This window comes from Lactuca sativa, chromosome 7 (genome assembly GCF_002870075.4).
Source record: "Lactuca sativa cultivar Salinas chromosome 7, Lsat_Salinas_v11, whole genome shotgun sequence".
In the NCBI taxonomy this organism is placed as follows: Eukaryota; Viridiplantae; Streptophyta; class Magnoliopsida; order Asterales; family Asteraceae; genus Lactuca; species Lactuca sativa.
The window spans coordinates 29430408-29502496 of NC_056629.2; positions in this window are offsets into that span (position 1 = coordinate 29430408).

The following is a 72089-nucleotide window of genomic DNA, read 5'->3' on the forward strand; positions in this document are numbered from 1 at the left end:
TGTTCCACTGGACTATCTATAATAGTTCATGGTTGTCATCCATACTCTACTGAATGACTGGGTCATCGTTTATGAAAAGGCTTCTCACATCGTTCACCTCTCACCCTCACCTCGTGGTCTATAACACCTCTTAACTCATCGTCCAACTTATATTCCATCTATTACATCTACCCATGTTTTACCCCAACATTTTTGTAGACATAAAATACATATACAGTTTAAATCCTTTAAAACGTGTATAAAATCGTTCAACTAGCATAGACAGCAAGTACTCAGATAATACGCACACATAACACATAATTTATATAGAATACTTCATATCTATGTGTAAGATGAAAAGGACCATGCACTCACTTGAAAAGGTGGTGATTCCGAACTCAGACAGCGCTTCGCTTCTTAAAAAAATAATTTCCTTCGACGAAACCTAGTATTATTACAAGTCGAGTTTAGTCTATTATTCGCCAAGACTAATTAATAGTGTAGCTATTATTACTATTATATAGGCGTTAAATAACACTCAATATAACTCATAATAATAGCCCAAATAATTATTTTAACGCCCTAACAATGTTACTATAATTAAATAAAAGCTATATTAAATATAGTATAGGCGTAGCTCACTTACAACGGGTTTTTATTAAAAATCGGCCATCGTTGGCGCATCGTTTCCGAGCCGAAAGCTTTTCTTCTCGGAGCCTTCGGGCACTCCGGGGCTGAAATGCTTATGGTGTGAAGAAATAATGAAGGGTTCACCCTTTATTTATAGGGATTTTATAGTAAAGTAGCCGCTAAGTTTCGTCCGTATCTCCGTGTACGAGCTCCATTTTCTACGTTCTTTATATCCACATGTTGGTATTTACGAGGACTACAACTTTCATTTAGACCTTGTCGGCTAATTCTCCTTCTATCTCAGATTTACAAAAACTATACCGTGTTTATCGCGCTCGAAGAGTAGCGACTAAGCTTCATCCATATCTTTCGCATACGAGCTCCGTTTCCGAGTTTATTTATATCCACGCGTTGGTATTTATGAGTAATACAACTTTCATTTAGACCCCGTTAGCTAATTCTCATTTTATGTCGGATTTATAAAACTGTATCGAATTTATCGCGCTCGAAGAGTATCGACTAAGCTTCGTCCATAACTTTCGCATACGAGCTCCATTTTTTACTGTCTTTTTATCGTTTAAATCCTATTAACGATATCCTCATTTCTTGTTTAGATTATTTTGGCTGAAAATCGACCGATCTAAAATTCGAATTTTCGGGCTATGCACTACTATGCTAAATCTTAGAAAAATCATAACTTCCTCATACGAAGTCAGATTTGGGTGTTTTTTTATGGACGCTCTCGGTTTAATGTATTCTACGAATTTCGTTTAGATTGCTAAGGCTAAATCTCTCTCTATCGTAAATTCACTATTTATGCTTCCCAGTATCGTGCCGGTTCCATCGCGAAACTTCAACGGGTCATAACTTCTTCGTTATAAGTCGGATTTCGGCGTTCTTTATATGTACGGAAACTTTGTAACATATACTAAAACTTGGTTAAGATTATTCATTCTAAATAATCTTTTGTTGAAAAGTTGTTTTCGACCCCTATTATCTCTAAATTGACTAGCCCGGATCTATGGACGTTACAATTATCCCCCCCTTAGGATGATTACGTCCCGGAATCATCAAAGAAACAAGGCTCACATGATGACTCCATACGTTATCTCTTCATCCTAAGTAATAACCGTAACTTTGATGTTTCTTCAAACGAGTATCTAACTCTAAGATTTCCTGACTATAGGCAGTGCCTGATCTTGAACTCGCTCCCTATCTCACGTTGGACTCCCAATTATGACCCTCACGTCACAATATCGATCCTAACTGGAGACTGCTTCTTCCTCTTAACAATCTTAGGATTACTACCATGGACCGATGTGTCGTATTGTAATGACCTAACATCGTATGTTGCAACGCTTAGAATCAGGTCTTTTAGAGTCAAATTTCTAGAACAGACTATACCTCCCTTCATGTTCTAATGTGAGGTGATCACATTTTAAAAGTTAGCATTTCTAGCTACAAGCAACTATTGCGATACCTCTACCGATCACTTCGATTATCTTTTACTTCAATCCTATGGCTTAAGTCAGATGTTACATCGAACTTGGTTCTTTGAACCACGTAACATACTTATTGTAGTCGGACTCAATTCGATATGACAACTAGGGTCGGAATATCAACAATCTTTTTAGTCATTACCGAAACGATGGTAACGACATACTTGAATAAAACGGTATCAATTACTAGCTTCTTGGTAACCTTGTGACTCTCCCTGATCCAAGCGCGAGTCCTGTGCTTCCGGTAGTATATGCATCTACTACCTTTCACACCTACTCATACTCGTCCCAAGTATTGTCTCACAGTCCCCAAGTCACCATATAAGAAAATCACATAACAGTTTAACACATCAGATGACAAAACGAAGGTTTTATTATTTCTTGAAACTATTACATAGGTGTTCAAGTTCACCCTAGACTATGCCTATAATAGGCTACATCATACAATACTATGGCTACTGCATAACTTGATCTTCGGATATGAAGTCCACATCCTTGATTCCTCGCATGGTTTTCTGCTTCGTCGAGGATCATGTGAAATGCTCTTGGCCTTGGTGGTGTGTTTGGCCTTGCTGCCTCGTTTTTCTTTGGGCAGTCCCTAGAAATATGCCCTTCTTTGCTACATCCATAACACACCTTCTTATTGGACGCACACTTGCTAGCGTAATGCCCTGTCTTTCCACATTTGTAGCAAGTCACCTCCTCGCCACATTTCCCGAAGTGCTTCTTTTTACTCTTCTCGCACCACTTGGTTTCACCTCCTCCTCCTCCTTCAATCTTTGAGAATTTCCTTTCTTTGTTGGATTTTGAAGATCCTTCATGCTTCCTTTTCTCGCCAACTTCCGCTCTCTCCAGACCCTTTTCCCTAATCTGGGTTTCAACATTCCTGGCTGCCCAGATGGCTCCTTTCAAAGTGGTTGCTTGCTTGACCATTGGTCCAAAGTCTGCCGGTAATCCATGGGCAAACTTGTTGACCTTGGAGAGCTCAGTTGGAACTAGGTAAGGAACAAGCTTCATTTTCTCCGTAAAACTTGCAGCATACTCGATGACACTCATCCTTCCCTTCTTTAGATTCTGAAACTCGTTGTTGATCTCCAGAAGATCCTGCTCAGAGCAGTACTGCATCTTTAACTGCACCAGAAAATCTTCCCATGACATCTTGCTCACTTCTCCTTTGGGCATCAAATCGGCTAGTAGCTTCCACCAGCTTAGTACTCCAGATTTCAACACAGGAACCGCGAGAGCAGTCTTCTGCATGTTGCTGCACTTGCAACTCTCAAACATCATCTCCATCTCAGAGATCCAGTTCATGGCTTCCACCGGCGTCGGGATTCCAGATAGACTCGGTGGTTTGGACGCCATGAAATCCTTGTATTTGCATCCACGTCCATCATTTCCTCCATCCTGGTGGTTTTGCCTAACTATCGGTGGGTTGGCATGACCAACAGTCCCACTGTAGTTTCCCTCCTCAGTCTGCCCTTCATTCAACTCGGGCTGTTCGATATGTATGGTCACTTCCTCTCGATTTTGCTGGAGCAAACGTCTGGTTTCCTCCATTTGACGATCCAAAAGCGCTTGGATCATCGCTTGCACTCCGGCCATCGTTATTGGCTCAGCAGCGGCCACCACAACCGATATTTGCTCAATCACTGGGGGCTGATCTCGGTTCCCATTTGCATTCACGTTTCCGTTACGGGTCCTTTCCATCTTGATCAATACACTGAATAAGGTGAATGTAGATCTTTATGTAGGATTGACGTTTAAATCATCCTTATCACTCTGAAACGTTTACATGCTAGTTCTAATATCGTTGTCGTACATTTAGAATCCTAAACACATAAGGTTTCCAGATCCGGTCGGCAACAGACCATGGATCCGAATAAATAACAACATATATGGCACAAAGCATTTAGCGCATAAAAGCATTTTAGGCATAATTACTAAAATAAGCTAGTGCTCACACCTCACAATCGTCTCTTAGCATTCTAAGTTTAAGTCTAGAAATAAATCCATATTTCTAATTCGCTTAAACTAATGCTCTAATACCAACTGTGACATCCCCATTTTCACGGCCAGAAAAGACCGATTTTGTTTATGCTTTATAAAAATCAGAGTACTTCTTTTCATAAAAATGTTGTGGAATTTGTTCCCAGAAAAACATGATAAATACGTTCTCAAACGATTTTCGAAGAAACGTATTCTATTTATTTTAAAACGTTTGGGATATCATCGTCAATACATAAACATAAGCATAAACAGAACTTACTAGTGACCAACATCTCTTTAATCTCTCAGTGTAATGTGACTTCATGACAACACTTGTGACATAAATAAACTGAGTGGGTCAGGTTGGGAAACCTGGAGAGTACATAGGGTTTTCAACCCACAATAATGTATTTATTATGTTCAAACAATCAAACAATCAACCCAATTACCCATCCCCATTATCTTCTTTACTCTTAAGGATTTACCCTAAGAATCAACCATTCCTCGCTCATACATTCCTAAGGATCATCCTAAGGAATCGGCACGAAGTCCATCGTCGCCGGGGTTTAGGCACTAAGTCTGCATAGTCGCCAGAATCTATACAACAGGAACTAAGTCTGCATAGTCGCCAGGGTTTTGGCACCAAGTCTGCATGATCACCAGGGTTTAGGCATCAAGTCTACATGATCGCCAGGGTTTAGAGTACACCGAGTGAACACATCGTTCACAACACTTACAGGTTGCGAGCCTACTAGTGTTCTACTGGACTGTCTAGAATAGTCCGTGGTTGTCATCCATACTCTGCTGAATGATTGGGCCATCGTTTGGGAAAAGGCTTCTCACATCGTTCACCTCTCACCCTCACCTCGTGGTCTATAACACCTCTCAACTCATCGTCCAACTTATATTCCATCTATTACATCTACCCATATTTTACCCCAACATTTTTGTAGATATAAAATACATATATAGTTTAAATCCTTTAAAACGTGTATAAAATCGTTCAACTAGCATAGACAGCAAGTACTCAGATAATACACACACATAACACATAGTTTATATAGAATACTTCATATCTATGTGTAAGATGAAAGGGACCATGCACCCACTTGAAAAGGTGGTGATTCTGAACTCAGACAGCGCTTCGCTTTTTAAAAAAAATAATTTCCTTCGACGAAACCTAGTATTATTACAAGTCGAGTTCAGTCTATTATTCGTCGAGACTAATTAATAGTGTAGCTATTATTACTATTATATAAGCGTTAAATAACACTCAATATAACTCATCATAATAGCCCAAAAAATTATTTTAACGCCCTAACAATGTTACTATAATTAAATAAAAGCTATATTAAATATAGTATAGGCGTAGCTCTCTTACAGCGGGTTTTTATTAAAAATCGGGCTTCGTTGGAGCAGCGTTTCCGAGCCGAAAGCCTTTCTTCTCAGAGTCGTCGGGCGCTCCGGGGCTTTCTTCTCGTGCTAGGGAGGTTCTCTAGACTTGGGAGGGGTTTAGGGAGGTTAGAGAGAAGTTAGAGAGATAAAGAAATGCTTATGGTGTGAAGAAATAATGAAGGGTTCACCCTTTATTTATAGGGATTTTATAGTAAAGTAGCCGCTAAGTTTCATCCGTATCTTCCGCGTACGAGCTCCGTTTTCTACGTTCTTTATATCCACGCGTTGGTATTTACGAGGACTACAACTTTCATTTAGACCTCGTTGGCTAATTCTCCTTCTATCTTAGATTTACAAAAACTATATCGTGTTTATCGCGCTCGAAGAGTAGCGACTAAGCTTCGTCCATAACTTTCGCATACGAGCTCCTTTTTTTACTGTCTTTTTATCGTTTAACTCCTATTAACGATATCTTCATTTCTCGTTTACATTATTTTGGCTGAAAATCGACCGATCTAAAATTCGAAATTTCGGGCTGTGCACTACTATGCTAAATCTTCGAAAAATCATAACTTCCTCATACGAAGTTAGATTTGGGTGTTCTTTTTATGGACGCTCTCGGTTTAATGTATTCTACGACTTTTGTTTAGATTGCAAAGGCTAAATCTTGGTCTATCGTAAACTCACTATTTACGCTTCCCGGTATCGTGCCGGTTTTGTCGCGAAACTTCGACATGTCATAACTTCTTCGTTATAAGTCGGATTTCGGCGTTCTTTATATGTACGGAAACTTTTTAACATATACTAAAACTTGGTTAAGATTATTCATTCTAAATAATCTTTTGTCGAAAAGTCGTTTTCGACCCCTATTATCTCTAAATTGACTAGCCCGGATCTACGGACGTTACACATATTCACAAATTAATATATAAATAACACATATTCACAACTTAATAACTTACCGAATTTCGTTGAGGCATTTCATCAAACACGTTGTGTGCACCACATACATCAGATCCATAATCACCATAAAACAGAAGATTTGAACAAATATACAAAGAGATGTTATATTAACAACTTATTCATTATTTAAACTCTAAAAAACTTCACTAGTAGCATTCAAAGCTAAATGTACAACTTAATAACCTACCTAATTTCATTGTGGCATTTCATCAAGTACCTTGTGTGCATCTTATTTTATAGAACTTTTTTATGCAAACACCATCATCGGAGCCTAGATCTGATGCAGTGATGGAACCGCTGCCGGACACCATGAGATATACCAAACATACAAACACCAAATCTAAACCTAAAAAATACATAAACACATGAGATCTGATGACCATCTGGTGGTGTTTGACTAGAGATTAAAGAATATAAATGGAGGCGAGTTAGAGAGAAGGAAGAGGTAGTCACAAAACACACATGGTACAAATACAGCTGAGATTCCGTCCGTGACGGAACTACCAGAGAAAAAAATGGTTGTGATGATGATTGCTATTTGTGATTTGTGATGCTCTAGTGACGACAACAACGATATGAGAACATATATGATGTGGATCCAACGATGAAATGGTAAAATAATATCAAAACAAACTTTTGGAAATAGAACCAAATACACGAATCTACATCAGATATGGCCAAATCTGGTGTGAGAGATTATAGAGGTGGTCGTTAGTGGTGTTGTAGTCGCTGACGGTGGTGGCAGTCACTGTCGAAGATGGCAGTCCCCTTATTTTTTCAGATCTGGAACCACCACTGACAAGAGAAGTGGCAATACTAATGTAGCAACAAATAAGGGAGGAGACATGTGTTAGGCTGATGTCAACCGCGGTGTTGGCGGAAGCGATGATGGTGGCTCCGACAGCGACGGTTCGAGGTGTTAGGTGTGTGTTCTTGAAGGTTGGTAGAAAGGTTTGAGAGAGTATGAGAGTTTGAGAGTTTGAGAGTTTATGAGTTTGAGAGATATGATGAGTTTAAATCTAATTTTAAGTGTTATTGTTTGAATGAGAAAAATACTCTTAATGAAAGGGGTTCTTAAATGGTTCTTAACCTTTAGGGGTTCTCATTTGATCTTTTATCTCTCTCTCTCTCTTTATATATATATATATATATATATATATATATATATATATATATATATATATATATAAAGAGAGAGAGAGAGAGAGAGAGAGAGAGAGAGAGAATATCAAATGAGAACCCCTAAAGGTTAAGAACCATTTAAGAATAGTTGTAAATCAAACAAATAGACACATAAGGAAACCAACAAATAATATTGAGAATTATATGTCGATTAGTTGCAACTAATAGAACCAATTATTATTAATATGTTTACCAAGTTTCGTTCAGAAACCGGATTTATCTTTCTCGATTAGATTTGATTATAAGAAAGGTAGAAGGAGAGTGTCCTATTATTGGACGAAATTAAAACAAGAAAATAATGTAAAACTGACCTGTTGATGGTTGATCTTGAACGAGGAATAACTGCACGGATCAGACTCCTGTCCTTAAAGGTTTTTACTTCGCTTCTACTGGTTGTAAGTAACAAAGTAAAACCCCAGGATTTAATGCAGATCTATCAATTTTCCAATAGCACTGGAAATCGATAAACACAAAGCGAACACTCCAAAACTAGAAGAAAAACGCAGAGAGAGGGAGAGAGCTTCGATTTTTGTGATAGTTCAATACGGCTCCTAGGGAGCATTATTTATAGGTGTCGGAACCCTCGAAGGCATGAAACGGACCCTAATAGGCCGACCCCTAGAAATCCTAGGGCGATGACTTGCTCTCCAAGCAAGTTGTTTCCCGATCCTTCCAGAATACCCTGACTTGTCCTCCACGAAGTCAATGGCGGTCAACCATTGACTGGATCGGTCAAATTGGATTGACCCGAACTCGTTAAAAATAAAAGCTCATGAGCTCTTAGCGACCGATGCGTCGTGAGAAGTGAAAAGTGCGTCTAAATCACGCCATTTCGTGCATTTGCTGCATCGTCTAGTGCTAGGCTAGGCGTGCATGTGGGCTTAACCCATTCCTTTGATCCAGTAAAGCCTTTGAAAACCTATCAAGGGAATAAGCTTATAAACCCACAAAGGTTTCTTCCTCCCACAAATGTGGGATACAAAGGAAATTGCCAACTTGCAATTCCTATATATATATATATATATATATATATATATATATATATATATATATATATATATAAATATATATATATATATATATATATATATATATATATATATATATATAGGGAAATGATCAAATGAGAACACCTAAAAGGTTGAGAACGCGAGAACAGGTATATTCATTTGTGATTTTATGTATTCATTTATGGAGAAATGATAAATTTTTATGTACAATCAACATGAATATGATTTTTCTCTTCAATTGAAATTAAAGGCGTAAAAATTTATCATTTCTCCACAAATGAATAAATGGAATCACAAATAAATATACTTTGTTCTCGCGTTCTCAACCTTTTTGGTGTTCTCATTTGATCTTACTCCTATATATATATATATATATATATATATATATATATATATATATATATATATATATATATAAAGTTCCAACAATCCCACCAAGTTGGAAAGTTTCCTTTCACTGAGACCGATGATGTCACTTAGGTGTCATGAAGATTAAACCCTAGTTTATGATAAGTAGAGACCGATTCGATGGTAATCCTTATAGGTTTAAACCATGAACCTTAATGACCTCTCCAATTTACCTCCACACATCACAAGTCGTCTTTGCGTTCTCCCTGAGCGCTAGTATGACCATGCACTATAAACCCTTTTCATGACCCTTTAGAAGATAAACCACTAATCTTCAATTGAGGTGGCACCACCTATAGATCATATAAGCAAAGTTTACAACATCTTCGTTGCTTAGATATCTCCAAAACTTTGTTAAGAGTCATAACTCAACCTCGTTCTCGGCAAAGACGTACTATCCTACCTCACATAGATCTATCATTAATGATAGTACCTTCTATCATTAGTGACTTTGTTGTTACCCTTTAAACTTGAGAATTAGGAGCACTAATGTCAAGCTGGGTTTCCATCACTAAGAGATTCTATTGTGGTTTTAGACCCATGACTCTCGTGGTAGATGTAACCAAATATCTCGTCAGAGATTTGGTAAACGGATCTGCGAAGTTCCTACTTGTCTTGACATAGAAAACCTTTATGGTACCACTTTCAATTAGTTGTCTCACAAAATTGTGTATCATACATACATGTCTCGACTTCCCACTATATACCACATTATATACTTTAGATAGTGTGGCCTCACTGTCAGACTACAAGGGTATAGAGGGCATTGGAATATCCCACAGACAGATATCCATAAGTAGATCTCGAATCCACTCTGCCTCTTTGCCTGCCGCTACTAAGACAGTTAGCTCTGCTTCCATCGTTGAATGAGATATGCATGTCTGTTTCTTGCTCGCTCAAGAAATAGCACCACTGGCTACAATATAAATCCAACCACTTGTTGATTTTGAATCATTGGTGTGATCTATCTAGCTAGCATCAGAATAACCTTAAAGTGTTCCATTAGATGACGAATACGTCAACTCAAAAGTACTTGTCCTTTTCTGGTATCCCAGTACTCTACCCACTGCCTTCCAGTGCTCCGTCCCTGGATTAACAATATACTGGCTCAGTTTTCTTACAACAAATGCGATGCCGGGTCGAGTGCAATGTGTAGTATACATCATGCTCCCTATTGCACTTGCATATTCTAGTTGAGTCATTGCTCGTCCAAAATTCACGTTAAGTTTCACACTTAAATTAAAAGGAGTGTTGAATTCCTTAATATTCAAATATTGAAACTTTGTCAGAATTTTCTCTATATAATGAGATTGACTCAGAGAAATCTTACCGCCTGTCCTTTTCACCTCGATGCCAAGAAATTTATTAACTTCACCAAGATCTTTCATCTTAAAGTTAGAGGATATGTATTTCTTCATCTCAAGAATACCTTCTAGGTGAGTGCCAATGATAAACATATCATCAACATAAAGAGATATTACACATGTGTATTCAGAAGAGCATTTAGAATAAATACATCTGCCAGCACTATTATGTTGGAATCCGAAAGGAGTTATAGTGGTGTCAAATCTCTGATGCCATTGTTTGGGAGGTTACTTCAACTCGTACAAGGAATTAACAAGTCTACATAATTTATTTTCTTGTCCACGTATCACGAAACCTTCAGGTTGCTCCAAGTAAATCTCCTACTTGACATAACCATTTAGAAAGACTGTCTTCACATCCATTTGATGAATGTACAATCCTTTAAAAGTTGATATTGCTATAAGAGTTCTAATAGAACTAATCCTAGCAAATGGGGCATAGGTATCAAAATAATCGATCCGTTCTCGCTGCCTATAGCCTTTAGCAACTAATCTTGCTTTATAGGCGGATATGGATCCGTCTGGGTGATATTTTCACTTGAATATCCATTTGGATCCTATGGGTCTTCTCCCCTTGGGTTGATCAACTAACTCTCAAGTTCCATTACCCATAATTGAATCAATTTCATTATTGATGGCTTCTTAATTCAAAGGTGCATCTTGAGACATCATGGCTTCAGTAAAGGTCTTAGGATCATCATCCAAGTTAATGGCAAATATGACCTCCCTCGTCACTTTCTTTTGGTTCCTTCTACCAAATAAGAAAAGAAATCGTCGCCAAAACTTTTTTTTATTCTAGCCCTAGTACTTCTCATTGGTTCCTCCACAATAGGAGGAGGTGGGATTATTTATCAAGAAGTACTTGTAGGTGTTGTATGACTGGAGTTTTCTTCATCCCTAGAAAACTTGTCCTCAAAGAATTCTACATCTCTGGATTCCACAACAACACTTGATTCAATATCAAACAACCGGTAAACCTTTCTATTGTGAGCATATCCAACAAAATATACTCTTATTAGCTCATTCTCGCAATTTTGTTCGCTTAGGATCGGGAGTCTGATAATAAGCAATACACCTTACACTTTCAAATAGTCTAGGTTAGGCTTTCTACCTTTCCACAACTCATAAGGGCTTGTAGGAATCATACGACTAGTTATCCTATTATGAACATAGCAAACAGTCAATAGTGCTTCCCCTACAGATTGTTTGGTTGATGTGATTGGTTCTGTTGGATTTGGTGTCTAAGCTCATAACTATAATTGGTATGTACTTGATTTGATAGTAGCATGGTCCTTTTGGGTTGCCTTTACCATAGCAACTGAACAGGATGAGTTTTGGAAAAAGAGGTTAATTAATGATTTATTAATATATTATAAGAATAATATATTAATTGAGAAATCATATTATTTAATTAGTATTAATCAGATATTAATTTGGAATTAATTTTTGGATTAAAGCAACTGATTAAAAGTAAGGGGACTAGTTTTGCAAATCATTGATAGTTGGAACATAGGTTGTTGGATCACCTTGGAAGGGTTGGATGAAATCTATGGGAAGCCCATAGAAGATTTCGGCCAAGGGGGCCTTCTGGAAGGTTTCCATGGGCTGCTTAAGGGTTAAGCAATCAGATTAGGGTTTCCACCTAAAACCCTAGCAGCTACAAGTATATAAGGACCCCTTAGCCTCTAGAAATCGGCCACTTAATTCCTAAGAGAAACCCTAGCCTATTCGATACTCCTTCTACCTCATTCTTTGCTTGTGGTGTTTGTTACTCCATTAGAGGTGCAACACTTGGGGCACTAGGCTTTCGAAGGTCAAGGAATTAAAGTGAGGATTGCTTGTTACTAATAGCTAACAAGAAAGGTATTATTCTAAACCCTAATATGTATATATTTCAATTATATATAGTAGATCTAGGGTTCTTGCTTTGGAAAATGAATTAGCATGTATAACTTGAGAAAAACCTAGATCCAAAGCAATTAGGGTTGCATATGCACATAGGAATGTTGTATTGCTCAAAACTCATTAGTGGTATCAGAGCTTAGAGTGTTTTTTCTGTTATATTTGATGCTATTGTAATTTTTTCAAAGCTGGAAGAAACCTGAAATCGCAGTCTATCTGGCCAACTCGACGAGTTGAATGATGAACTCGAAGAGTTGCATGATGAACTCGATGAGTCCAAGTCTGGCTCGACGCGTGAACTCGTTAGACGGCTGATTTTTCAATTTTCTTATCTTTTTTGGTTTGGAATAATTACCATAAATCGTTTTTATCACCACAAATTGAATTTTTGAATGGTAATCTAATTCCCTTACCAAATAAGATGGATAAGGTCAAATTTTAAGAAAATGTTAAAATTATGTGATTAATTTAATTGTTTAAAATTTGATCTAGAAGTTTATTGAAAGTTTCAAAATTTGCCCTCAAGTTTTGGAATTTAAAATTGTATTAAAAGTTTTAATTTTGAAATATTAAATTCTAAAACACTAGTGTTTTAAAAAGTTTAAAATACAACCCTTATACTATTATAATATTAAAAGATTAATATATATATATATATATATATATATATATATATATATATATATATATATATATATATATATGTATATGTATAAGATGAGTTAGTCTTATCGTTAGTAGGCCTCATTCACGAAGCTGATCTATAAGGGGTGTTTAAGGAAGCGACCTATAAAACGACTCCCATTGGTTATCCATTCTTACCCACCGCACTCTTGACTAGTGGAGGGTCGTTAGTCGAACGGGTAGGATAGGACATTAATTCCTCATTAATAAGTATAATGAAAATTATAAATTAACTAAATGTTTTATAAATTCCCAATCTTAGTTACTTTAGAAAAATGTGAAAATGATGCTAGTCCATGAAATTGCACTTTGCACCTTGCCAAGTCGTTAGTGGAGCGTGTGTGGTTAACCAGCACACTAACTTGGACCAACAAGTGTGGTAAAGGGTAGGTCGATAATTACCATAGATCATTGGAGCATGTGTGGTTAACCGACACATTAATTTGCATGGTTATTCTCACCTTGTTTGTGATCCTTGGTATCCCAGTCACAAACTTGAAGGGCATAATCGAGATTAATCATGCCATTGAAAAAGTTCAATGAATCTCAAAAGAATCTAGGAATTTCATTTCATTTAAAACCTAATTCTTTATTTTGTTTTTCGTGGTGAAATTGGTATGTCGTCCTTTACCTACTTTTAAATAATTTGCAGTTGGATTACGCCATCCCTCTTCCGAAGCGTGAATTATTGTGTTGGGTGCTAGCCTTAATATTTCATTTGAGTGTTATATTAAGGATTCTTTATCTAATCAAAACTTTTTTCCTTTTCTTTTTTAGACGTCTCGTTCAAACAATGCTTCTGGCTCGAACTCCAACTCCTCAAGCTCCTTTTCTGTTATGAACATTTGTGCAAGGATCACCTTCGACGGATCCAATTTTAATGATTAGATCCGCAACATTCGAATGGCCTTGCGATATGAGGAGAAAGAATACATCCTCGGCAAAGAACTCAAAGAGATAGATGAAACCAAAACTATTGCTGAACAAATAGCTGAGTATAAGGCTCACGACAAGTACGCGACAATGGTGTCGTGTCATGTATTATGGTAGCCATTATGACTCCTGAGCTGCAGTGGTTCTACAAGGACTACTGGCCTTACGAGATGTGCAAATATTTGATGGAAAAGTACCATCAAACGGGCCACTTGCAAAGGATGCAAAGATATGTGGATCGTTTGCTCAATTTGAATGTCAAATTTGACGAAGAGTTGGCGATTGATATAATCATACACTCTTTACCTCCTTGTTATGATCAGCTCAAGATGACTTATCATATGAACAAGGAGGAAGTCACTTTGAGCAAACTTCAAGGTTTGTTGCAAACTGCTGAAAGTGGACTTTACGGAAAAGATGTTGAGTCCACTCCTATTGTTGCTGCCCCGGTCCTTGATATAGGACATGAAAAAGGAAAAAAAATAGGAAAGCTCCCTCGAAGAACCACAAGGGAAAGTCCCAAGATGGAACATCTTCAAATGGATCCAAAGGTAAAGTCGGTTCTGCCACTCCTTCATTTGATCCTAAAGAAGCAACATGCTTCTACTGTCACGAGAAGGGGCATTGGAATCGAAGTTGCCTGAAATACTTGCAGAACATCATGGATGGGAAGATAAAGCCCACCTTCACAGGTATTTATACAATTCTATCTAATAACTCATCACATGCTTGTTCTTGGGTCCTTGATACATGATGTGGTTTTCACATTTGTTCTGATTTACTGGGGCTAAGAAGAAGTAGGGATGTGGAGAATGGGAAGATGAACTTTATAATGGGGAATAGCAAAACGTCGCATGTCACCAAGATCAGGATTTACTCTTTAGTGCTTAGTAGTGGGCTAGGATTATAACTGAATGATTGTTGCTACTCGTCAGAAATGACGAGGAATATTATTTCTTTTCATGGTTTGTACAGACAAGGCTTTATATTTTCATTTAATAATGAAGTTGGTTCTATTAATGCTTTCTATAATGGTACTTTTTATTTTGAAGGATTGCCTTGTAATGGTGTATATGAAACTGTGATGGTTGTAGATAACTTAGGAAATAATGTGTTGCATATCGATTCGTCTAATGGTTTAGACAAAGCGTGCTTGTGGCATTGTCATCTTGGACATGTCAACAAGAAGCGCATAGCCCAACTCCAAAAAGATGGAGTCTTTGACTCATTTGACCTAAAGTCAGATCACACGTGCGAATCTTGTTTACTTGGAAAGATGACTAAATCACCTTTCATTGGTACTTGTGAAAGAGGTGCGGGATTGTTGGATCTCATACACACAGATGTGTGTGGGCCCTTCAGATCCACCACAAGGGATGCAAACCACTTCTATGAGACTTTTACCAATGATTATAGCACATATGGATATATCTATTTAATCAAGAACATGTTAGAAAATTTTGAAAAGTTCAAAGAGTTTAAGCAAGAATTGGAGAATCAATTCGGTAGGAAGATAAAGATGCTCAAATCCGATAGGGGTGGTGAGTATATTAGTATCGAGTTCCACGACTATCTTAAGGAATGTGGAATTGTTTCATAATTGACGCCGCCTAGAACACCACAACTCAATCGTGTGGCTGAGAGGCACAATCGAACCTTGTTGGACATGGTTCATTCCATGATGAGTCGAGCTTCGTTACCTATCTCATTCTGGGGGTATGCCTTAGAGTTTTCCACCCACATCCTTAATCTAGTCCTAACTAAGAAGGTTGCCAAAACACCTCATGAGATGTGGACATGAAAGGTTCCCTCATTGGCACATATCAAGGTTTCGGGTTGTGAAGCTTTCGTAAGACGAGAGCCTCACGAATAGCTTGAACCAGGAAGTGAGCGGTGTATTATCATTGGCTACCCACATAAATCTTTTGGATATCTTTTCTACAAACCTAGTGACAATGTGGTCTTCATAGCAAGGAAAGGGGTTTTCCGTAAAAGAGAACTCATATGCCAAGAAGATAGTGGGAGGAAAATCGATCTTGAAGAGCTTCAAGAGTCAAGCAATGAAGGAACCTCTAACACTAGCACTCAACCTGAGGAAGAGATTCCTATTGAATGACAAGTCATTATCTCTAAGACATTCCTCTCAAGTTAGAATGGCACTGAAATTTTATGGTTTTCATATTACTATAGAAGGTGATACGTTTATCAGTGACAGTACACTGGTAAATTTAGGTGAGTCTACTAACTACAAGGAAGCCATGGCGGGCCCCGAGTATGCAAAAGGGAAAGTGGCAATGGACAGCGAGATCCAGTCCATGTATGACAATCAAGTTTGGAACTTGGTTGAAAACATAACAGATCGTAAGACGGTTGGGTGCAAGTGGATCTTCAAGAAAAAGACCGACATGGATGGAAAGGTGAACACATTCAAGGCATGATTGATTGCGAAAGGGCTTTACTCAAACCCCAAGGGTTGACTATGATGAGACCTTCTCACCAGTGGCCAAGATCAAGTCTATTAGGGTTATGTTAGCTATTGCTGTGTTTCATGATTATGAAATTTGGCAGATGGATGTCAAAACTGCTTTCCTTAATGGAAAGTTGGCTGAAGATGTTTACATGTGTCAGCCAGAGGGTTTTGTGGATGCTAAATACTCCAATAGAGTGTGCAAGCTTGAGAAATCCATTTATGGATTAAAGCAAGCGTCTCGTAGATGGAATCTTTGCTTCGACGAGAATGTTAAAGAGTTTGGTTTCTGTAGAAGTGAGGATGAGTCATATGTATATGTTAAAGCTAGTGGGAGTATAGTTAGCTTCCTAGTATTGTATGTGGATGACTACTGCTCATAGGAAACGATGTTCCAACCTTGCTGGAGGTCAAGTCCTGGCTTGGGAAGTGTTTCTCTATGAAGGATCTAGGAGAAGCTTCTTACATTCTGGGAATAAGGATTTTGCGAAATAGGAGTAGAAGACTACTAGGACTTAGTCAAAGTAGTTACTTGGACAAGGTGCTGAAACGTTTTGCATGGAGAATTCCAAAAAAGCGGAACTACCAATCCAAAGCAATACCAAGCTGAGTAAGACTCAGAGTCCGAGTACCAATGTCGAGATAGCGGAAATGAGACGAGTGCCATATGCTTCTGTCGTTGGTTCGATAATGTACACTATTACATGTACTCACCCTGGTGTGGCTTTTGCATTGAGCATGGTTAGCCGATATCAAGGGAACCCAGGTAGAGCTCACTGGACAACAGTTAAGAACATTCTTAAGAACCTGCGAAGGACTAAGGACTGGGTCCTTATACTTGGTGGGAGTGATGACTTAAGAGTGACAGGGTATAGTGACGCTAGTTTTTAAACTGACAGAGATAACTTCCGCTCTCAGTTGGGCTGTGTGTGTACCCTAAATGGAGGAGCAGTTACTTGAAAAAGTTCCAAGCAGGAGACCATGGCTAATTCAACGTGTGAATCAGAGTACATACCAAAGCGAGCGAAGCATCGAAGGAGGCAATATGGTTGAAGAACTTCATTGGATACCTTGGAGTTGTACCAGCCATAAAGGAGACTATGGAGATTTTCTGTGATAACGTAGGAGTGGTTGCCTTAACCAAGGAAGCAATGGATCATGGTAGATCTAGACACATTGACAGAAAATACCACTTCATCAGACATCGGGTAGAAGAGGGAATCCTCGTAGTCAAGAGGGTATCGTCAGAGGAGAACCCAGCAGATTCCCTCACAAAGGGTATGAGCATGGTTAAGCACTTACAACATACTCGGAGCATTGGTCTGAAGGAAGATATTATTTTTAGTGATTAGATAGATGTTTAGAAACTTGTAATAGATAAATGTAATTGATATTTGGTGATTATATAATGGAGATTTATATATAAGTATTGTTTACTATCTTGTGTCAATTGTTTACAATTGTTTCACTTTTGCATGTTTTACTTCCTGAATAATTGGATTGTTCAAATTATCCACAGTCGATTATACTTTTGAAGTTATGAGGTTAGATTGTCATGAATTGGTTTGTAGATTGTCTATGTGCTTAGACATAGCAAAGGTTTGTTGCAACGTGTAACGCCTGTGTTTTCGGGCTTGCCGTTTTTAGCAATGTAATAGTCTAGGTTAACCTTTGTAACCCATTTTGAAATAATAGAAGTGTATTATTTGAGTATTATGTGTTTTGTGCTTAATTACTTAATTATGTGGTTTGATTAATTAAGAATAAAAATAAGCGTCAAAATTTAAGTGTAAAATAAACTTGATATCTTTGGTTAATGTTGTAGTAGTTGAAACGAGGTTTCCGAATATATATAGAACGCCCAAATCTGACTTCGTATGAGGAAGTTGTGATTTATTAAAGTTTCGGCTTAGCGGTATGCAGCCCGAAATACTCGATTTGAGATCGAGCGGTTTTTAGCCAAAGCAATCTAAACGAGGATCGAAGGTCTCGTAGTTGGTATCGAAACGATAAAAAGTTAGGCGAGAACGGACGTCAAACGAAGAAGTTATGAATTTATAACGAAGTTTTTTTTGTCCCGGCATATTAAAAATAAATAATAAAAATAAAGTTAAAATTAGCCGACGGAGTCTAAACGAAAGTTGTAGAGCGTAGTCTCACCTTCGTGTGGATATAAAGAACGTCGAAAAAGGAGTTCGTATGAAGAAGATATGAATTTCCAAAGTTTATTAAATATTTTGTATTTAATTTTAAATGGAAAATCCGACATTATCCGAAGGAGTCACCGATCTGATCCGAAGTACGCCCCGCGTACAGCGAAGCATGACGACCTTCGCACTCCACTTCTTCGGATGACGAACGCCATGACGTTTCGGAGCAGTACGCCCCGCGTACTCCGAGGCTCCAGCCTCCTATTAATAGGAAGTGAGGGCAGCCGAGTTCTTTTGCTATTTTCTCTCTTCTCTCTCCCGTTTTGCATCGATTTGCGTGCCAAAAATACCCCAAAGCCCCGGTAATATTCTCGAGCCCCGAGGCAAGTCCCGAGATCCCGAAGATCCCGAGAAGTGAGGTTCCCGAGTCGAAGCTCTGCCCGCGAGAAGTTCGATTTTTGTGAAGATCTTCCAGATCTGCTGAGGATTACTACTTCTGCAAGTCGTAGTGCTGTCTGATCATCTTCTGATCAAGTGAGTGTATACTACCTTTCATAAACACGATAATAATACAAGTATGGTTTGAGTGTATTAAGTATGTTGTTGTTTATATGTGTGAATGTGTATTCACTTTCTTCTATCTCATAGATATGATTTATTCTCTATGAAATACGTGTTACGTGTATGTGTGCCTCATCTGTTATGTGGAATATGTATTGATTAAAGCATGCTATACAGGTTTTTTTAAACTATGTATAAAAATGTATATTTTTATCTACTAATATGTTGGGTAGAACATGGGTAGATAGTTGGTGTGTAATAAATAGATGAGAGGCCTCATTGTTGTTTGATTTAGTCATCTAGCGAAGTTTAGATGACGACCACAGACTTTTCTAGATAGTCTTGTGGAAACATTAGCAGGTTCGCCACCTGTAGGTGTTAATGAACTTGGGTGTTCATTCGCTATACTCCATCCCCCGCATGGTTGCCTTATTTGACTTATATTGCTGAGGAACCCCCAAAGCATGTGTTGTCGCCCCGGTGAAATATTCTTAGACTAGGTCCCTTATGATTCAGACGATGTTGGATCGTCAGATGGATGAAACTAGACGGTTGCTTCAACAGAATCGTGAAGAACTGTCAATTCGTGTGGAAGAGCCTGAATTAAATGAAGGGCACTCGGAAGGTGGAAACTTCAGTAGGTCTGTTGGTCAAGCCAACCCACCAATAGTTAGGCAAAACAACCATGATGGAAGGAATGATGGAATGGGATGCAAGTACAAGGACTTTCTAACTTGCAAACCATCGACCTTCAATGGAAAGGAGGATCCGATTGGAGTTATGGATTGGATCTCCGAAATGGAGTTAGCCTTCATGACTTGTGGTTGCAGAGGCAAGTTGCAGACTATCTATGTAGTGCGTCAGTTCCGAGGTGGAGCCGTTCGTTGGTAGAATACTCTAGGGAAGACGTTAAGCCCTAATGAGCCACTGCAATTGACATGGGCAAAATTCTTGGTGCAGTTCAAACGTAAGTTCTGTTCGGCGCAAAATTTATTGGAATTGGAAAACAAGTTTCTGACATTGACGAAAGGCAGCATGTTAGTTGATGAATACACCAATAACTTCACCGATAAGATGGAGTTTGCCTTGCGTATCGTCCCGGACGAGTTGACAAAGGTGGACCGGTATGCGAAGGGACTCCCATGGGACTATGAGGTGCCAGTACGTCAGGAACATACTCTAGAGGCAGCTATTTGGGCTGCCAAGTCTGTTGAGAACATGATTAAGGGGAGAACCACCGACAAGGTTGAGGTTGGTGAGAAGAGAAAGTTTGAGGGAACATCTGGTTCCGGTAAGAAAAGCAAATTTTCGAAATCTGATTCGAAAAAGTTTGGTGGAGGAAAAGGAGGAGAAGCGAAGTGGTGTGATAAGTGTAAGAAAAGAACTTTGGGAATGGAACGAGGATGTAACGTGCTACAAGTGTGGGAAGGTTGGACATTTTGCCAATGAGTGTCCGAACAACAAAAGCATGTGTTTTGGTTGTAATGAAGAGGGGCATATTTTGAAAGACTGTCCGAAGAAGAAGGAGGTAGCAAAGCCCAACATTCCACCAAAGTCGAAGCCAAGAGCCTTCCAGATGACACTTGAGGCTGCGAAAGATGAAGCTGATGTCGCTTCAGGTACCTTTCTTGTTAACGAACTACCTGCTCAAATTTTGTTTGATTCTGGAGCCAACTACTCCTTTATTTCGCATGAGTTTGGTAGAAAACTAGCTTTGCCTGTTGATAGACTAGATAATGCTTTATTAGTCGAAGTTGCTAGTGGAAAGTTTGTACCTGTTAGCCATCGTATGAAAAACATCTTAATCGACCTTAATGGGAATAAGTTTCACGAGGAATTATTGCCTATCGAGCTTAATGGTTTCGACATCGTGTTGGGAATGGATTGGCTTAGCGCCAATGATGCCGAAATATTGTGCAAGAAGAAGATAGTTAAAGTAAACCTGCTTGGGAAAGATTCGTTTATGGTGTATGGGGACAAACGACGAGTAAATTCTGGAATCATTTCCCTAATGAAAGCCATAAAGTGTTTGACCAAGGGATGTACATCATATTTAGCATTCGTGATCGATGCTAAGAAGGAAAAGAAGGTGATACAGAGTATACCAGTGGTGTGTGATTATCCGGAAGTATTTCCCGAAGATCTTCCTGGATTACCACCTGATAGACAAGTGGAGTTCAGAATTGACTTGTTACCAGGAACCACGCCAATAGCAAAAGCACCTTATCGATTAGCACTGGCGGAGATGAAGGAGCTGATGATGCAACTTCAGGAGTTATTGGACAAAGGTTTCATTAGACCTAGTTCATCGCCCTGGGGAGTTCCGGTGTTATTTGTGAAGAAGAAAGATGGAAGTATGAGAATGTACATTGATTACAGAGAGCTGAACAAGGCAACAATAAAGAATAGATATTCGTTGTCGAGGATTGATGACCTATTTGATCAATTGCAAAGTTCGAGCTATTTCTCGAAGATCGATCTTAGGTCAGGATATCATCAGCTAAAAGTAAGAGAGCAAGATATCGAGAAGACTGCATTCAGAACTAGATATGGACACAACGAGTTCTTGGTTATGTCGTTTGGACTAACCAATGCTCCGGCAGCATTCATGGATTTAATGAATAGGGTTTGTAATCAGTTCCTTGATAAATCTGTGATAGTGTTCATAGAAGACATTCTGATTTACTCGAAAAGCCAAAAGGAGCATGGCAGACACTTGCGAGAAGTGTTAGAAGTCTTGAAGAAGGAGAAGTTGTATGCAAAGTTCTCTAAGTGTGATTTTTGGATTCGTGAAGTCCAATTCTTGGGTCACGTGGTCAACCAAGAAGGGATAATGGTTGATCCAGCGAAGATCGAAGCTGTAATGAAGTGGGAACAACCAAAAAGTCCCATGGAGATTCGAAGCTGTTTAGGATTAGCCGGATATTACCGAAGGTTTATCCAAGGCTTTTCTTCGATTGCTACTCCATTAACAGCTTTGACCCACAAAGGAGCTACTTATGCTTGGAGTGATAAGCATAAAGAAGCATTCGAGAAGCTAAAGAAGAAGTTATGCGAGGCACCAATACTTTCTTTACCCGATGGAGTTGAAGACTTTGCTGTTTATAGCGATGCGTCTGGGGTTGGATTGGGTTGTGTTTTGACCCAACGAGAAAAGGTGATAGCATATGCGTCTCGACAGCTGAAGGAGCATGAAAAGAATTACCCGACTCATGACTTGGAGTTGGCAGCGGTAGTTTTTGCTCTGAAAATATGGAGGCATTAACTCTATGGCACGAAGTGCAAACTTTTCACTAATCATAAGAGTCTCCAATATCTCTTTAATCAGAAAGAATTGAATATGAGGCAACGACGTTGGCTAGAGCTGCTTAAAGACTACGACTGCGAGATACTTTACCACCCCGGTAAAGCTAATGTTGTTACTGATGCTCTCAGTCGGAAAGTCAATCTTGAAAGGAAAAGGCCAAGAGCGTTGAGAATTGAAGTTGTCTCGACTATTTTGGAAAGTATAAAGAAAGCTCAAGGCGAAGATTCTGAAAAGAATGACCGAAAGGAGGAACGTTTGGGCAAAACGTTGGTGTTCGGTGTAAACAGTCATGGACTGAAGGTGTTCCAAGATCGGATTTGGATACCTAAGACAGGAGGAGTCAGAGATCTTTTGACGGAAGAAGCTCACAAGACCATGTACTCGATTCATCCGGGTAGCACTAAAATGTATAGGGACCTGAAACCCTACTACTGGTGGCCGACGATGAAGCTTGATGTTGCAAAGTATGTGGCCGAGTGTGTGACTTGTGCGAGAGTCAAGACACAACATCAGAAACCGTACGGGAGTTTAGAACCATTGCCTGTGCCTATGGGTAAGTGGGAAGACATTGCTATGGATTTTGTCACTAAACTGCCCAGAACAAAGAGTGGTCACGACATGATTTGGGTGGTCGTTGATCGATTCACTAAGAGTGCGCATTTCATAGCAGCCAAGGAGAAATGGTCTATGGAGAAGCTTGTGAATTCTTACGTGAAGGAAATTGTGAGGCTTCACGGTGTTCCGTTAATGATTGTGTCGGATCGTGATAGCCGTTTCACCTCGAGGTTTTGGAAAAGTCTACAGGAGGAATTGGGTACCAAGTTGTGTTTAAGTACAGCTTACCATCCGCAGACTGATGGTCAGAGTGAAAGAACAATACAAACACTTGAAGATATACTGAGAGCATGTACCTTGGAATTCCTAGGTAACTGGGATGAACATTTACCATTGGTAGAATTTTCCTACAATAATAGTTTCCACTCGAGCATAAAGATGGCACCTTATCAAGCTTTGTACAAACAGAAGTGTCGTACGTCGTATTGTTGGCTTGAGGTTGGAGAAAAGCAGTTTATGGGTCCCGAAATGGTCCATCAAACTGCTGAAAAGTTGAAAACAATTAGGGAAAGAATGTTAGCAGCTCAGGATCGTCAAAAGAGCTATGCTGACAAGAAGCGAAGACCGATGACTTTTGAAATTGGAGATTCGGGTTTGCTTAAAGTCTTGCCGTGGAAGGGACTTATAAGATTTGGTAAAAGGGGAAAGTTGAGTCCAAGGTTTATTGGACCGTTTAAAGTTCTTTAGAGGATTGGGAACCAAGCTTACAAGCTCGAATTGCCCGAAGAACTGAATGGAATTCACAACACTTTTCATGTGTGTTATTTGAGGAAGTTCACGGGAGAAGTTCCCGACATAATTCCAATTTCTGAATTGAGAATTGATGAGAACAAAAGGTTGATTGAAAACCAGAGGCAATTGTTGACCGAAAGACTAAGAAGTTGCGACGCAAAATGGTTGAGTTAGTGCTTGTCCGATGGAAACACACGAATGGGCCGAATCTCACATGGGAGACGGAGAGTGACATGTTGAGTCGCTATCCGCATTTGTTTGTTGATGTGTGATTCCGGGAACGGAATCATTCTAAGGTGGAGAGAATTGTAACGCCTGTGTTTTCGGGCTTGCCGTTTTTAGCAATGTAATAGTCTAGGTTAACCTTTGTAACCCATTTTGAAATAATAGAAGTGTATTATTTGTGTATTATGTGTTTTGTGCTTAATTACTTAATTATGTGGTTTAATTAATTAAGAATAAAAATAAGCGTCAAAATTTAAGTGTAAAATAAACTTGATATCTTTGGTTAATGTTGTAGTAGTTGAAACGAGGTTTCCGAATATATATAGAACGCCCAAATCTGACTTCGTATGAGGAAGTTGTGATTTATTGAAGTTTCGGCTTAGCGGTATGCAGCCCGAAATACTCGATTTGAGATCGAGCGGTTTTTAGCCGAAGCAATCTAAACGAGGATCAAAGGTCTCATAGTTGGTATCGAAACGATAAAAAGTTAGGCGAGAACGGACGTCAAACGAAGAAGTTATGAACTTATAACGAAGTTTTTTTGTCCCGGCCTATTAAAAATAAATAATAAAAATAAAGTTAAAATTAGCCGACGGAGTCTAAACGAAAGTTGTAGAGCGTAGTCTCACATTCGTGTGGATATAAAGAACGTCGAAAACGGAGTTCGTATGAAGAAGATATGAATTTCCGAAGTTTATTAAATATTTTGTATTTAATTTGAAATGGAAAATCCGGCATTATCCGAAGGAGTCACCGATCTGATCCGAAGTACGCCCCGCGTACAGTGAAGCATGACGACCTTCGCACTCGAGTTCTTCGGATGACGAACGCCATGACGTTTCGGAGCAGTACGCCCCGCGTACTCCGAGGCTCCAGCCTCCTATAAATAGGAAGCGAGGGCAGCCGAGTTCTTTTGCTATTTTCTCTCTTCTCTCTCCTGTTTTGCATCGATTTGCGTGCCAGAAATACCCCAAAGCCCCGGTAATATTCTCGAGCCCCGAGGCAAGTCCCGAGATCCCGAAGATCCCGAGAAGTGCGGTTCCCGAGCCGAAGCTCTGCCCGCGAGAAGTTCGATTTTTATGAAGATCTTCCAGATCTGCTGAGGATTACTACTTCTGCAAGTCGTAGTGCTGTCTGATCATCTTCTGATCAAGTGAGTGTATACTACCTTTCATAAACACGATAATAATACAAGTATGGTTTGAGTGTATTAAGTATATTGTTGTTTATATGTGTGAATGTGTATTCACTTTCTTCTATCTCATAGATATGATTTATTCTCTATGAAATACGTGTTATGTGTGTGTGTGCCTCATCTGTTATGTGGAATATGTATTGATTAAAGCATGCTATACAAGTTTTTTTTAAACTATGTATAAAAATGTATATTTTTATCTACTAATATGTTGGGTAGAACATGGGTAGATAGTTGGTGTGTAATAAATAGATGAGAGGCCTCATTGTTGTTTGATTTAGTCATCTAGCGGAGTTTAGATGACGACCACAGACTTTTCTAGACAGTCTTGTGGAAACATTAGCAGGTTCGCCACCTGTAGGTGTTAATGAACTTGGGTGTTCATTCGCTGTACTCCATCCCCCTCATGGTTGCCTTATTTAACTTATATTGCTGAGGAACCCCCAAAGCATGTGTTGTCGCCCCGGTGAAATATTCTTAGACTAGGTCGCTTATGTTAGTTGTCTTAGGGACATAAAGTGAGAATAACGGGAATGGGTAATTGGGTTATTGTTGGTTGGTGGAAATTAAATATGATTATTTATTGTGGGTTGAAAACCCTATATGCTCACCAGGCTCCCAAGCCTGACCCACTTAGTTTTATTTGTATTACAGGAAGTGGCGCGAGGGCATAAGATGGATGAACCATCAAGTTGTTTTGTTTACAAGTCTGTATATGTATATATTTATTGAATGACTTGTAATGTTATCGTTTATGCTTATTGGTCTGTATCGGAACATGACACCCCGAGTTTTGATTATATAATGAAAATACATTTCTTTTATGAAATGCTTTGGTAAACATTGTTTTATCATGTTTTGTTTTTGGGAACAAATTCCGCAACTCTTTCAAATCAAAAAGGATTTACTCTGAAATTATTTTAAAAGCATAAATGAAAATCGGTCTTTTCTGGCCGAGATTTTGGGGATGTCACACAACGTTCATGAGTACTTCTGAAATAAGATTTGAGTATTGGATTAAAACCACACTCATGTGAATCAATTCATGGAATTTATCACGAGTGATTGTGAGACGATAATATCATAGAATCTTTAAATCGAGGTATATGACTTGTTGTTTACGAGTTGGTTGTTCATTGATAATGCGTAAACGCATCAATAACTTGATGTTATAAAACGTATCGTTGTGTATGATTTGACGAGTAAATAGTACAAGCATATAAGTCAAAGTTTACCTGTTCCTTTTATCCTAAGAGGGTAAAAGTGATATCTTGGGCCACTCGATGATTTTGTGTTGACTTATGTGTCGGGCCTGGTCAGGACTGAATTGATGTGTTCTATGTCAGACAAATCAGAAGTTGGGAAAAAAACTGTTGGACATTGAGAATTATTATATTCCATGTCTTTGTCCACACAATATCTTGCAGAATGGGGTATTATATGATCCCTTATCTAAAGGACGCATCATTGAGTAGGTCAGAGTTCGACAGCGGCTTTTGAAAGTTACGATTGCTAATCGGATTTTGAAGTCGTACTTGCAGTTATAGTTATTAGACTTATCCAAGTGAGAGACTGTTGAATTAGGTGTTTAAGTCCATAACTATAATTGGTATATACTTGATTTGATAGTAGCATGGTCCTTTTGGGTTTCCTTCACCATAACAACTGGACAGGATGAGTTTTGGAGAAAGAGGTTAATTAATGGTTTATTAATATATTATAAGAATAATATGTTAATTGAGAAATCATATTATTTAATTAGTATTGATCAGAAATTAATTTGGAATTAATTTTGGAATTAAAGGAACCAATTAAAAGTAAGGGTACTGGTTTTGCAAATCATTGATAGTTGCAAAATGGGCTGTTGGATCACCTTAGAAGGGTTGGACGAAATCTATGGGAAGCCCATAGAAAACTTCATCCAAGGGGGCCTTCCGGAAGGTTTCCATGGGCTGCTTAAGGGTTAAGCAATCAGATTAGGGTTTCCACCTAAAACCCTAGCAGCCACAAGTATATAAGGACCCCTTAGCCTCTAGAAATCAGCCACTTGATTCCTAAGAGAAACCCTAGCTGATTTCTTACTCCTTCTACCTCATTCTTTGCTTATGGTGTTTGTCACTCCATTAGAGGTGCAACGCTTGGGGCACTAGGCTTTTGAAGGTTAAGGAATTGAAGTGAGGATTGCTTTTTACTACTAGCTAACAAGAAAGGTATTCTTCTAAACCCTAATATGTATAGATTTTGATTATATATGGAAGATCTAGGGTTCTTGCTTTGGAAAATTAATTTGCATGTATAACTTGAGAAAAACCAAGATCCAAAGCAATTAGGGTTGCATGCGCACATAGGAATGTTGTAATGCTCAAAACCCATTAGGTTCAATGTACAATTGACCATCTTACAAAGGGTTCAGTTCTTTTTTTAGCCTAACCATTCTGCTAGGGAGTATATGGTGAACTTCTCTCATGTTTGATTCCATTCTCTTCACAGGATGCGTCAAACTCTTGGTTGGAATATTCTTCGCCTCTGTCCGAGCGAAGAATTTTGATGTGTCTTTCAAGTTGATTTTCGACTTCATCCAAATATCGTTTAATTCCATCTAAAGCTTCATCTTTTTATCTCAGCAAATAAACATGTAGATATCGACTGGAGTCATTGCAAAATGTGATGAAATACCTTTTTCCTCCTCGAGTAAGTATTCCGTTTAACTCACATATATCATAATGAATCAACTCAAGTAATGATGTTTTTCTCTTAACTGATGGAAATAGTTTCTTTGTAAACTTTGATTGCACACAAGTTTCATATTTTTCAACATATTTTGAGTCATATTTTAACATTCCTTTAGTTTTCTTTTTTTTTTCAATGCTCTTAACATTAGTGTGTGCTAAACGTTTATGCCATAAATAAATTGAACAAACAAAGTAAGCAGAAAAGTTCACTTCATTCACATTAGCAATCATTCAATCAATTACATCATTCATACCCACACAAGAAACATTTTCAACATTAGAACACCACTCTCAGAACTTGGCCTACTTGCACTACCCTCATCAATAAGTGAAAGACGATACATTCCTGAACATTTGTTCGTCGTTCCAACATATCTTCCTCCCTTAGTGATCACAATCCTGCCTTTCTCAAGCTCCATCTTGAACCTACCTTTGTCAAACTTGTCCGCAGAAACCAACCCCTTCGAGATAGTAGGAACATGAAGAACATCTCAAAGGGTAACCCATTCACCACGTGTGAGCTTCAAACGAACATCACCTCTGCCTTGAAATTCAACTCTGTGACCATCAACACTGACAACTACCGTTCATGCTGGCATTGGACGGTAAGTGTAGAAGCTCTCTCGTGACCCACAAACATGCACAGTGGCTCCAGTGTCTACGAACCATCCTCGAGCACAGGTTGCTCGAGTAAGCGAAGATATCATGAAAATCTCTCCAAGGTTAACACTTGCCACCATATCATTCACTTGCTCGACTACATGTGCAACCGGTCCTGATTTGTGACCTTTGCATTCTCTCGCATAATGCACAATCTCTTTGTAGACGTGGCAAGGTCCGACCCTCTTTGGCTTTGAGTTAGGATTCTTATGACTTGGTTTCTTGAAGCTTTGTTTCTTGGTCCCAAGTTCCTTTTGTTTTGTCCCCCAAAATTGGTCTTATGAACAGAACCCCCAGCTGATACATGGTGCACACTCAATCCGACTTTACCAGGCTTGTCCCTTATGCGAGTTTCCTCCTCAATGCGAAGGTGTTTCATCATATCATCCAAGGAGTAGTCCTCAGATTTGTGCATCATTCTCTTAGAGAAGTCTTTCCACGAAGGTGGTAGTTTTGTGATGATCGCACCAACCTGAAAGAGTTCTAGTATCGAGATGGAGAGCGCGTTCAGCTTGTTGACTATGACATGGAGTTCGTGAACCTACTCCATGCTAGGTTTGTCATCAGCCATTTGAAACTCTAGATACTTTGACACTAGGTACTTGTTGGTACTTTCCTCATGTGCCTTGTAAATGGACTGACCGATGTTGCTTTTCTTTTATTTGTTATAATATGTAATTGTACCTTACTTTTTTTGTCTGGCTAGCTTCTTGTTAGTATTGGGACTTTTTTAATTTTATTCGCTGTTTCCAATAAAAAAACAAAAAAGCATGATATATGATTTAACACTTAATTTATCAGTTGTCTTAAAATTTATTAGAGACCAACAAAATAAATGCTAATGCATCTATTACTCCCATGCAACAAGAAAGTGTAACTATAAAAACTATCAACTCGCGTTTACTCCTATTAAATCTGCATTTATTTCGTACTAGTTGTGAGACTCATTTATTACATAGGTTAATTTTTGAAATTTAAATAAATAATTTAAATAAAGAAAAGAAACCAATGAACTTTAATTTTGGAAATTTTGAAATTAAAAAATAAGTTTATTAGTGAGATTAATATATATTTATTATTACATTTATTGCAATTATTATATTAAAACATTATGAGAAAGTTAATAAAATAGAAAAATTCATAAAATGACATATGAAAAAAAAAATTAATTCAAAATAATCACAAAATGACATTTGATAAATTGAATGAGAGTGTGACAAGTGGCAAAAAAAAAACTTTCATTTATTAAAGAGGATAAGTTTTTGGTGTTATTTGTTTATAAATTACCACATGTGTCTCCACTCTCCAACAATTCTTGAAGTCATGACCTTTCAATTGGGAAAACTTCTCGCGGCCAAAGACCCTTTATACTAAATGGATTATAAAAACTACAACTTTATGACACAAATGGTGTCCAGTATGGTTATTAAATGAGTAATAAAAACTACCAACTAATGATAAAATTTACATTAATTTAATCCTATCTAATAAATGAAAATACATATGTCACATGTTATTCTCTCACTACTTTTGACACTTTTAATTTTATAGTTTTTTTTTAGATTAATAAAATCCAAATGTCAAATTCTAGATTTTTTCAAATTTTAAAATTAAAAATCCACACAAAATTTCATTTAAATATGTAATGTATTAAATGTTTTAAATATGGTTTATTCCTTTCTTATTTTACATCCCCAATTTCCATTGCTCAACAATTCACAAAGAAGGATTTCAAGATTTTATTCTCACCATAATCTTTCATTTTTTGCTGAAAAAAAATCAAATTTCAACTAAACATTATAATTAAAATATAATATAAAACCATTTATATGATGAATTTCAATTCAATCTAACACCAACAACATGCTCATCTAGCTTGTATTTTTTTTTATTTTACAAATAGAATTTATTTAAACATATTTTTGAGAATAACAAAACAATAGAAATTATTAACAAACTAAATTATTTCATTATAATTATTTTAAATAAAACAATGATATTACTATATATGATTGTAGTTTTTTTTTCCGATAATTAAAATTTGTATTTGATTGTACAGCACAATGATTTTATCATTAGTCTCAAGTTAAAACACATTGCTGATATTTTGATATTTAAACCTAAATATTTAGTTTTTGTTTTAATCAACCCGTGTATTACACGGGTTTCACACCTAGTAATTAATAAATAATCTTTTTGCATAATATACAAATTGACACGTACATGATACAACGTAATCGATGCCAGAAACTGAGGGGTGAAACTTTAAATTGACTCTAAAATGTGTTATTAGAGGGTTGAAAATAATGATCAATATATTCTTATATACTTTGATTTCAAACGTATTTAGCAACGTTTGTTATCGCAATTGCACTCAAACATTTATTGTGTTTTAATATTAATAATACTAAATAAAAGAAATGTAATGAAGAAGAATAATTTATTTAATATCTTCGAGCAACATGGCTTTCAAAAGTTAATTACACGACCATTCTGTTCACATGTGGTCGGATCCACTGGCTTCTTCCTTTAGGATTCTTCTTCTTCTATATTGTTCTTTGGCCCCACCACAATTATTTTGTTTTATATTACTAACTAATGTTAAATGTAAAAAGAAGATAAAATAGTTGGATTACATTCAAAAAAGAATTTGATTTTAAATGGATAATTTATTGTTTGAGTCAAAATAGACCCGGTTGCTTTGGGTTGGTGATGTCTAGATGGATGAAAGCTAGAATTACGTAAAGATATCAGGAGGGATCCATATATGAAAGGTTCCGCCAATAATTTAAAATCCATCATAACTCTAATAGACCAACACTACATTTATGTTTTTTAAAAGATTGCATTTTAGAATTTCGCTGAGGATAGAGAAAATGAGGGAAATTTTCAATGATTTCTCTGCAATAAGATACTATGCATCCAAATGTCCCTACACCTTGCAGAGTCCCATATGCAATCAATATTTGCATCAACTAAAGAAAAGGAAGTTGTTAATATTTGTAAGATGATCATTTGCAATTAACTAAAACCTAATCTTAAGATGACCATTTGCAATTAGAGACTACGCATTCAAACTTTAAAGTTAATTTTAAAATACACCATTTGCAATTAGATACTATATGTCTATATTTACACAATGAAGAGAACATTGATAGTTTTAGGAATAAATGAGAATAAATCACACACACAAATGCATAAACTTTAACATGGTTCAGTCAACGTGACATATGTCCATAGATAAGAGGGGTATTCTTATTCACAAGCTTGAAAACGATAACAAAATAAAACTCTAGCTATCAGTCATACTATAGAAACAAAGTACAAAACATAACTCTAACTAGAACAATGTAGTGTACGACTTCGAGCCTAACGACCCTAAACCCACTCCAAATACTTATCCCATAGATAACGGGTTTCGAGTTTCTTTACTTTACTTGTGCAGATCAGATATCCATTCAATTCGTCAATTCTCAAGTCACATTTAAGAGATCATATAAATAGCCTCATAAATATATCCATACACGCTTAAGAAAAGGGCGTTGTTTCTATTGAAGCTCATTGACAGATCCTAGAGTAAAGGAAAAAAGAATTACCCTATACCAACGCTTTTGTTCAATCTGTTGGATTAGGGCGTCTAAATACTTAACTAAATTGATATAATTAGTTGAATAATAGTAAAGTCCCTTTTGGGCTGCCCTCATATCTGGGAAATGGTATGGATTGATAATAAGAGGGAGATAAATAATTTGCTAATATATTATTGGATTAATATATTCATTAGAAATTGAAGTAGTTAATCAATAATTAATCAGAGTTAATATATTGATTGTCTGGATTAATTAGAATTAATTAATGGATCTAAGGGTTTGCGTGCAGTTGTTCAAAAGTTGAACAATGAAGCATTCTAGAACCTCCCTTGGAAGGGATAGTTTTGGAGCCCTCTTGGGAGGGTTTTGGAAGCTCCCTTGGTTGATAAGGAAACTGATAATGATTAGGAATATTTTACTAATAGCTTGAATTCAAATCAGGGTTTCCTACAACTATAAATAGGGACCTCCATAAGACCCAAGAACCCACCACAACACAAGGCAATTTTGAAATTCTCCTCTTCTTGTCTTATTTTGATCCTAGGGTTTGGGTGTGATTCATTATAGGCTTCCACACTATTGGGGCTAACATTCCAAGAAGGGTTCTTCAAAGTACATTGCTATTTGCGATAATAGCAATAAGGTTTATGGTTTAAACCTTTGTGACTTTCGATTTTAGCAAGGTTATTTAAAATTTTCAAAGCATCTTGTTATTATGAGAAAAGCCACATAATTTTATAGGATGGCATGTTCCCATAAGATAGTTATGTGAAATTCCGCAAGTACATTGAAGTAATTTAGAAAACTAATCAACGGTATCTAAGCCTATGACTTGTTCTATAATTTTCACATTTGTGAAACCTTAGAAGAAACCAGGAAAATCGAAAATCCTAGTTGTTAAAATATCAGATGATACTTGTCAAGACTCAGAACAAATCTGATGCTACTTGCCAAGTTCTGATGACCCTTGTTAGGAAGTAATGTTCATAACAAGCAAAACTAAAAGCACACAAAGACACAGTATTTATGTGGTTTGGTCAAGGCGACCTACGTCTATAGGCGGGAGGGGAGTACTCTTTATTCACAGACTTATCAAACAGTAATTACAAGTATAAGCAACAGAGATTCGTCCTACTCACTAAGGATTCAAAATAAAAGACACAAAATGACCAACCAGGCACCCCTATTTATAGTTGAGGGATCAGACCTAAAACCCTAATGGGCCAAGCCCATTCGCCCATAGGCCCATGAAAGGTGACAACCAATCACATTCCGCCATGCAACATTGTAACGTCCCAAATTTGTAGTAAAATTTTCATTTTTAGAATAATAAACCATACAAACGAGTTGTTCCGAAACCGATCAAAATGAATATATTATTTAAACATTAGAGTAAAGATCATAAATTGCCAATGCAGAAAACTATGGGGGATGTTGTGCAATCACTTCGGGCCCTTCCCTTTCGTAACGGAAGTACCTAAAACCGTGAACATAAAACTATAAGTACAAAGCTTAGTCAGTTCCCCAAAATACCACATACTATACATACAATAGAGATTGTTATGTGCCAACCATAGTCTTGCCATTATGCCATGAGCCGTATCATTGTCTTTGTTTGCTAAGTCGGGGGGCCAAAACCCTAGGTCTTACACAAAAGTGCCAAGAGCCATCACCTAGTCTTCCATGCAAGTATCACAAAGACAACTTGCATACTGCATATAACTTTCAAGGTACGGTCCTTGGGCTTGGATACAATTTGTCGGGAACCATCTCCAGGTCTTTCATACAAATGCTAGGGGTCACCCCTGGTCTTCCTATATAACATAAACTAGTGGGCCGACATTGATGCCTTCGACCCTTGAGGACAGTGAGGAGACTCACCTAAATCACAATGCTGACTAAACCCTCGTGCAATGTCGCACCGACCTGAGCCAACAGCTCTCACCACCAAAAGAAGGGTGCTAAACACCTATTAACAATCCAAACAAGGCAAACCCTAAGTCTACCTTCTAAAAATAGAGATTGACCAAAAGTCAACTCATGCCAAGAGTCAACGGTCAAAGTCAATGCCTAGAGTTGAAATTTAGCCAACCGCCACATCGTGACCTTCCTTGCCGACGTTGTGGCCTTCAGCCAGCCAAACATATGGAAAATTCCCAGTCGCCACGTGGTGGCTACCAATAGTCACGTTGTGGGCACTTGGTTCCAGCAGCTTAATAGATTAAGTTGTTTTCTTCTACCTCGCCCTGCTATTAGCTACTGAAGAACTCATACCAATGTCAGCTACCTACTTGTAACGTCCCAAAAATACAAGCCAAAAATTTAATTTTTAAAACATATACTTAGCAAAACATTGGAAATAAAACGTTCACCGATGATATCATTTCATAAAAGATATTGCATGTCTTGAAAACATTTTTATAAAACATAATAATCTCAGAGTACAAATCCCCAGGAAGATCTCATAGTGCGGAATACAAGGGATGTGTGTGATGTGTCGCTACCGTGCCAGTTCCTTCCCCTTCGAATAAGAGGTACCTGAAACCAAAACTGAAAACTGTAAGCACGAAGCTTAGTGAGTTCCCCCAACATACCACATACCATACAATCACATAACATACATATATTGTCAGGCATATCTGGGTGCCCGACCTACCCGTTCGGTCCTCTCGACCGGATACTGTCTAGTATATCTGGGAGCTGGCCTCCCCTTCGGTCCTCTCAACCGCATACTGACCAGTATATCTGGGAGCTTGCCTCCCCTTTGGTCCTCTTGACTGGATACTGACTAGCATATCTGGGTGCTGGTCTCCCCTTCGTTCCTCTCGACCGGGTACTAGGGACTATTTCACCCCCTACTACTACCACATAACACATATATCACATAATCTATCTAGCATGGCTGGGCATGACCACCCCTTCGGCCCTATCGACCGGTAATCTGGGGGACTATCTCCCCCTACTGTTACTAGCACATAGCATCATATCATACTAGCACAATAACATATCACATGTAGTAGCAACCCTAGATGAATATCACAGAGACAATCATCTATAATACAATTCCTACCGGTGGGTCGGCATTGTGGCCGTAGACCCACCGCTACTGGAAGGTAACTCACCTCAAAGTAGTTGCTGATCTGCGTGGGAACTGACTGTCTTCTGCTGCTGCTGCCGCAGAAATCCTCCGTCTATAATCCCCACAAAACACTCAGTCAAATACTACTAACCGACCTCAGGGTAAAATGACCATTTACCCTTAACCAAACCAAGAGTCAAAGTCAAAGTCAACTTCCAGTTGACCCGACTCGCCAAGTTAGCTTGCCAACTCATCGAGTCCCTATCCATTTGATTGACCATAATCCCATCTCTACTCGTCGAGTTAGGTATTGACTCGACGAGTTTTCCTTCTAAACCAAGGTCCAATAGTCCTTCATCCTACTCGTCGAGTTGTATGAACAACTCGTCGAGTTCATCTTCATCCGAAGAACATTCTATGCTGAGACTCAGTGAGTTGTATGAACAACTCGCCGAGTCTGTTGTTGAGGCAAGAAGATTGTCTTGAACTTGTTGAGTCAGGGCATTGACTCGTGGAGTTCCATCATGAGTGAGTCTGGCTTCCGAATCACTGAGTCACACCCCATGACTCACTACTCCACTCCGCAAACACGAAAAGGGGGAAAACTCGGGGACTCGCGACTCGACTCACCGAGTCCAATGAACGACTTGTTGAGTCTTTCACATGCAAATACTATATACACGATTTTGCTTGAATCCAGCACATGCCATTCATAGATCTGGATTTCTATGGCTTGATTAACACGTAAAGTTTCCAACTTTACGTGTAAATAAACACCAATGAACGTTTTAGGGCTCAAAATGCACTAAAAGAGTAGATCTAAGGCTTTCATGCAATATAGCTCCATAAAGGCAGTAGATCCGAGCTCCTGGAGCTCAATCATGCCTAGATCTAAAGGTTAATCTACTTATTACAAAACCTAATTCATAATCAAGATTGGAAATGGCTCAAGAAGGAGTTTAATGGAGCTATAAGGGACTATAAGCATGAAAACAGAGGGAAATTGAGTTATACCTCAAGGAAATCATTGAAATAATACCAAAATGTCTTGCCTCATTCTTCTCTTCTTGATCTACTCTCCTTTTCTCTCAAAATCTTTAAGAAAACACACCAAAACACTTCAATCTCACAAGGAACAAGGGTTGGACGATATAGGGAGCTCTGAGGGTGAAGGGGGCGAGCTTGGGGGCGCATAAGATGACTTAAATAGGGTGAAAACCCTTGAAATTTAGGGTTTGATCAGACAACGGGGACTTGCCGAGTCCAGAATATGGACTCACCAAGTTGCCAACTTAAACGTGCTCCATATCCCGTCTCTACTTGGCGAGTCGGGCCTACAACTCGCCAAGTCCAAGGCTAAAAATGCAAAACACTTAGATAAATTTTTACATACCAGGAACCAGGTGCTACAAATCTCCCCCACTTATTTTAGACTTCGTCCTCGAAGTCTGCTGCTCGGCCCTAAAACAGCTCAGGGTAATGCTCCATCATTTCTTCCTCCGACTCCCAAGTCCATTCTGAACATTTTCGGTTCTGCCATTGCACTTTCACTAATTCCTCCCTCTTGTTCCTCAGATCCTTCGACTTCCGGTCGAGGATTGCGACTGGGCGCTCAATGTAATTCAGGCTGTCATCCACCTGTATATCCTCTAGCGGTACCACCACTGAATCATCCACTAGGCACTTCCGCAGCTGGGAGACATGAAAGGTGTTGTGGATCTGACTGAGCTCGGCTGGCAGATCCAGCCTATATGCCACCTTGCCCACCCGGGCTACAACCCTGAACGGACCAATGTATCTCGGGCCCAACTTGCCCCGCTTCCTGAATCGAATGATGCCTTTCCAAGGCGACACTTTCAGGAGAACCATATCCCCGATCTAGAATTCCAGGTCTGATCGACGCTTGTCGGCGTAACTTTTCTGTCGACTCTGCGCAGTCTGAAGCCTGCTTCGAACCTGTTGGATTCTCTCGGTCGTCTTGAGCACCACCTCGGTGCTCCCCATGACCCTCTGTCCAAGTTCACCCCAACATATCGGGGTCCTGCACCTCCGTCCATACAACATCTCGAATGGGGGACGGTCAATACTCGCGTGGTAGCTGTTGTTGTACGAGAACTCAGCCAAGGGAAGATAGGTATCCCAACTACCACCGAAGTCTAGCACGCATGCCCGCAACATATCCTCCAACGTTTGGATGGTCCGATCGCTCTGACCATCAGTCTGTGGATGAAAGGCTGTGCTAAAATGCAGACGAGTGCCCAACTCATCATGAAACTTCTTCCAAAACCCGAAAGTGAACCGCACATCTCAGTCTGATATCACTGACACTGGCACCCCGTGCCGCGCCACTATCTCCCTGATATAGATATCGGCCAACTTTTCGGCCGAGATACTCTCCTGAATCGGAATAAAATGGGCGCTCTTGGTCAACCGATCCAGGACGACCCAAATCGAATCTACTCCTCGCGCCGTCCGGGGAAGCTTTGTGAGAAAATCCATCGTAATATCTTCCCATTTCCACAACGGGATATCCAACGGATGCATCTTGCCGTGCGGTCTCTGATGCTCGGCTTTGACCTTCCTGCAGACCAAACACCGCTCGATGTGCCACGCCGCATCCCGCTTCATGCAGGGCCACCAATAGTCTAGACGAAGATCCCTAAATATCTTCGTCGCCCCTAGATGAATAAAGAATCGGTATTTGTGCGCCTCCTCCATCAAGATCTGGAGCACGCCTCCATGATACGGCACCCACACCCTATGGTGTAGTGTCAATAATCCTCGGCTATCAAAATCGAAGGAGGTGACTTGACCCACTATTCGCTCACTCTTCCGATGTTCCTCCTTCATAGCCTCCTGTTGAGCTTCCAGAATCTGCTCTAACAGTGGAGTCACCACCGTCATCCTCATACACACATCCCTAATCGATGCCGCCTTATGGCTAAGCGCATCGGCCACCACATTGGCCTTCGCCGGGTGATAAAGGATCTCACAATCATAATCCTTCACCACGTCCAACCACCGATGCTGCCTCATGTTTAGATTCGGCTGATCCATAAGGTACCTCAAACTCTTGTGGTCCGTGTAAATGATACATCGAACCCCGTAGAGGTAGTGCCGCCAAATCTTGAGGGCGAAGACCACCACCCCTAACTCTAAATCATGTGTCGGGTAGTTCGCCTCGTGAGGCTTCAGCTGCCTCGAGGCATAAGCAATGACATGTCCCCTCTGCATCAATACTGCGCCCAAGCCTGAGATAGACGCATCACATTATACCACAAAATCCTCTACGCCCTCGGGCAGGGCTAAGATTGGTGCCGCGCACAATCTCTGCCTCAGAATCTCGAACGCTGCCTGCTGCTCAGGCCCCCATCGAAAGACCACGACTTTCCTAGTTAACCGTGTCAGGGGTACGACTATCTTGGAGAAATCTTTAATGAATCTCCGATAGTAGCCTGCTAATCCTAGGAAACTCCAAATCTCAGATGGAGACTTCGGAACCTCCCATCTCATCACGGCATCCACCTTGGCCGGGTCTACTGAAATCCCGTTCTGGTTAACGATGTGCCCAAGAAACTGCACCTCGTGCAACCAAAACTCACACTTGGAGAACTTGGCATACAAGCTCTCCCTCCTCAAGGTCTCCAAAACCTCTCTCAGATGCTCCGCGTGCTCCTCCTGCGTCTTGGAATAAACCAAGATGTCATCAATGAAAACTATCGCAGACCGATCCAGCATCGGTCTACACACGCAGTTCATGAGGACCATGAACGCGGCAGGAGCATTGGTGAGCCCAAACGGAATCACCACGAACTCATAATTGCCATAACGCATCCGAAACGCGGTCTTCTGTACATCCTCCTCTCTGACCCTCATCTGATGATAACCCGAATGCAGATCGATCTTGGAGAACCAAGATGCTCATTGTAACTGATCAAAGAGGTCATCAATCCTCGGGGGTGGGTAACGGTTCTTCACCGTTACCTTATTCAGCTCCCGGTAATCTATACACATCCGATGCGACCCGTCCTTCTTCTTCACAAACAGGATCGGGGCTCCCTAGGGCGAACTGCTCGGTCGAATAAATCCCTTTTCTAGCAGCTCCTGCAGCTGTGTAGACAACTCCTGCATCTCGGGAGGAGCCAATCGATAGGGTGCTTTGGCTATCGGAGCCGCACCAGGAACTAGATCGATCCTAAACTCTACCTGACGCTCCGGAGGTATTCCAGGAAGCTCCTCCGGGAACACATCAGTGTAGTCTCGCACCACTGGAACCTCGCTCACCGTCGCCTTACCCGTCTCCCGGGTATCCATAACGTACGCGACATATCCTGCGCAACCCTGCTGAAGGTAGCGCCTAGCTCTCGCTGCTGAACATACTATGGGTCCACGCTGTGGCCTCTCGCTGTGGATCACCAAATCTCCCCCACTTGGGGTCCTGATCCGCACTAGCTGTTGTGCGCAATCTATCACCGCCCCATTAGGGCTCAACCAATCCATGTCGATAATCACCTTGTTCCCCCGCAAAGGGATGGGAACCAAATCCACTAAATAGCGCTCCTCAAATAACCTTAGGACACAATCCCTGAATATTGTTGACGCTCGCACCGATCGATCATCGGCAATCTCTACCTCTAAAGGGCAATCCAACATGTCCGAAGACTCAGTAAACCTCTTGCTAAGCACAAGGGAACCAAATGATTGGGTGGCACCTGAGTCAAACAATACCTGAACAGGGATACCGTTCACATGGAACGATCCTAACACATATATACAGAGCACATATCAATATCATAACATCATAAAAAATAAGACAGAGGGAAAGAATCATACCCGTCACCACATCGGGTGCGGCGCATGCCTCCTCGGTATTCAGATGAAACGCCCGGCTCCTCACCATTGGAGCCTCTGCCTTGCCCTGCCAGCCATCTGTAATCCGCAGGGTAGCTGGAGCTGGCACCTTAACCGACACTGATGCTGTCAACTGGGGGCAATTGGCCTTCTTGTGGCCCCTCTGGTTGCAGTGGAAACACAGCAACTCCGACGTCTTTATCACAGGTTCAGGGGCGGTACAATCCCTGCTGAAGTGCCCTAACTTTCCGCACTTGTAGCAGCCTGACGATCCCAACTTGCACGCTCCCTCGTGCGTCTTGTCGCATTTCCTGCAGCGGCCCCGCTCCTGTTGGCCTTTCGGCCCCGCATCTTGTAACGCCTGGGTTTCAGGGCTAAGCATTTTTGTCAATGTAATAGTCTATGTCAACTCTTGTAACTCTTTTTGAAGTAATAAAGATGAAATATTTGAGTATTATGTGAATTATGTGTGTTTATGTGCTTACTATTTAATTATAAATGTATAATTAACAAAGAATAAAAATAAGCGTCAAAATTAAAGTGTGAGATAATCCCGATATCTTTACATAAAGTTTTAGTGGTCGAAACAAGGATTCCGGGGATATAAGGAACGCCGAAATACGAGTTATAACGAAGAAGTTATGACCCGTCGAAGTTTCGCAACAGAATCGGCACGATACAGGAAAGCGTAAATAGTGAATTTACGATAGAGCGAGATTTAGCCTTAGCAATATAAACGAAAGTCGTAGAATATGTTAAACTAAGAACATCGATAAAAAAGAACGCCAAAATCTGACTTCGTATGAAGAAGTTATGATTTTTCGAAGTTTCGAGTTAGCAGTGTACAGCCCGAAATTCGAATATTAGATCGAGTGAGACGACCTAAACGAGAATCAAATATCTCGTTAAAAGTAGTGTAACGAGAAAAAGATGGGCGAAAACGGATGTCGGATGAAGAAGTTATGAGGATTTAACGGACCAATCCTGTACCGGCCTGTTAATAAAATAAAATTTAAAATCGAGTCAAAATTAGCCGACGGAGTCTAAACGAAAGTTGTAGAGTACGTTCCCACCTTCGCGTGGATATAAAGAACATCAAAAACGGAGCTCGTATGTGGAAGAAAAGAATTTTTGAAGTTAGGACTCGAAAATGCGAAACCTGGTGCGAGACTGATGACGTGGCACGATCCCAGCCGTCGCTTGCGGCCCATGGTCCTCGCTTCGGATGATGACACCTGCCCTCGTTGTACCCCCCGCGTCCAAAGGCTATACGCCCCGCGTACCCTCCAGTCTTATCCCTTTCGAATGCGAGACAACTGGAGTCCATCTGGCAGCCTTATCCGAGCCACTACGCCCAGCGTAGGTCCGAGGTACGCCCAGCGTACCGAGGCCTCGCAGGATATAAAAGGGTCCGAAGGCAGCCTTCATTTTCACACCAAAATTCACTCTCTCTCTAAAAATTTTCTCTCTCTAAGTGCTCTAAACACCCCTAAGCCCTAGATAAATCCCCTAGCACCCTAGGGAAGCCCCGAGGCTCCCGGAGTCCCGAGAAAAAGGAGTCTTTCGGTTTCAAAACGTTGCTCCAATTAAGTTCCGGTTTTCGATAAAATTCGCTGTAAGTGTGCTATGCTTACGCAATTTTTTATATAGCTTTCAAATAATTATAGGAATGTTATTAGGTCCTTAAAATAATTATTTGGGCTATTATTATGAGTTATATTGAGTGTTATTAACGTTTATATAATAATAATAATAGTCAGACAATTAATTTGTCACGGTTATCATTAGACTAAACCCTAGTGGTATCAATACTAGGTTTTATCGAAGGAAAATCGTTTTGAGAGTATGGAAGCGCTGTCCGAGTGCTGAGTCACCACCTTTCAAGTGAGTGCATAGTTACTTTTAGCTTACACATAGATATGAAGTATTTTATATAAACTACGTGCTATGTGTGCATATTATTTGAATACTTGCTATCTATGCTGGATGAACATTGTTATACATGTTTTCAATGATTTAAATTGTATATGTAATTTATATCTACGGAAATGTTGGGGTGAAACATGGGTAGATGTAATAGGTGATGTGTGATAAAATGATGAGAGGCCTCGATGTTGATGTTGTTGATTCTGTCATCTAGCGAAGTATGGATGATGACCACGGACTCTTCTAGACAGTCAAGTGGAACACTAGCAGGCTCGCAACATGTAGGTGTTTGTCAACGATGTGTTCACCGGTGTACTCCATCCCCCACATGGTTGCCTTTAGGACATTTATTGTTAAGGAATCCCCTTAGCAGTAGTGTCCGTCCCGATGATGATCCTTAGGCTAGGTCCCTTATGATAGGTGTTTAGGGACGTAAAGTGAGGATAACGGGAACGGGTAATCGGGTTATTGTTGATTGATGAAATTAATAAACTTATTTATTGTGGGTTGAAAACCCTAAGTGCTCATCAGGCTCCCAAGCCTAACCCACTTAGTTTTATGTATTACAGGTAGTGGCGCTTGAGCATAGATATGATGTTTGGACGAGGGATTACGGATATAGGTCTGTAGATATCAAATAATGTATTAAGGCTTATATTGTACTGTTTATGCTTTTTGATATGTACGAACATGACATCCCAAGTCTTATAATGAAATACATTTCTATGGAAATGCTTTTGATAAATCTTTATCATATTTTTTTTTGGGACAAATTCCGCAACACTTTTATTTAAAATGTTACTATGATTTTTAAACAAAGCATAAACAAACCGGTCTTTTCTGGCTGTGATTTTGGGGATGTCACACATCTGGTCCCTTGGGCTTCTTCCCCGAAGCCCCCATAACATGCCCCTCCACCGCCTTCCTCTTTCGGATGTGCTCCAGATCTATCTCCCTCTCCCTTTCCCTGGCGATCATAGAGTACAAGGTAGGGAAAGCTGAAAAACTGATATGCTCCCGAATATTAGCTCGTAGCATGTCATGATAGCGGGTCCTCCTCATATCCTCATCACCCGCGTACTGGGGCACCAGCAACGCCCTCTCCCGGAACTTGGCGGTGATCTCTGCCACAGTCTCCGTCGTCTGTCTCATATCTAGGAACTCCCTGGCTAGCTGCTGAAGCTCGATAGTCGGCGCAAACTCTGCCCTGAACCTGGTCACGAAGTCTGACCAGGTCATAGCCTCGACAGTCGAGGTTCCCAACGAGTCACCAACAGACTCCCACCAATCCCTAGCTCGATCTCTCAAACATCCTGCTGCATATCTCACCTTCGACCCCTCAGGGCAGAAGCTAGTCAACTGTGCAGACTCAATGTCTGCAATCCATCGCCTGGAAACTATGGGGTCCTTTGCCCCGTGAAAATTCGGCGCACCACTGCCCCGGAAGTCCTTGAACGACAGTGTGCGAGATCCCGACTGGCCAGATGCCATGTCGCTCCTAAATGCCCTGAGGTGATCCTCCATCAACTCCAATATCCCTTCCTTGATCGACCCGAAGATAATGGGGGTCGACTCAAGGATGCCTCTGGTGATCTCTGACGCGATGAACTTGCATAGCCCTCATCTACTACCTCGGAACCCGATCCCAAACCCGATCCATCTCCTGTACTGCCAACTGCTGTCCTCGAGCGCAGTACCACCATTCTGAAATACATAAATAATAATCGTTAGCGATACTGATACCTCTGTAGGGATCACACCTACTACAAGTTCGTTGGTGTTATCTTGGCCTTCCTCGGTTCGGGTACAGATCCTCTGCTTTCAGTAGTACAGGCCCATACTACCTGTCACATCTATCCGTACTTTCTCCAAGGACTGCCTTGACTCCACCAGGTCCATTTCACTACCGCTGATCACTGCTATACTCATCCTAGGCTTGCCCTAGGAAAATCTCTAACTCCACCCTACCCGGTCCTCAGCTGCTGAAGGCCTCCTTGTAATGCCAATTAGTTAGTACATGAATACCATCACATGTGGTGAGGCTCAGATAATCCTTCAAGTAACAGACTCAGCTCTACAACGGTTAGACTCAGACAAGAGCTGCGCAATAGGGCCAAATCCAGCACTCTAAGATTATTCAACCCTGATCACATGTGACGTGACGTATTCACCTAATATCTAACTCCCATCACTTAGAGTCCCACGAAGCACAAAGCAAGCAACATTCAGACAAAAGGAAATCATCTCAAGCAAATCCGTCCTCATAGAGAGAAGCTGAACTAGCATACAATGCTAAACTCATACTATCAGGCATAACCTAAACACGCTATCCTACTGCTTTCTACTCAATTCTAGCATGCAGTTTTTCATACACTGAAGCACATAAAGCAGGCTCATAAGGCATCACTCCTGGATCCTTAGTCCTATTTTAGCATGCTGTTCTACTAAACTGATAAACATAACATAATCTTGTATGGGTACTTTGGGGAATATTTACTTGAGCTCGGCCGGTCGCGCACATCACACACTTCATTCCTTCTTAAAACTCTTTACTTAGCTTTTTAGAAAATATTCTCTTCTTTAAAATCTTTTAATCCCTCGATTTGAGTTCAGCCACCCCCGAAGGTGTGTCCGAATCCCTCAAACCAGGGCTCTGAAACCAACTTGTAACGTCCCAAAAATACGAGCCAAAAATTTCATTTTTAAAACATACACTTAGCAAAACATTGGAAATAAAACGTTCACCGATCATATCATTTGATAAAAGATATCGCATGTCTTGAAAACATTTTTATAAAACATAATAATGTTAGAGTACAAATCCCCAGGAAGATATCATAGTGTGGAATACAAGGCATGTGTGTGATGTGTCGCTACCGTGCCAGCTCCTTCTCCTTCGAAGAAGAGGTACCTGAAACCAAAATTGAAAATTGTAAGCACGAAGCTTAGTGAGTTCCCCCAACATACCACATACCATACAATCACATAACATACATATATTGTCAGGAATATCTTGGTGCCCGACGTACCCCTTAGGTCCTCTCGACCGGATACTGTCTAGTATATCTGGGAGCTGGCCTCCCCTTCGGTTCTCTCGACCGCATACTGACCAGTATATCTAGGAGCCTGCATCTCCTTTGGTCACTCGACCGGATACTGACTAGCATATCTGGGTGCTGGTCTCCCCTTTTGGTCCTCTCGACCAGGTACTGGGGACTATTTCACCCCCTACTACTACCACATAACACATATATCACATAATCTATCTAGCATGGCTAGGCATGATCGCCCCTTCGGCCCTATCGACCGATAATCTAGGGGACTATCTCCCCCTACTGTTACTAGCACATAGCATCATATCATACTAGCACAATAACATATCACAGGTAGTAGCAACCCTAGATGAATATCACAGAGACAATCATCTATCTTATAACTCCTACTGGTGGACCGGCGTTGTGGTCGTAGACCCACCGCTACTGGAAGGTAAATCACCTCAAAGTAGCTGCTGATTTGCGTGGGAATTGACTATCTTCTGCTGCTGCTGCCCCGGAAAACCTCTTGCTATAATCCCCACAAAACACTCAGTCAAATACTGCTAACCGACCACAGGGTAAAATGACCATTTACCCTTAACCAAACCAAGAGTCAAAGTCAAAGTCAACTTCCAGTTGACCCGACTCGCCGAGTTGGCTTGCCAACTCCCCGAGTCCCTATCCATTCGATTGACCATAATCTCGTCTCTACTCGTCGAGTTAGGCATTGACTCGATGAGTTTTCCATCTAAACCAAAGTCCAATAGTCCTTCATCCTACTCACCGAGTTGTATGAACAACTCGTCGAGTTCATCTTCATCCGAAGAACATTCTATGCCGAGACTCGGCGAGTTGTATGAACAACTCGCCGAGTCTGTTGTTGAGGCAAGAAGATTGCCTTGAACTCGCCGAGTCAGGGCATTGACTCGCCGAGTTTCTTCATGAGTGAGTCTGGCTTCCGACTCACTGAGTCACACCCCATGACTCACTACTCCACTCCGCAAACACGAAAAGGGGGAAAACTCGGGGACTCGCGACTCGACTCGCCGAGTCCGATGAACGACTCGCCGAGTCTTTCACATGCAAATACTATATACATGATTTTTCTTGAATCCAACTCATGCCATTCATAGATCTGAGTTTCTAGGGCTTGATTAACACATAAAGTTTCTAACTTTACGTGTAAATAAACACCAATGAAGGTTTTAGGGCTCAAAATGCACTAAAAGAGTAGATTTAGGGCTTTCATGCAATATGGCTCCATAAAGGCAGTAGATCCGAGCTCCTGGAGCTCAATCATGCCTAGATCTAAAAGTTAATTAACTTATTACAAACCCTAATTCATAATAAAGATTGGAAATGGCTCAAGAAGGAGTTTAATGGAGCTATAAGGGACTATAAGCATGAAAATAGAGGGAAATTGAGTTATACCTCAAGGAAATCACCGAAATAACACCAAAATGTCTGGCCTCCTTCTTCTCTTCTTGATCTACTTTCCTTTTCTCTCAAAATCTTCAAGAAAACACACCAAAACACTTCAATCTCACATGGAATAAGGGTTGGACGATATAGGGAGCTCTGACGGTGAAGGGGGCGAGCTTGGGGGCGCATAAGATGACTTAAATAGGGTGCAAACCATTGAAAGTTAGGGTTTCATCAGACAGCGGGGACTCGTCGAGTCCAGAATATGGACTCGCTGAGTCGCCAACTTAAACGTGCTCCATATCCCATCTCTACTCGGCGAGTCAGGCCTACAACTCGCCGAGTCCAAGGCTAAAAATGCAAATCACTTGGATAAATTTTTACATACCAGGAACCAGGTGCTACACTACTTCATGAATACAATTACATGTATCAAAGCTTAGATAATCCTTCAACAAAAAAGACTCAACCTTACAACCGTTGGAGTCAGACAAGAGCTGTGTAATATGGTCAAATCCATCACCCAGAGATTATTTAACCCTTGCAGCATGTTGTTGGATTAGGTGTCTAAGCTCATAACTATAATTGGTATGTACTTGAATTGATAGCAGCACAGTCCTTTTGGGTTGCCCTCAAACCTAGCAACCGGACAAGGAAATTATGAAAAGAGAGATATTGATTTATTATAAGATTAGTAAATTAATATAAATGATTTATTAATATATTAAAATATTAATATATTGATTTGAAATCATAATGTATAATTAATAGTTAGCCAGAAATTAATTAGAATAAATTTTGGGGTTAATTGTATTAATTATAAAGTGCAGGGAGTAGTTTGCAATTATCTAATAGTTGAGTGGAAGGCTCCAGAACCCCCTTGGAAGAGGTTGGACGAAATCTATAGGGGAAACCCTAAGGATTTCGTCCATGGGGCCTTGGATAAGGCCATTGGGTTTGCTTAGGCCCTAAGCAAGGAGCATTAGGGTTTTCCCTAAACCCTAAATCCCTCAGCTATATAAGGAGCCTCTTGGCTCACATTTTGGGCACTCCTTCTTTTTTGAATTAACCCTAGGCCGATAATTGCATACTCCCTCCCTCTCTCTCTCCTTCTAGTTTCCTTCTTGCTAGTTCTTGGGTGTGATTCCATTAAAGGCATTACATTTGTGGTGCTAAGCTTGCAAGAAGATCAAGAGGATTGTCAATTGTTTGCTATAACAATTGAAAGGTATGTTTTCGAAAATAGCCTCTCTCCTCTAGGGTTCTTGTTTTGCAATTCAAAGTTATATGTTCAATAGTTAAAACATAGATCCAAAGTAGGTTGCATGTGAACTTAGGAATTGTTTTTCTAGTTTATTTGTTTTACCTAAAACCCATCAGTGGTATCAGAGCCATTGTTGTTTTAAATTGAATTTCTATAATAGTTGAATTGCAAATTTGGGTTTATAGCTATTAAACCCTAAAAGGCCAAATTTTCGATTTCTAGGGTTATTGGTTCAAAGGGTTTTTCGAAAAACCCTAGCCTCCTTGAACCCTAATCGAAATTAGGGTTAGGCTTTTGGATAAACCTAGCCTCCTCCCCTTAATTTCGAAATTTGCTAGTTATTTTAGGGTTTTATCGTATTTTGGATAATTATTAGTTGATTGGATAATTATTGCCTAATTGGATAATTGAGAAGAATAAGGATATTATCCTTTACCCTAATTTTCGAAATTTAGAAGGATAAGGATTAGGATTAAATTAATTTTTTAATTTAATTAGATAATTCTTACAAGATTTAATTAATTAATTAATAGATAAATATTAAATCTAGTTATTTGATTGAGAAAAATAAGGAAGTTATCCTATCCCCATATTTTCGAAATTTAGAGGGATAAGGATGATGATTAAATTAATTGTTTAATTTGATTAGATAATCCTTACAAGATTTAATAAATTAATTAAAAGTTAATTAATAGATAAATATTAAATCTAGTTATTTGGTTTATTTTAAATTTGAAATTAATATCTTAATTTTCGAAATTTATATAGAAACCCTAAAGTTTTAAAAAGTTTTAAACACACCTTATATATATATATATATATATATATATATATATATATATATTATAATTAAAAGTTAAATATTATATATGTATAAGAATATGGTCAGTCAAATCGCTAGTATGCCTCATTCACGAAGCTAATCTATAAGGGGGTATAAGGAAACTGCCTATAAAATGGTAGTTGAATGGGTGTCCACTCTCACCCACCGCTTCTTTGATTAGTGGAGGGTCGTTAGCAGAACGGGTTTGATAGGACAACTACATCTCATTAAAAATATAATGTTATTAAAGAAAGTACTAGAACATTATTTTACAAAATCCCATCTTTAGTTACTTTAGGAAAAATGTGAAAAATATGCTAATCCATGAAATAGCACATTATGTTTTATTGGTCGTTAGTGGAGCGTGTGTGGTTAACCGGCACAGTAAACGGCACTAATAAAGAGTAGTAATGGGTATCTCATGATTGTCATTTTGATGGAGCATGTGTGGTTTACCGACACATCAATAGTTAATGATAAAGACAATGAGCTTACCAAGCACATTTGCATGGTTATTCACATCTTGTTTGTGATCCTCGACATCCCAATCACAAATAGAAGAGCATAATCGGAGATTAAAACATGCCATTGAGTAGTTTCAATGTATCTCAAAGGATCTAGGAGTTTCCAATACATTTAAGACTTAACTTTCCTTTTCGTTTTTTATGGTGGAAATTGGTAAATCGTCATTTACCTACCTTCAAATATTCTGCAAATTGGATTACAGCATCCCTCTTCCAATTTGTGGAATGCTGTGTTGGATCCTAGCCTTAATATCTCTTTTGGGTGTTTTATTAAGGATTCAATCAACTAACTTGATTTCTCTCGTTGTGTAGATGTCTGAATCTAACCATGGTATTCCCGAATCCAAAGGAAAAGATATTCCTGCTCAAAGTGAAAGTTTGTTCCACAATGAAGGTGAAAGATCAATCCCTGCCATATGGACTAGCTTGATTTCACTTCCTCTACCCCCTCCCGTTGTTCTCCCAAACCCACAAGACCGAAGGATTGAAAATTTCAATATCACTCAAGCCCTTTTGGCAAGTAAACACAAAGATGGGAAACCTGTGTGTGCACACGTCTTAGAGATGAAGTCACACATTGATAGGTTAAACATGTTTGGTGTCGAGATTTCAAGTGAGTTGGCTGTTGACTAGGTTCTTCAGTCAATTCCTAAATCATATAGTGAGTTCGTTAGAGAGTACTATATGATGGATCACGACGCGACCCTCATTGATCTCACCTATTTGCTTATAGCTGCTGAATCAGCAATGATTTAGCGTGCTGATCAAGCAAATTTGTCTGGTGAATCACTGTAACACCCCAAAGTTTGGAAAGTCAAGAAAAGAAAGAAGACCTCAATTTTAAGGAGAGACTCGGCGAGTCCAAGGAGGGACTCGGCGAGTCCGAGCGGGATCCGGGTCGAGGTGTTAGCGACCGACTCGGCGAGTCGGCCAAGGAGACTCGGCGAGTTGGGTCTGAACGAGGAAAACCCTAAATCCGGGGCTTGGAGCCTATTTAAACGTCTCAATCTTCTTCCTAGGGCTCCTTTACTGCCCCTCACACCCAGAACGCCGCACCCTAAGCCTCCATTGTGATGATTCATGCTTTTGGCCATTTTTGAGTGATTTAGAAGAAGAAGAAGAAGTGGGAATCTTTGAAGCATCAAGGAGTGGCTTTGGATCTGAAGTTTGGGGAACATTTCAGAGCATTGGAAGGTATCAATTCGTTTCCCTCCTTTAGATCTTCTTTGGTTATGAGTTTTGGGGCTTTTAAGCCATGCCTAAGATCAATTTCAAGCTCGAGGTCCGGATCTGAGGTTGCTACCTCAGATCCATGCTTGATTTGGTTTAGAATTCCGTAAAGTATCAGCCATCGGGTGGATTTTGGAGCCTCTTGGTCTTAAACCCTAGGTATTAGTGCTTTTTGCCTAGATCTCCCTCTCTACACGTAAAGTTTGCAACTTTACGTGGGGAATAGGCTTAGGAAGGGTAGATCTACAGTTTGGAGTTCATGCATGACTCGGAAGTCCTCTGCATGTAAGTGGATCTTAATGGACTCGGCGAGTCCTTCGAGTGGACTCGGCGAGTAGCTTGAAGATGAGGAGGAACTCGACGAGTAGGATGAACAGCTCGTCGAGTCGGATGAAGTTAGGCATGGACTCGGCGAGTTGGATGACCAACTCGACGAGTTGGTTGAAGATTGTCTAGGACTTGGCGAGTCTGTTCTTGGACTCGGCGAGTCAGGTCGCAAAACCCTAAACCCTTTTGAGTTGAGACTCGAATCAGTGAGTCGGGTGATGACTCAGCGAGTTGGGCAGGACAGGACTTGGAGCTAGTTGGACTCGGCGAGTCATAGACTGACTCGGCGAGTCGGGTCGCGAATAAGAAAGACCCTGAGCTTATGAACTCGGCGAGTCTTTAGGAAGACTCGGCGAGTAGGGTTGACCTGGAAGGTTGACTTTGACCAGAGTTGACTTAGTTGACTGTCAGACTAAGTGTTATATGTATATTGATAGCTCGGAGAGCTAGAGGAGCAGCGGTTCAGGGGATTGTTGAGTAGCAGCCAGAGGTTTATCAGCAGAGCTCAGCAGTTCAGGTGAGTTACCTTCCAGTAGCGGTGGGTCTAAGGCCACAACGCCGACCCACCAGTAGGAGACGTATGATAGATGATTGTCTTTGTGATATCATCTAGGATAGTTACTACCTGATATGTTATATGCTAGGGCGATATGTTGTATGTGATAGTAGTCGAGTTCGGTCACTAGGACCGAAGGGTAGTCAGACACCCCAGATACGTCTGACAGAATATGATGATGTGTTTGCATGTTGGCTTGTTATGTTATATGCGATAGAGGTAGTACGAGGGGACCAGTCCCTGTGGTCGGTTGTTAGGACCGATGGGTAGTCAGCACCCCAGAATGGCTTGACATGGGTAGTCAGCACCCCAGAATGGCTTGACATGGGTAGTCAGCACCCCAGAATGGCTTGACATGGGTAGTCAGCACCCCAGAATGGCTTGACACGGGTAGGACGGCACCCCAGAACGGCCGTACCGGGTAGTCAGGCACCCCAGAATAGCCTGGCAGTATGTATGTTACGTGTTATTGTGTGGTATGTGGTAGATTGGGGGAGCTCACTAAGCTTTGTGCTTACGGTTTTCAGTTTTGGTTTCAGGTACTCGGTTTTCAAAAGAGGAGCTCGGGAAGATTGCAGAGCACACACCATAGTCAGTTAGCCTGGGAATGTTTGACTCTGATAATGATATTATGTTTTGAATTTAATACTCGAAAGTTATGTTTAACTTATGATACGTTTTTATAAATCTAGTTTTAGTAATGTTTTAAAAGAATTTTTTTTTTAGTCGTGATTTTTGGGTCGTTACAAGTTGGTATCAGAGCCTTGGTTTGAGGGATTCGGGCGCACTCCTGAGTGTGTCTGAACTCAAACTAAGGAAGTGGTATATAGTTTTCAAAAGAAAAATCGTAATTACAAAAGAATTTTGAGAAAAGAAAACAATTTTAGAAAAAGCAAAAAGAGTTTTAAAAAGAGAAAAAGGTGTGGTGCATGCAATCAGCCGAGCTCAAGTAAGTACTCCCAATTTACCCATACAAGTTATATTATGATTATCAGTATCGGTTTCAGTTTCAGTTTCAGTTCCAGCTTCAGTAGAACAGCATGCTAGAATAGGACTAAGGATCTAGGATGATGCCTTATGTGCCTGCTTTATGTGTTCAGCTTTATGAGAATTGCATGCTAGTATTGAGTAGACAGCGGTAGGATAGCCTGTTTAGGTTATGCCTGGTAGCACGAGCTTAGCATTGTATGCTAGTGTAGTTTCCCCGTTATGAGAATAGTTTTGCCTGAGTATGTTTCCTTTATCCGAATGCTGCTAGCTTTGTGCTTTGTGGGACTCTGAGTGATGGGAGTTAGCCATTAGGTGAATACATCACATCACATATGATCAGGGTTGAATAATCTCAGAGTGTTGGATTTGGCCCTACTGCGCAGCTCTTGTCTGAGTCCAACCGTTGTAGGGACGAGTCTCTTCCTTGAAGGATTATCCGAGCCTCGTCACATGTGATGGTATTCAGGTGGTGACTAATTGGCATTACTAGGGGGCCTTCAGCAGCTGAGGACTGTTTGGGTAGAGTCAGAGGTTCCCTAGGGCAAGCCTAGGATGAGAGTAGCAGAGATCAGTAGAAGAGTAAAGGGGACTGTGTGGAGTTGAGGTAACTCTTGAGGAAAGTATGGATAGATGTGGAAGGTAGTAGGGGCCCATACTACTGAAAGCAGAGGATCCGTACTCGATTCAAGAGGGGCCAAGACGAAACCAGGAATGGGGTAGTGAGTGAGAAATTCCTCAGCAGTAGTATGTAAATTGATCAGGATTTTGTTATATTTTCAGCATGGTGACGTTGCGCGAGATACCAGTTAGCAGTTCAGGTGTCGAGGAGGGGTCTGGCTCGGGCTTCAGAGCCGGGCAGCTTGATGATCAGATGAGGGATTTCATTTCCGCAGAGATTACGCGCAACATCATTGATCAGACTCCAGTGATTTTCGGTTCGGTTAGAGAGGCCATTGTGGAGCTCATGGACAGTCATCTTGAGGCCTTTAAGGCCGGGTTAGTTTCAGGACAGATTGGGGCTCGTCTAGGTCCCGAATCTTATGGAGTTCAGGGATCCATCAGGGAGGGAGATCCCATTTCTAGTTCCTGCCATCAGGGGGCAGGGGTGAGTGGGGAATTCTGTCTCCAAGAGAGACCATTGCATGATTGGATAGTTGAGGAAGTTTCGCGAGCCATTCGCGAGGATCTGCCCGACATGGTCGTGAGGATCACTGATAGATTGATAGCGAGGCTTCAGGATCAGACATCTGTTGTTCAGTTAGCAGGCGTTGCCGTTGGGGTAACGCAGGAGCGAGAGTCGGGCAGGGAGTCAGAAGGGAAAAGGAAAATTGATGAGACTCAGGTAGCCACAGGTTCGGGTAAGAGGCCCAAGGGTCCAGATTTGAGGACGAGGAACTATCAGAGCCGCAGTCGATGCGGGAAGTGCGGAAGGACACACATGGGTGTGTGTAGGCGTAGAAGTGGTGGCGATGTTGGGTGTTTCAAGTGCGGCCAGATTGGTCATTTTAGCAGAGACTGTGTTGTTACCATCGCCCAGGGGCTTGAGCCGTTATGTTTCCATTGCAGTCAGAGGGGCCACAAGAAGGCCCACTGTCCGAGTTTGTATCCAGCAGGGCAGGTGCCAGCTCCTGCCCTTGGGACTTCGAGTACCGCCAGCAGTTGTCAAGGCCGGGCAAGGGTGCCTACGGCTCAGAGCCGAGTTTTCCGGTAGTTTTCAGCAGGGATTCGAGCAGCACTGAGTAATGAAGGTACGTAACTTTTGTTTTTCTGTCAGCTTATGTCATGATTATATTGTTATGGTTCTGCATCAAATTGTGGTATAAGTGTTGTGTCATAGTGTGGCTTGCTTGTGATTATGTTATATGCCATTTGCATACCTCGGATAATTGGTTGGTAGTTAGGGGATGTGCTCTTATGGAGAAGGTTTCGGAGGATGCAGTAACTGTAGCATGGTTGAGAGAGATTTGATTCGTTTCACTAGTTCGGAGTGGTTAGTGACTGGGATGGATTGGTTAAATTCCTACCTGGCAGGCTTGGGTTCCCTAGTAGATGTTCCGGAATGGTAGTGAAGATCAGGATCTATTTTGAGTGTGAATCAGCAAGGGGTAAGCAGGATCGAAGTGGGGGAGAACCCTCCGAGTATTCATGGATAAGAGACACGTAGACCCAGAATGAGTGCGCAGCCTCCGAGAAGAAATAGTAGTAGCACAGTGATGGATGGATTGAGAAGTTCAGAATTGGGAGTTCCAGAACTTTTCCCAGCAGCTAGTTCATGTAATCGAGATGGTTAGAAGCTGGTTGGGAATCCAGGAATGGAGGACCACCTGTCGGACGCATGAGAGTCGGAATGAAGATCTTGAGAACGGGTAGCAAGAGATGTTTTTGTATTGGTAGCCAGTGTCTGAGGCGGCATGCAGGTTGCGTAGATTCAGGAGTTGGGAGGGTGGAAACTTCCCAACAATAGCTTCTTGTATCCGGATTAGTAAAACGGTTCGTTTGGGAACCAAGCCGAAGGATTCCTCAACGAAGCGCTAAGTATATCAAGGATATAAGATGTCGAGGATGATGCAGAATTCAAAGTCTAAGGACTGTCTTTTTAGAAATCAGGATGAGGAACCACTAGTGGGACTAGGGATAGTCAGGATGTTCTCGAGATAGCAGTAGTAGTGTTGTAAGTCTGCGGGGGTAGCCGTAGCATTCACTAGCAGTCAGATAGCAGTAGTAGTGTTGTAAGTCTGCGGGGGTAGCCGTAGCATCCACTAGCAGCCAGATAGTATTAGAGAGTTGTAAGTCCGCAAGCGTAGTCGCAGCCTTTTATCAGATTGGTAGGTAGCATGAGCGCGTGTTAGACGCGGGAAAGCAGTTGTACCCACCAGTTCGGGTGCAGCAGTGAGGACATGGGAATCCACGGGTTAGCTTTCGGATTTCCCAAAGGGATCAGTTATGGCTAAGTCATCAATTTGGGCTATAGATCGTCACATCAGTCATGAGATCAGAGTAGCAGTGGACTGTTGGGGGTTCGGGTATGTTGCGGGCTACCGTCAGTGTGAGAGCCATCATGTTGTTAGTCGTGGAATTGATGATATCAGGATGTGACGTATGGATCCGATCGGTTGGATCGGAAGGTTGCGAGAGCCACAGTGACAGAATAGCTAGTGGAAACTAGTCCTAGAGGAAGATTTCGTTCAGAAGTCGTGGAAGAGGCTAAGTGAGGAGTCCCTTGACTCCACAGTTGGGTTGGAGTTCAGTGTTTCAGGCAGCTCAGTGTTTCAGTCAGTTCAGTGTTTCAGGCCGTTCAGCGTCTCAGTCGGTTCAGCATTTCGGGCAGTTTAGTGTTTCAGGCATGTTCAGTATTGCAGGCAGTTCAGTGTTGGAAGGTTTCAGGATTCTGGGTCAGTATTGTTTTTGCGTTGGAATGCAAGTGCTGACAGTATAGTTGGTTGATTTGGAATTGGCAAGTCCCTCTCAGCAGGATCAGTTGAGCCTTTTGCCGAGTATAAGTGATTTGTAGGGATGGCTAGGCAGGTAGCTTTTCATTCAGGAGGAAAGACTCGAGTAAGTAGGAGATGAGTAATCAGGTGGGATAAAAGCAAGCTGGTTCCAGCAGCATCGTTTCGGTATGAGCAGCAGGATGGATAGAACAGTTATAGATAATCGAAGTATCTTTAGGAGTCGCTGGAAGAGACTAGGAGTTTGCGATGGAGTGTAGTGACCGGTGGGAGTCCGGTAACTCAGATATAGGGAGATTGGTTAGACCAGAATAGTCTCAGTGCATCCGGTAGGCGGATGGGAGGCAACAGGATTTTTCAGTCGGAGGATGTAAACGTTGAGGAAATTATGGAAGAGAGAAGGTTTCAGTATGTTCTATCGGTAGTGATCGACACTGTGAGTGGTCGGAGTGATGGGCAAAAGGGTGATGGATTTTCCAGACAGAGAGTTGGAGGCAGTTCGCAGTCAGTTGATCATAGCAAACTTCGAGGACGAAGTTTAGTTTAAGTGGGGGAGACTTGTAACACCCCAAAGTTTGGAAAGTCAAGAAAAGAAAGAAGACCTCAATTTTAAGGAGAGACTCGGCGAGTCCAAGGAGGGACTCGGCGAGTCCGAGCGGGATCCGGGTCGAGGTGTTAGCGACCGACTCGGCGAGTCGGCCAAGGAGACTCGGCGAGTTGGGTCTGAACGAGGAAAACCCTAAATCCGGGGCTTGGAGCCTATTTAAACGTCTCAATCTTCTTCCTAGGGCTCCTTTACTGCCCCTCACACCCAGAACGCCGCACCCTAAGCCTCCATTGTGATGATTCATGCTTTTGGCCATTTTTGAGTGATTTAGAAGAAGAAGAAGAAGTGGGAATCTTTGAAGCATCAAGGAGTGGCTTTGGATCTGAAGTTTGGGGAACATTTCAGAGCATTGGAAGGTATCAATTCGTTTCCCTCCTTTAGATCTTCTTTGGTTATGAGTTTTGGGGCTTTTAAGCCATGCCTAAGATCAATTTCAAGCTCGAGGTCCGGATCTGAGGTTGCTACCTCAGATCCATGCTTGATTTGGTTTAGAATTCCGTAAAGTATCAGCCATCGGGTGGATTTTGGAGCCTCTTGGTCTTAAACCCTAGTTATTAGTGCTTTTTGCCTAGATCTCCCTCTCTACACGTAAAGTTTGCAACTTTACGTGGGGAATAGGCTTAGGAAGGGTAGATCTACAGTTTGGAGTTCATGCATGACTCGGAAGTCCTCTGAATGTAAGTGGATCTTAATGGACTCGGCGAGTCCTTCGAGTGGACTCGGCGAGTAGCTTGAAGATGAGGAGGAACTCGACGAGTAGGATGAACAGCTCGTCGAGTCGGATGAAGTTAGGCATGGACTCGGCGAGTTGGATGACCAACTCGACGAGTTGGTTGAAGATTGTCTAGGACTTGGCGAGTCTGTTCTTGGACTCGGCGAGTCAGGTCGCGAAACCCTAAACCCTTTTGAGTTGAGACTCGAATCAGTGAGTCGGGTGATGACTCAGCGAGTTGGGCAGGACAGGACTTGGAGCTAGTTGGACTCGGCGAGTCATAGACTGACTCGGCGAGTCGGGTCGCGAATAAGAAAGACCCTGAGCTTATGAACTCGGCGAGTCTTTAGGAAGACTCGGCGAGTAGGGTTGACCTGGAAGGTTGACTTTGACCAGAGTTGACTTAGTTGACTGTCAGACTAAGTGTTATATGTATATTGATAGCTCGGAGAGCTAGAGGAGCAGCGGTTCAGGGGATTGTTGAGTAGCAGCCAGAGGTTTATCAGCAGAGCTCAGCAGTTCAGGTGAGTTACCTTCCAGTAGCGGTGGGTCTAAGGCCACAACGCCGACCCACCAGTAGGAGACGTATGATAGATGATTGTCTTTGTGATATCATCTAGGATAGTTACTACCTGATATGTTATATGCTAGCGCGATATGTTGTATGTGATAGTAGTCGAGTTCGGTCACTAGGACCGAAGGGTAGTTAGACACCCCAGATACGTCTGACAGAATATGATGATGTGTTTGCATGTTGGCTTGTTATGTTATATGCGATAGAGGTAGTACGAGGGGACCAGTCCCTGTGGTCGGTTGTTAGGACCGATGGGTAGTCAGCACCCCAGAATGGCTTGACATGGGTAGTCAGCACCCCAGAATGGCTTGACATGGGTAGTCAGCACCCCAGAATGGCTTGACATGGGTAGTCAGCACCCCAGAATGGCTTGACACGGGTAGGACGGCACCCCAGAACGGTCGTACCGGGTAGTCAGGCACCCCAGAATAGCCTGGCAGTATGTATGTTACGTGTTATTGTGTGGTATGTGGTAGATTGGGGGAGCTCACTAAGCTTTGTGCTTACGGTTTTCAGTTTTGGTTTCAGGTACTCGGTTTTCAAAAGAGGAGCTCGGGAAGATTGCAGAGCACACACCATAGTCAGTTAGCCTGGGAATGTTTGACTCTAATAATGATATTATGTTTTGAATTTAATACTCGAAAGTTATGTTTAACTTATGATACGTTTTTATAAATCTAGTTTTAGTAATGTTTTAAAAGAATTTTTTTTTTTAGTCGTGATTTTTGGGTCGTTACAAGTTGGTATCAGAGCCTTGGTTTGAGGGATTCGGGCGCACTCCTGAGTGTGTCTGAACTCAAACTAAGGAAGTGGTATATAGTTTTCAAAAGAAAAATCGTAATTACAAAAGAATTTTGAGAAAAGAAAACAATTTTAGAAAAAGCAAAAAGAGTTTTAAAAAGAGAAAAAGGTGTGGTGCATGCAATCAGCCGAGCTCAAGTAAGTACTCCCAATTTACCCATACAAGTTATATTATGATTATCAGTATCGGTTTCAGTTTCAGTTTCAGTTCCAGCTTCAGTAGAACAGCATGCTAGAATAGGACTAAGGATCTAGGATGATGCCTTATGTGCCTGCTTTATGTGTTCAGCTTTATGAGAATTGCATGCTAGTATTGAGTAGACAGCGGTAGGATAGCCTGTTTAGGTTATGCCTGGTAGCACGAGCTTAGCATTGTATGCTAGTGTAGTTTCCCCGTTATGAGAATAGTTTTGCCTGAGTATGTTTCCTTTATCCGAATGCTGCTAGCTTTGTGCTTTGTGGGACTCTGAGTGATGGGAGTTAGCCATTAGGTGAATACATCACATCACATATGATCAGGGTTGAATAATCTCAGAGTGTTGGATTTGGCCCTACTGCGCAGCTCTTGTCTGAGTCCAACCGTTGTAGGGACGAGTCTCTTCCTTGAAGGATTATCCGAGCCTCGTCACATGTGATGGTATTCAGGTGGTGACTAATTGGCATTACTAGGGGGCCTTCAGCAGCTGAGGACTGTTTGGGTAGAGTCAGAGGTTCCCTAGGGCAAGCCTAGGATGAGAGTAGCAGAGATCAGTAGAAGAGTAAAGGGGACTGTGTGGAGTTGAGGTAACTCTTGAGGAAAGTATGGATAGATGTGGAAGGTAGTAGGGGCCCATACTACTGAAAGCAGAGGATCCGTACTCGATTCAAGAGGGGCCAAGACGAAACCAGGAATGGGGTAGTGAGTGAGAAATTCCTCAGCAGTAGTATGTAAATTGATCAGGATTTTGTTATATTTTCAGCATGGTGACGTTGCGCGAGATACCAGTTAGCAGTTCAGGTGTCGAGGAGGGGTCTGGCTCGGGCTTCAGAGCCGGGCAGCTTGATGATCAGATGAGGGATTTCATTTCCGCAGAGATTACGCGCAACATCATTGATCAGACTCCAGTGATTTTCGGTTCGGTTAGAGAGGCCATTGTGGAGCTCATGGACAGTCATCTTGAGGCCTTTAAGGCCGGGTTAGTTTCAGGACAGATTGGGGCTCGTCTAGGTCCCGAATCTTATGGAGTTCAGGGATCCATCAGGGAGGGAGATCCCATTTCTAGTTCCTGCCATCAGGGGGCAGGGGTGAGTGGGGAATTCTGTCTCCAAGAGAGACCATTGCATGATTGGATAGTTGAGGAAGTTTCGCGAGCCATTCGCGAGGATCTGCCCGACATGGTCGTGAGGATCACTGATAGATTGATAGCGAGGCTTCAGGATCAGACATCTGTTGTTCAGTTAGCAGGCGTTGCCGTTGGGGTAACGCAGGAGCGAGAGTCGGGCAGGGAGTCAGAAGGGAAAAGGAAAATTGATGAGACTCAGGTAGCCACAGGTTCGGGTAAGAGGCCCAAGGGTCCAGATTTGAGGACGAGGAACTATCAGAGCCGCAGTCGATGCGGGAAGTGCGGAAGGACACACATGGGTGTGTGTAGGCGTAGAAGTGGTGGCGATGTTGGGTGTTTCAAGTGCGGCCAGATTGGTCATTTTAGCAGAGACTGTGTTGTTACCATCGCCCAGGGGCTTGAGCCGTTATGTTTCCATTGCAGTCAGAGGGGCCACAAGAAGGCCCACTGTCCGAGTTTGTATCCAGCAGGGCAGGTGCCAGCTCCTGCCCTTGGGACTTCGAGTACCGCCAGCAGTTGTCAAGGCCGGGCAAGGGTGCCTACGGCTCAGAGCCGAGTTTTCCGGTAGTTTTCAGCAGGGATTCGAGCAGCACTGAGTAATGAAGGTACGTAACTTTTGTTTTTCTGTCAGCTTATGTCATGATTATATTGTTATGGTTCTGCATCAAATTGTGGTATAAGTGTTGTGTCATAGTGTGGCTTGCTTGTGATTATGTTATATGCCATTTGCATACCTCGGATAATTGGTTGGTAGTTAGGGGATGTGCTCTTATGGAGAAGGTTTCGGAGGATGCAGTAACTGTAGCATGGTTGAGAGAGATTTGATTCGTTTCACTAGTTCGGAGTGGTTAGTGACTGGGATGGATTGGTTAAATTCCTACCTGGCAGGCTTGGGTTCCCTAGTAGATGTTCCGGAATGGTAGTGAAGATCAGGATCTCTTTTGAGTGTGAATCAGCAAGGGGTAAGCAGGATCGAAGTGGGGGAGAACCCTCCGAGTATTCATGGATAAGAGACACGTAGACCCAGAATGAGTGCGCAGCCTCCGAGAAGAAATAGTAGTAGCACAGTGATGGATGGATTGAGAAGTTCAGAATTGGGAGTTCCAGAACTTTTCCCAGCAGCTAGTTCATGTAATCGAGATGGTTAGAAGCTGGTTGGGAATCCAGGAATGGAGGACCACCTGTCGGACGCATGAGAGTCGGAATGAAGATCTTGAGAACGGGTAGCAAGAGATGTTTTTGTATTGGTAGCCAGTGTCTGAGGCGGCATGCAGGTTGCGTAGATTCAGGAGTTGGGAGGGTGGAAACTTCCCAACAATAGCTTCTTGTATCCGGATTAGTAAAACGGTTCGTTTGGGAACCAAGCCGAAGGATTCCTCAACGAAGCGCTAAGTATATCAAGGATATAAGATGTCGAGGATGATGCAGAATTCAAAGTCTAAGGACTGTCTTTTTAGAAATCAGGATGAGGAACCACTAGTGGGACTAGGGATAGTCAGGATGTTCTCGAGATAGCAGTAGTAGTGTTGTAAGTCTGCGGGGGTAGCCGTAGCATTCACTAGCAGTCAGATAGCAGTAGTAGTGTTGTAAGTCTGCGGGGGTAGCCGTAGCATCCACTAGCAGCCAGATAGTATTAGAGAGTTGTAAGTCCGCAAGCGTAGTCGCAGCCTTTTATCAGATTGGTAGGTAGCATGAGCGCGTGTTAGACGCGGGAAAGCAGTTGTACCCACCAGTTCGGGTGCAGCAGTGAGGACATGGGAATCCACGGGTTAGCTTTCGGATTTCCCAAAGGGATCAGTTATGGCTAAGTCATCAATTTGGGCTATAGATCGTCACATCAGTCATGAGATCAGAGTAGCAGTGGACTGTTGGGGGTTCGGGTATGTTGCGGGCTACCGTCAGTGTGAGAGCCATCATGTTGTTAGTCGTGGAATTGATGATATCAGGATGTGACGTATGGATCCGATCGGTTGGATCGGAAGGTTGCGAGAGCCACAGTGACAGAATAGCTAGTGGAAACTAGTCCTAGAGGAAGATTTCGTTCAGAAGTCGTGGAAGAGGCTAAGTGAGGAGTCCCTTGACTCCACAGTTGGGTTGGAGTTCAGTGTTTCAGGCAGCTCAGTGTTTCAGTCAGTTCAGTGTTTCAGGCCGTTCAGCGTCTCAGTCGGTTCAGCATTTCGGGCAGTTTAGTGTTTCAGGCATGTTCAGTATTGCAGGCAGTTCAGTGTTGGAAGGTTTCAGGATTCTGGGTCAGTATTGTTTTTGCGTTGGAATGCAAGTGCTGACAGTATAGTTGGTTGATTTGGAATTGGCAAGTCCCTCTCAGCAGGATCAGTTAAGCCTTTTGCCGAGTATAAGTGATTTGTAGGGATGGCTAGGCAGGTAGCTTTTCATTCAGGAGGAAAGACTCGAGTAAGTAGGAGATGAGTAATCAGGTGGGATAAAAGCAAGCTGGTTCCAGCAGCATCGTTTCGGTATGAGCGGCAGGATGGATAGAACAGTTATAGATAATCGAAGTATCTTTAGGAGTCGCTGGAAGAGACTAGGAGTTTGCGATGGAGTGTAGTGACCGGTGGGAGTCCGGTAACTCAGATATAGGGAGATTGGTTAGACCAGAATAGTCTCAGTGCATCCGGTAGGCGGATGGGAGGCAACAGGATTTTTCAGTCGGAGGATGTAAACGTTGAGGAAATTATGGAAGAGAGAAGGTTTCAGTATGTTCTATCGGTAGTGATCGACACTGTGAGTGGTCGGAGTGATGGGCAAAAGGGTGATGGATTTTCCAGACAGAGAGTTGGAGGCAGTTCGCAGTCAGTTGATCATAGCAAACTTCGAGGACGAAGTTTAGTTTAAGTGGGGGAGACTTGTAACACCCCAAAGTTTGGAAAGTCAAGAAAAGAAAGAAGACCTCAATTTTAAGGAGAGACTCGGCGAGTCCAAGGAGGGACTCGGCGAGTCCGAGCGGGATCCGGGTCGAGGTGTTAGCGACCGACTCGGCGAGTCGGCCAAGGAGACTCGGCGAGTTGGGTCTGAACGAGGAAAACCCTAAATCCGGGGCTTGGAGCCTATTTAAACGTCTCAATCTTCTTCCTAGGGCTCCTTTACTGCCCCTCACACCCAGAACGCCGCACCCTAAGCCTCCATTGTGATGATTCATGCTTTTGGCCATTTTTGAGTGATTTAGAAGAAGAAGAAGAAGTGGGAATCTTTGAAGCATCAAGGAGTGGCTTTGGATCTGAAGTTTGGGGAACATTTCAGAGCATTGGAAGGTATCAATTCGTTTCCCTCCTTTAGATCTTCTTTGGTTATGAGTTTTGGGGCTTTTAAGCCATGCCTAAGATCAATTTCAAGCTCGAGGTCCGGATCTGAGGTTGCTACCTCAGATCCATGCTTGATTTGGTTTAGAATTCCGTAAAGTATCAGCCATCAGGTGGATTTTGGAGCCTCTTGGTCTTAAACCCTAGTTATTAGTGCTTTTTGCCTACATCTCCCTCTCTACACGTAAAGTTTGCAACTTTACGTGGGGAATAGGCTTAGGAAGGGTAGATCTACAGTTTGGAGTTCATGCATGACTCAGAAGTCCTCTGCATGTAAGTGGATCTTAATGGACTCGGCGAGTCCTTCGAGTGGACTCGGCGAGTAGCTTGAAGATGAGGAGGAACTCGACGAGTAGGATGAACAGCTCGTCGAGTCGGATGAAGTTAGGCATGGACTCGGCGAGTTGGATGACCAACTCGACGAGTTGGTTGAAGATTGTCTAGGACTTGGCGAGTCTGTTCTTGGACTCGGCGAGTCAGGTCGCAAAACCCTAAACCCTTTTGAGTTGAGACTCGAATCAGTGAGTCGGGTGATGACTCAGCGAGTTGGGCAGGACAGGACTTGGAGCTAGTTGGACTCGGCGAGTCATAGACTGACTCGGCGAGTCGGGTCGCGAATAAGAAAGACCCTGAGCTTATGAACTCGGCGAGTCTTTAGGAAGACTCGGCGAGTAGGGTTGACCTGGAAGGTTGACTTTGACCAGAGTTGACTTAGTTGACTGTCAGACTAAGTGTTATATGTATATTGATAGCTCGGAGAGCTAGAGGAGCAGCGGTTCAGGGGATTGTTGAGTAGCAGCCAGAGGTTTATCAGCAGAGCTCAGCAGTTCAGGTGAGTTACCTTCCAGTAGCGGTGGGTCTAAGGCCACAACGCCGACCCACCAGTAGGAGACGTATGATAGATGATTGTCTTTGTGATATCATCTAGGATAGTTACTACCTGATATGTTATATGCTAGCGCGATATGTTGTATGTGATAGTAGTCGAGTTCGGTCACTAGGACCGAAGGGTAGTTAGACACCCCAGATACGTCTGACAGAATATGATGATGTGTTTGCATGTTGGCTTGTTATGTTATATGCGATAGAGGTAGTACGAGGGGACCAGTCCCTGTGGTCGGTTGTTAGGACCGATGGGTAGTCAGCACCCCAGAATGGCTTGACATGGGTAGTCAGCACCCCAGAATGGCTTGACATGGGTAGTCAGCACCCCAGAATGGCTTGACATGGGTAGTCAGCACCCCAGAATGGCTTGACACGGGTAGGACGGCACCCCAGAACGGCCGTACCAGGTAGTCAGGCACCCCAGAATAGCCTGGCAGTATGTATGTTACATGTTATTGTGTGGTATGTGGTAGATTGGGGGAGCTCACTAAGCTTTGTGCTTACGGTTTTCAGTTTTGGTTTCAGGTACTCGGTTTTCAAAAGAGGAGCTCGGGAAGATTGCAGAGCACACACCATAGTCAGTTAGCCTGGGAATGTTTGACTCTGATAATGATATTATGTTTTGAATTTAATACTCGAAAGTTATGTTTAACTTATGATACGTTTTTATAAATCTAGTTTTAGTAATGTTTTAAAAGAATTTTTTTTTTTAGTCGTGATTTTTGGGTCGTTACAATCACACTCCCAAACTTCAATGGACATTGAAAATGATGACATTGGAGATTCAGAAAAGGTAAACTCTGAGATAGTTCCTTGTGTCATTCCAAAAGAGTCCATTTGCTTTTATTGCCAAGAGAAGGGGCATTGGAGACGAAGCTGCCCTATCTACCTGAGAGACCTAAGATATGAGAGAGTCTAATGTTATGACTCCTCCTCAGGTATGAAATCCACTATCTAGCTCTTTTAAGTTCCTATTCCAGATTTTAATTCATGATGTGATAAGATTACATTTTGATGGATCGAAGAAAAGAGAGGAAACTTAAGGGAAGAAGTGAGCTGAATCTAATCTTGAAGAAATGGATTTCGATTGCATTGCTTGAAGATTGGATTCTTGAGCTACTACTTGGAGTTAGAATAGATTGTTAATAACATAGTTTTTCAATTGATTTTGCATTGTAAGGACATGTTTTCTGCTGCTTTTATGAATAAAATAAATTTTTTGGTTTGAATAATTTTATATATCCTTGCAATGAAATCGTTATGAAAAAATTGATGTTTGTGTATTGTTATCAATAATGGATTTGATTCTTAATTATGCCATTTGTGGAAATGTCGAGAGTTTGCCAAATAAAGGAAGATTCTCATCGCCCAAGTTTCAGTTGGATAGAAACTTGGAGTCATGCAACTTGGTTGTGTGATGAATGAGAAACTTCTTATTTGGAAATTAGACTAATTCTTTGACAAAGTATCAAGAGAAGGACTAGGAGATCGAGTACACTAGGTTGTACATTGATCAAGTCCACCACGAGAGTGATAAAGATATTTGTCATGATCTACTAAAGTTTAGTGAATATGGCTATGCTTCTGAGTTGATTGAAAGAGTTTCAATCAATAGCGGAACGAATAAGAAGAATCAAGAATGCAGAAAGATAAAAGTTTCTCTATTCTAAGAAGAAGGGAGAGTACCTTTTATTGTATTTTATGATAAGTCTTAATGATTAAAAAAACAACATCTCAATTGATCCTCCAAGTGAGTCTTAGTGCATTTGTATGACCAAGTAGAGGAACCGAGAATTGTAGAAATGGTTAAAATCAAGAAGTCAATCATACTTCATTCCAATATCAAGTCTTAGAGTTATATTCCAAGATTGTGAATTGAGTGAAAAGTCTTAAGTAGGTTTATAACACTCATCAAATGTGGAGTTTGGAAAAGGCTTTTTTATTCTAGCACATTTGAAATTGGTAAGTTGTCCTGTCTTGGATAAGACAAAGACCAACTAGGACCAATTATGAGAAGTGTTTTGTCTTGATAAGAACTACACTAACTCTTGAATATTTGTTTTATCTAGGAAAGGTTCCTGGCGAGAGAATCGTATATGTCAAGAGGTAAGTGGGAGTATCAATTGTCTTGAAAAGTTTCAAGAACAAATCAAGAATAAACCGATAGTTAATCACTAGCACAAGACTTGAGGTTTCTAACCTATCGTGTTCACATATTATTGTTTCTGTGCCATTCCAGGTTGGTCAACTATGCATGTGAGTTCTATGAGATCTCAATTGGTTGCATAGGGGCAAGGCACCTTGATCAATGGAAAGTACATTGAAAGGTAGGGGTAAGTTGCTAAATAACTTGGAAGCAAAGGTGGGACCCTTGATGGGAAGAGATTAAGAATGGACAAGTTCGATCCATAAGAGTTTGGATTTGTCACTATTGTTGTCTTATGATTATGGTTATGAAAAATTCACATGGATAGGAACACATACACCACAAAATCTGAGTGTTATAAGGTTTCTCTCCTTCATGAAAATGATTGTGAGGAAACGCTTTCACTAAGAAAGATTTTGAAGATGGCATTATGTAATTTGTATTTCTCAAATTTGATTATGATTACGGCATCCCTCTTCATAGTTTGAATTGTGGGAAATGGAAAATAGGTCTGAACATTTTAGACTTATTCTAGAAATGTTTAAACATACATATGGGTTATCTAAGGAAAGGTGTATGAGTTCGAGAAGCTTAAATAAAGGCTTATCAAAGCATTTCGGTTTCAGAAATCTGAACTTTGGCAAAGAAAGTCAATAAGTAATTGGTTTCTAGAAGTCCAGCTAATTTCTGAATATGTGTCAAATCTAGTAGGAGCATAAATGTTATGCTAGGATAGATATAATCATCATGTTAGTGGGAGCATGATTATTATTATTTTAAGTATTGCAAGTTGGCAATATTAATTATAGAAAAACAAATGTTTCAATTTGCAAAGTTGCATGAGTTGATAAGTTATTTTTGCTATAATTAAAGGAGAGAATATTATACTTCATTTCAAAATCAAAAGCTTAGATTGAGAAATTTTAATAAATTTAGTCAAAGGATACATAGTGTGTTCTTAAATTTCGATTATGATTACGACATCCCTCTTCATAGTTCAAATTGTGAGAATGTGACACATAAAATATTATGACAAAAGATTGATAAAGTATCATATCTTTATGTAAGAATATTATACATCGTGCCCCATACGCTTCGGGTATAGGATCGATTGCAAATGCTATAATATTTGACCATTCTTAAATTTTCCAAATGTCTAGCACATTAAGAGGGAAAAAGGACTCGAATTGGTTTTGACTAAAATAATTAAACAACTATCACAGAACGATCCAAATTCGCTGAGGATTGGTCGCTTGTGAGTAGTTGGATGTATGGTATTCGATGGACCATATCAACATTATTATGAATAGATAAGATTCTATTAAGAATGGGTTGTCATATGGCAAACATGGAAATGTTTCCATATTAGGAGTTGGATGTTGAGAGTCTATGTCTAGATTAGAAACTTTTATGCAAGAAGGATGTTCAAAGGAATGTACTTTGAATGTGAGACTTCGCGTCTCTAGAATTGTCTTGTAACAATTTTTGATAAGAGTACTTTGTAATTTCATTGGCCAAGTCTTGGTGACTTTTGTGCTATGACTTTGCGAAAGGATCGTTGCATAAAATGTTAGAATCTAGAATATTATAGTAGTAGCAAGAACCTTGTGTTCTAACACTAATAATGAGGATTGGGAATTGTGAAATGGGCATCATTGGAAAAGTTTTTCAATTGATCTATTTCACAAAGTAAGGACCATGGGAAACAAAGTGTGCATGCTTGGAGCATGGGAAAATTATTGTTATAATTCAAGTGATAGGTTGATTACTCGAAACATTATACAATGAGTAATGTGTAATTAATATGGTGACTAAATAAAAGGAGTTTTATTTATACTCAAAAGTTTGGGGCCATATTGGATTCGGTTATTATTGTGTTTCATATTTTGCATGTTTTACTTCCCGAATAATATGATTGTTCAAACTCCACGATCGCTCGTACTTTTGGAAGTAAGTAGTGAATTAAGACTGTCATGAATTGGATTGCAGATTGTCTAAGGATAGACATAGCAATAGAATTGCTGCAATGTTCATGAGTACTCAGAGAACGAGATTTGAGTATTGGATAAAACTGTTGGATTAGTGTCTAAGTCCATAACTATTTTGGTATGTACTTGACCCGATGGTGCATGGTCCTTTTGGGTTGCCTTCACCAAAGCAACTTGATAGGATGAATTATGGAGAGAGAGGATTAATTATGATTTATTAATATATTATGAGAATAATATATTAAAGGAGAAATCATAATGTTTAATTAATATTAGTCAAGAATTAATAAGAATTAAGGTTGTGACTAAAAGACATTAATTAAACTTAAGGGACTGGAACTGTCAATTATGTGATAGTTGAATATTGGGCTGATGGACTCCATATTAGAGGGTTGGTGAATTCTATGGCGAAACCCATTAGAGATCATCCTAGGCCTCTAAGGAGGGAGTCCATGGGTTGCTTAGGGCTTAAGCATCCAAATTAGGGTTTCCTTGTTAGATAACCCTAATAGCCTCACTATTTAAAGGACCCTTGAGACTCAAAAACGAGGTGAACTTGTTCCTTAGGGTTTCCACACGTTTTGGGCAGCCTTCCTTCTCCTTATTCTTCATCCTCTTGCTCTTGGTGTTTGTAAGCCATTAGAGGTGTGACACTTGTGACTCTAAGCTTTCTAAAGTCATTACAAGGAGGATTTGAGATTGTTATTGCTACATAACAATCAAGGTAAGATCTAAAACCCTTTCACATTTTAATATGATTAATTGTATGCTAGAACTAGGGTTTAAAGTTTTGGATGATGTAACACCCAAAATCTGGAAGGCCAAGAAAGGAAAGAAAACCCTAATTTTTAGGGGCGACTCGGCGAGTCCAAGGAGGAACTCGGCGAGTCCGAGCGGGATCCGGGTCGAGGAGTAAGTGACAAACTCGGCGAGTCGGCCAAGTGGACTCGGCGAGTCTGGTCTGTGCGAGGAAAACCCTAAATTCGGGACTCGGAGCCTATTTAAACGTCTCATTCTCTCCCCTAGGGTTCCTTTACTGCCTCTCTCACCCAGAATACGGACTCTGAGCCTCCATTGTTGTGCATTCAAGTTTCCAAGCCATTTTGGGAGTGGTTTGAAGCAAGAAGAAGAAGGGGAAACATTGAAGCTTCAAGGATTGGCCTTGGATCTGAAGTTTGGGGAACTTTCTGAGTCATTGAAGGTAATAAGTCGTTTCTTTCCTTTAGATCTTCTTTGGTTGTGAGATTTGGGGCTTTTTAAGCCATGGATAGTTATCCATTGGAGTTAGAAGCTGGATCTGGAGTTGCTACTTCAGATCTAAGTGTATTTTGGTCTTGGAAAGCATAAAGTTTCAGTCCTTGAGTTGATTATGGAGCCTCTTTGCCTTAAACCCTAGTTTATGGTGTATTTTGCCTAGATCTCCTTCTCTACACGTAAAGTTTGCAACTTTACGTGAGGAATAGGCTTGGGAAGGGTAGATCTACAGTTTGGAGTCGATGCATGACTCAAAAGTCCTCTGCATGTATAGAAATCTGAATGGACTCGGCGAGTCCTTTGAGTGGACTCGATGAGTAGCATGAAGACGAGGAGGAACTCGATGAGTGGGATGAACAGCTCGTCGAGTCAGATGAAGTTGGGCAGGAACTCGGCGAGTTGGAAGAACAACTCGGCGAGTCTGTTAAAGGTTGTCTTGGACTCGGCGAGTCTGTTCTTGGACTCGGCGAGTCAGGTCGCGAAACCCCAAACCCTTCGAGTTTAGACTCGAATCAGTGAGTCGATTGGAGACTCGGTGAGCTGGTCAGGTCAGGACTCGGAAATTGGTAGACTCGGCGAGTCATGGACTGATTCGGAGAGTCGAGTCGCAAAGAGAAGGACTCTGAACATATGAACTCGGCGAGTCAATAGGGTGACTCGGCGAGTAGGGTTGACCTGGAAGGTTGACTTTGACCAGAGTTGACTTGGTTGTCTGTCGGGGGTCAGTTTGACTCAGTGTTGTATTGATATTGGTAGCTCGGGGAGCGAGTGGAGCAGGAGTTCAGAGAGTTGTCAGGCAGCAGCTAGTGGGTTCATCAGCCAGTTCAGCCAGTATAGGTGAGTTTCCCTTTGTATGAATGGGTCTACGGCCACAATGCCGGCCCATGTAGTTATGAGTAGAAGACCCGGGGGTTAGCCATAGGCACAATATGCTAGTATGATATTCGGGACGAGGTCCAATGATAGAAGGCGGGTGCCCAAGGAATGGTTTATGTGATAGTTTATACTTGTTGTCTGTGTGATACTTGTATGTGCCTGGTAGGGAGGTGAGTGTGGGCACGGTCCCGTATCTCACCAATAGCAGAGTGTGGATGGTGTTCCACATCTCAGTAGCAACAGATCAGGGGCGAGACCCAAGTTAAGGAAGGAGTGAGGGTGGGCTGGGCCCGTACCTCACTATCAGCAGGAGTATGGACGGGGTTCCATGACTCATCAGTAGTAGGACAAGGGCGGGGCCCAGAGATAGGCGAGGCCTTAGGACAAGATCCGTTAGTATGTGTTTAGATTATGTGATGTGATGTGTTATGTTTATGTGCTATTATATGTTAGTAGGCGAGGCCCTGTGATAGGCGAGGCCTAAGTGAAATAGATCTGTATCTGAGCGGGGCTCGAAGCCAGGCGGGGACTGGAGCGGCGGGGCCGTTAAAGAGGGCGAGGCCCAGGATAGCGGGCGTGGCCCAGTATGTGCAGTATGTGTTTATGCATGGTATGTGGTAGGGTGGGGAACTCACTAAGCTTTGTGCTTACGGTTTTCAGTTTTGGTTTCAAGTACTTCCGGTGGCGAAGGGAAGAGCTCGGGATGATCGCATGGCACACACCATAGTTTAAGACAGTCTGGGAATGTTTACTTTGATAACGAACATGTATTCTGGAAACTAATACTCTGTTTATGTTTTAAAATGATGAATTTGCTTAAAGTAATGTTTTATCAAAAGAAATTTTTAGTCTTGAATTTTGGGATGTTACAGATGAATTGCATGTACAATAGAGAAACCTAGATCCAAGCATGAGGGTTTGTATGAGCACATAGGATGTTCTTATGGCCAAAAACCATCAGTGGTATCAGAGACTTGATTGGTTTCTATTGTATTGATGCCTAGCATATTCATTCTTGTTGCAAAATCGATTTTTTTGGCTCCCTGACTGCTGAACTCGGCGACTTCAAATGTGGACTCAGCGAGTTGGCTCCAACTCGGCAAGTCCATAGAGGAACTTGGCGAGTTCGAGCGTCAGAAGAAGGCAGTCTCGGGATTTCTTGCTGTTTTACTCATGGATACTTGCCTTAACTATTTTGGGTCATTAAAATCCGATTTTAAACATATATTTGAGTATATCCTTGATTAAACAAGATACAATTACCAATTGATTAGATAACAACTTCCTTATATGATTAAAGTTTGATTATTTGTATTAACTGGGTAACTTAGCTTGCAAGAAATTGATTTTAGGTCAAATTTAGATAATCATTAAATTCATTGTTTAATTTAAATTATTTTCTATTTGATCCTTTGTGTTTTGAAAAGTTTCAAACTTGCCCTCAAGTCTTGGAATTTAAATTTTTGATTAAAAGGTTTGATATTGAAATATTTAAATTCTAAACCCTAATGTTTTTGAAATGTTTCAAAACTTGCCCTCAAGTTTTCGGAATTTAAAACTTGATTAAAAGTTTAATTTAGAAATGTTAAATTCTAAAACCCTAGTATTGTTTTGAAAAGTTCAACTCACACCCTTATGGTTTTATTAATTAATTAAAGTGTATAATTAAAAGAGGTTTAATAAATCCATAAAGTTTTTGATGAGTATGTAAAACTCTTTGATCGATTAGATCTTATAACAGGGGATACTAGAAAGTAATAACAGTAAGATAAAAACACAAGAATGGAACTGAATCAGTCGAATGATTAAACCAATCCTCAGCAGAGCTCGATGAAGAACTTCCGCTGTAGAGGATTCTAGGTTTACAAAAGATAAGAATTTGTACGCTATAAAATCTCTATCAAATCTTTTCTAATCTTACGTTAAAGAATGCATGCAAGCATCTATATATAATAAACCTAC